This window comes from Elaeis guineensis, chromosome 4 (assembly GCF_000442705.2).
Source record: "Elaeis guineensis isolate ETL-2024a chromosome 4, EG11, whole genome shotgun sequence".
Classification (NCBI taxonomy): domain Eukaryota; kingdom Viridiplantae; phylum Streptophyta; class Magnoliopsida; order Arecales; family Arecaceae; genus Elaeis; species Elaeis guineensis.
The window spans coordinates 40,389,889-40,461,977 of record NC_025996.2 but is presented as its reverse complement, the minus strand read 5'-3'; the positions used below and the strand labels follow the sequence as shown (position 1 = coordinate 40,461,977).

At 38.1% G+C, this 72,089-nt stretch overlaps 2 protein-coding genes and 2 pseudogenes across 4 annotated transcripts in view; 3 read left to right on the top strand and 1 right to left on the bottom strand.

The window, feature by feature from the left end:
* LOC105034463 (uncharacterized) overlaps nt 1-6,263 on the top strand; it is a 10,048-nt gene extending 3,785 nt beyond the window's left edge. The window contains exons 2-5 of one of the 2 annotated variants that reach the window (XM_010909642.4): nt 1-21; nt 2,353-2,481; nt 4,062-4,197; nt 5,900-6,263. The exon at nt 1-21 is cut by the window's left edge and continues 38 nt beyond it. In XM_010909642.4, the coding sequence (XP_010907944.1) occupies nt 1-21; nt 2,353-2,481; nt 4,062-4,197; nt 5,900-6,199 (586 nt within the window). In that variant the 3' untranslated portion in view covers nt 6,200-6,263. Of the gene's footprint in view, nt 22-2,352; nt 2,482-3,268; nt 3,343-3,415; nt 3,955-4,061; nt 4,198-5,899 lie in introns of those variants that run through there. The other variant, XM_073256404.1, reaches the window with a different exon arrangement.
* Nucleotides 6,264-6,744: 481 nt separating this feature from the next.
* LOC105034462 (beta-amylase 2, chloroplastic-like) lies at nt 6,745-17,842 on the bottom strand (annotated as a pseudogene).
* Nucleotides 17,843-20,815: 2,973 nt separating this feature from the next.
* LOC105034460 (uncharacterized) lies at nt 20,816-31,877 on the top strand. Of its 2 annotated transcripts, none has more exons than XM_073256402.1 (6): nt 20,816-21,209; nt 22,647-22,725; nt 26,470-26,518; nt 26,925-26,969; nt 31,206-31,305; nt 31,531-31,877. In XM_073256402.1, exons 1-5 carry the CDS (start codon nt 20,955-20,957, stop codon nt 31,270-31,272), a joined length of 495 nt encoding a protein of 164 aa, XP_073112503.1. In that variant the 5' UTR covers nt 20,816-20,954; the 3' UTR covers nt 31,273-31,305; nt 31,531-31,877. The 2 variants fall into 2 exon arrangements, with proteins under 2 accessions (XP_073112503.1, XP_073112504.1); XM_073256403.1 differs by having other exon boundaries at nt 20,826-21,209; nt 22,659-22,725.
* Nucleotides 31,878-41,447: 9,570 nt separating this feature from the next.
* Nucleotides 41,448-45,697, top strand: LOC105037441 (GDSL esterase/lipase At5g03980-like; annotated as a pseudogene).
* Nucleotides 45,698-72,089: the final 26,392 nt, after the last annotated feature.

Here is a 72,089-nt window from a genome sequence, read left to right as displayed (position 1 = left end):
TATTTTCAAATCGCTTTTCTGGTGAAGTGGACTAATCTCCTTTTCAATAAGACCACTCTTTGTGAATGTTGATTCCACTGCGAAGCACAGTTGGTGTTGAAGTAGAAATGAGCAAAGTTTGTAGAGTCAAACTCTTGCTGACTTGCATAATAGGTTTTATCCCTGAGAAAATTCTCAATGGTCTTCTCATTTTCAGAATTAAGATATACTTATTTAGGCAGCCTCATGTGACATTTCAAAAATGGTGATACTTCAATACCGAAGGTTTTCAGTAAAAATTCCCACTATTCTCAGTTGATAATAACTTCTATACAGTTTCTATTGTTTACATGCTTGATTGTTGAAGAAGCTTTTTATTCATAAATCTTTAATCAGCTCAAATTCCAGTTTGATCCTAAATGATTCCATATCTGATACATTTTTTAAGAATCAGCATCCAAGTCAAAACCACATACGGATTGCCGTATCTGGACCCAGGTTCATATCCGGTTGGGACTATAAATTGGTTATCAATATGAATGTGTTATCTGCATCATGACTGTCCCTAGAGTATGATCTGAGGCAAAACTAATTTCAAGTTCAAGCTTCTTAATACAAGTTTTTATCAGTCTATTATTAACTGTTGACCTGTGTAATATGGGCTTGGAATTGGCGTTGGTGGTGTAGAAACCAACTGGGATGGTACAGTAGTATGTGCATCAAATAATTGAGAAAGCCTAGTAAAATATGTGTTGAAGGGTCTAGAAGAGGGTGGAGAGACCCAAGCTAACAAAGGATGGAATCTGAGAAAAATGATGTGAGAAGCTTCAAGTAATACTGTGGTGACCCTTGATGGTCATGACTTGTGATCTCACAAATCTGACTTGATATGGTTGAGACAAGGGTTAATTGTTAACACTATGATTCATTCCTAAAATGATTTGTTTAATTTTATACCTCACATACAGTTTTATATTGTACAAATGAGATTCTTAAGTTTGGATTAGAAAGACCTTAAGGTAAACATGTGAATTTGGATTCTAACAAAGGGAGAGAGATGGGATATGATCATCAGGAATTCAAGATTCATGACAAGTTGACAACCGCTACACTTCTCTAGATACATGACACTCTGTCATATGCTACATGATTATTGCTTTGCTCAGTGACGGATCCAGAAATTTTGCTTTGTGGGGTCAATATAATAAAAGAAGCAGGAGAGCCGCAATAAGAGAAAGAGAAAAAAATAAAATATATAAAAAATAATAATGTATAATATATTAAATATCCTTTATAATAAAATATTATAAAGGAGTACCATAGCAAAATTTTAAATATTATTAAATATTAAAATTATAATGATTAACCAAAAATTATTCTAATCACATATATTTGATATGAGTGAAAAAAGGAGAAGATAGAAAAAAACTAAAAAAAGTATTACAAAAAAAAAAAGCTAAAAGAGATTTATCTAATTCAGGTTAAGAAAAGAGATAAGAAGAACATATGATTTTCTATTGCATTTGGATTGATTTAGGATATAAAAAATAAATTGATGTGGGGTTTAAAATGTAAGGGGTGGATAAATGGAGACTGTAGGATTGGGGTGGGGCATTAAAAGACAAATAGAGAAGTAATGAATAAAGAAATAGAAAAAATGAGAGAGAGAGAGGTCAAAGTGGCATGAGAGAAGGAGAGAGGTAGGATATGTGTCATTAAAGAGAGTGAATGTATGTTATAATTACTCTTTTCATCTTTTGATGTGATCCTTCTATGATATAAAAAATAAATTAATATGGGATTTAAATATAAGAGGTGGACGGATAGTGTTGGGGTGGGCTATTAAAATTCAAATAAAGAAGTAATTAATAAAGAAAAAGAAAGAAAGAGAGGGGGAGAGAGGTCAAAATGGTGTAAGAGAGGAAAAGAGGGAAAGAGAGGTAGGACATGTGAGTCATTAAAGAAAGAGAATGTATGTCAATTATTTTTAATATATAATCTTTTTTATCCTTTACTTCTTCAAAATTTTACATAAGATATGGGGTCTATTCATAAACTTAATGGGGTCGATTTTTGGCTTTTTCTATTGACGTGTATGTATATATATATATATACACACACCTTTTTTTTTTTTTTTTGTAGGGTCAATTGACCCAACATTTTGTTACATGCATCCACCACTGGCTTTGCCTGTTTGTTCTTCAGAGTTTGTTTGTATCTTATATTCTGCACAATGATGTTGTAGCAAAATACAGGTGCTTTATGTAGAAGCCAACTAATAGATCTTTATATTTATTTTCATTTGAGTATGTCTTACAGATTGACAATTCTTAACATGCTTTCAGAGTGGCTGATGTAATCTTCTGTTAACAGTTTGCCATGCCTGCTATGTCTAAGATGCATGAAAGACACCTGCATACCTGAGTATGTCAAGTTAAGAGATCCCAGGCGGCTCTACGCACCAGGTCGACTCTATCACATTGTTGAGAGGAAGCCGTTCAGGTATGAGCTGTTCGTTCATTCACTTCTAGTCTACCTGCATATGATGTACAGCATCTTTGACAAGATGAAAATGAGGGAAAAGGTGTGAAGCATTCAGGGAAAAAAAGGAATAAAAAGATGGCATCTAAGGTGCAAAAGCTAGAAGTTAAAGAAAAATAATTATAATACACAAACAACACATGACCATTATTAGAGGAATGTGCATTACTTGTATGCATTCTCCTAATTTTCACTCATCATGTATATTCTTTTAAGACATTTCTTGTAATCGGTAGCTAAATCCACAAGTAATTTAAGCAGACCAAGCCACTTCAATAATTCTTGGCTCATTTGTTTTGACCTTACTAGCTACATAAATCAGAATCCCTCATCTTACATGGGCCTTCTTTAGTCTTCATTACATACTATCATTTTGACCTCTATTGTCACACCTGATGATGTACTTATCCCTCCTTTAGTTTCTGCCAGTCTTCCTATCCACGTAACATGCATCTAACATGCACATCCTTCTTGATTTTGCAACATTTTGACCCTTATCACATTAGCAGCCTTTATGTTACATAAGTTCCATTGATTCTCATTTTGTTTGGTTACCACAGTGCACTGCAGGAGCACTCCATTCCATCAACTCAATCCAAACATGTTGGAATGCTAATATTGAAACTTGGGAAAATAAACTACCCATGAACCCTGGTCCACTCCATGATGAGATGTGTCGAGTTGATTTTGGATATTTCTTATCAGTGATAGTGGCTTAGCTTTGACTGTTTGTCTTTTACCTCTTTAGAAATTACCGGTCATCAAAATCATCTTGGAGACTGTGTCATGAAGCTGATAAAAATGGAAAATTTTCGTGGACTGGTGAGAATTTGGGTGATCTTTGAGGACAACCGAATGTTGTTGGATAGCTTAATAAAAGGCCTATTCTTTGCAGGAAGTTGTCAAAATGATGCCTGGAATTCCCAGGGAGAGATCAACCTTCTTCTTGGAAAAAGAAAAAGCGAAAGGAAAAATATTCAAAGGGGATGGGCGTGTGGAAGGAGGGGATTCCACATATTAGCTTCTAATATAGTCAGTCATCCTTGCATACCTCATGATTAACTCCTGACATCTTAAACATGAGTAGGTAATTCTAGCCAAGTTTGGATGGGTTTTCAGCGAAGTTTCTTTATATTTGTCATTCTCTTTCTCATCTTTTTCCCTGCCTTCTCTTTAGGCATTCTTCTCCTCTCTTTCCAGGTCCAAGTCTCATAAATAAACAGAACATTTTCATCAGATAAGCTAGATCACTGGCCTTCTCCTGAATACCGGTAGCCAGCTCACCAAGTGAAAAGCTTAGGCCTTAGGGTCAATGCTGGTTGTTGTTCCTTTTTAGTTGAAAACTCACCTGTACAATACTCTGGTGGCTGGTCCTATGCATGTCTATGTTTCTCAAGATATTCTTCTCAGAAGTAGGGAAAAAATGTAAAATTTAAAATAATTAGTCTGCAACAGATTAGGCATTTTCAGTTTGGTTCTGCTTAGAGATTCAGGACTTTGTTTCGTTAAAAGAATAATCTTTTGTTGGTGGCTGATCACAGGTGTGGAAGATTTCCACCAGTCGTTAGAACTGCGGTTCCAGTGGATGGGAGGTTTGAGCACATTGTTCTTTCCTGCAATGCCACTACTGACCATGCCATCATTTGGATAGAGAGAGAATCCCAAAGGGCCTTAGATGTAAGTTCTGAAATGCTTCTCTCCTCCTGAAGTTTTCTTTTCCTTCCAATAAGTCAGAAAGTACAAATCCCTTTGCTATAGAATACTATAAATAAAAAGAAAAAAAAAAATCTTTAAGCAAAAATAAAGAGTTCCACAATTCTGTTAGGACAGCAGGGACTTTGCAATTCAGCTAGTTATGTGTTCCTAGCATATCTTAGTATTACATTGTGACACATCATGTGCAGGATACATGATATTCTACATAGAATATCTATATGACATGTCATATGAACTGCTTAAGGTCTCTGCCTTTCAAGTGAAGCTGGTTTTTGTTATGTCAATTTGTTGTTTAAGAAAAAGAATGGCTCCCACAAGGTGACGAGCTACAGTTGTTTAAGTGTAATCATAATGTAATCTGAGCCATCCATAGAGCACACAAATCCCAAAATTTCTCTCTCAATGAGATGAAGCAATCTGCTGATCATCTCCTTTCTGATATACCAATTTAGCCACCAAAGTTCTTCCTCGTCATGTCTGATCATAGTCTCCCACCTGCTTTTAGAAGCAATGTTGTACACTGAACTAATTTCTTCTCTCTTCCAACATGATCCAAAGTATCAAAGCAATCCTCTCTATTTCTACCTTGTTTTATCTATGATTATACATTGACTGTGCATTCAGAGTACTGCACATAATGTCAGGATCTAACTCTTTGAGATGTCATCGTGTCTATACCTAGCTAATTTTTAAATATGCCAGTCTTCATTACGACAATATTTTGATGGTCCTTGAGTCTTAGCCATGACTCTCAATCTGCTCCAAACCTGTAGATCATAGGTGCTATTTAGAGTGCTGTAAGTGGAGTGGCATGCAGCTCAAAGTTTCAGATGCAGGTCAGCCCAATAGTTTCAGTGCCTGCAACTCAAATTGTACAGTAAGTTAAGTTGCTTGTTGAGTTGCTACTCAAGACTATCTCGTAGCATGTTGACTCATAATCAAAATGGCCACAGGATGAGCTGCAGCCACTTGATGAATATTTTATTTTTCTAGAAAAAGAAAAGATTTTCTGTCTTCCCTTCCCCTCACCTCCTCTCTACTTTCTCCTCCTCTACCACTGGCCACCTCCAACTCTATGCTGCCATGTGTATTTTTAGCCCTTGGGGCATCCTAATTTACCTTCTCCACTTTCCTGAATGCTTGCACCATCGTTGCTCCCTTCCCATGGGTACCAAGGTCCATACCCAACCCAGGCCCTCGCCACTGATGGCTGCGACACCGACCTCTTCGTCTGGAGCGCTCTTCTCTCCTTGTAGGTTGAGTTCTTTGACTAGGTGTTTGCTTGAATTGTGCTGGACGAAATGTCCATCAAAGGTCCCCTTTTTCCTCCAAACTCTCCTCCAAACAGAAGAAGTGAGCTTCCTTATAAGGGAACTACTGCAGTTTCAGTTGCAATGCAACTTTAACTATAGGGCTCCAAACAGCCCCATAGCATCAGAAACCTATATCCGCACCTCTTAAGTTTTAAACCGTCAGTTTCCACTGTATTCCAATATCAGGTTGTTTGGACTTGCTATTTGTTTAATCCAACTTGGATTTGGAGGTGATGAACTTCATTCAACAAACCTTTTGTAGTTCTTCACAGCACATTATCTGTTTGAACTAAAAATTGGTTCCGTGCGCATCTTTTAATAAAACCCAGCTTTTTTTTTTGTTATTGCAGTTGATGCTGGAGAGAGAACTGAGCATGGAGATCCCCACACAGCAGAAAATGGAGCGGCAAAAGACGCTTGCAAAGGAGCACGACAAGGAGCATGAGGCTGCACTCAGACGAGCTGTTACATTAGAGGTTCCAGATGCTTACACACCATCACCATATGGTACCTTTGACAAGAACCCTACCAGCATAGCTGAGGAGCCTCCAGTCTCATCTAGCAGCGACCCACGCAGGCTAAGCTGGGATCGGTTGATCGAAAGGGTCTTCGAGAGGGATGAATCTGGAGAAATGGTGCCTCGCAGATGAGTTACACCAGTCTCATTGTAAAATTATTCTGTTGTTGTTTATTGAATGTCATTATTCTTGGTTATGGCTTTTGCTTGCTGCTTGAGTGAATAGAAAAAGAAGGGTAACATCACGGCCATCAAACAATAAGCTATTCATGCATACTCCAAATAGAAATAAAAAATAAGTTATAGATTAAAAAAATCAAGTTTCATATTATAAGTATTAAAGATTGATATAATTCACTCAAAAAGAAGATATTTTAAGTTTCGATTATAATGGTTAAACATAATCAATGGAAAATAGGTTGACGGACTTCCACTCAAAAAATATTGAGGTTGCACATGATCAACTTAAAACGATTCCTCCACGCCAATCAGTTAGCTTTCCACTAAAAAATTCGGGAGAAATGCGTGCATCCCTATATTGACAGAGCTGTTCTTGCTCACTTTGTAATGATATTAATAATAATAAAAAACATCTGTTCTACAAAAACCTTAATAACAACCTGTGAAAGTGTATTTGTGACATACCATTCAGTCAGCCATTAGATCGCAGCATAGAACTGTGCAAGGGCGGAGAAAGGATGTGGATATGAACTCTGTAAAAGGGTTGCTGCAGGAACTTTACAGTATTTTATCAAGAATTGGACTAGACTATTGTACTGCAATCAGAATACATCTTGATCTATTTGATCAAAGAAGGGGCAGGATTAAAAAAGGTCAGATTTGCTATTTTTTCGTGGCGTTTGTATACAGAAGTGTTAGCCTTTGGGGTTTTAGTAGAGAACGTTGCTCCTACACCTGCAAAGAGGCAAATATCTTTTAGGCAAAGAGGGATTCAGTACTTGAGACAATGCTAGAGTCGTAGACGAGTCTCTTCTCCTTTCCTTCTATGACTGGAGATCAAGAACAGCTTCACCTGCAAGGCAGCAGTGTCATGCAACTTTATACCGTTGCAGTACTGATCATGCAAGGACAAAAGAAATTTTGAAAAAGAAAAAAAAAAAGAGAGGGGGTTGAAATGCTCAGTGACTAATTTATGACAGCTTGCATAATGTCAACTAGGGTAACAGCTGAATGCTTCCCTGTGGTGATAGTCTTAGCATCAGCAGTGTGTCTTTGCAGGTGCTCACCAGACCAGATGGAACTTTTGATTATCCTTGTTCAATAAGCAGCATGAAAGCAATTCTTCTCTTTATATTAATCACGGGTGAATGTAGATGGAACTCTTAAGCCATTTAAATCAATCCATAACCATTCATCCTTGTCCCATCTATTTGAATCAGCTTTATTTAACCTCATCTGCCTAGCAATCCTGTTAAGGATGCATAAAATACATACAATGTTATTTCTAGCTTTTCCATATCCATTTTTGCAACCTCTATCCATGTCATCTTAGATCTTCCCCCCCTACATCCTTCAACACAAATTAACTTGCCCCACCTTAATTACTAAGCCCCTAGATCTTTGTTATGCATGCTCATAGTTATCAATCGATTCTCTATCACTAGTCCTTAATTTGTACAACTCCCACAGATCATCTAACTCCTTAGTTTGCGATACTTTTACCATATAACCATCTCAGTGTTCTCATTTCTTATACCATTTAAACATGCTCAGCTATTTTGGATTTAGGCATTTTTCCCAAAATTAGCACTGACAACATGGAGTGACGAAAGAGAACTAGATGGTGGTTGCCTCTTGTTTTTTTTCCTTTTTTAACAGGAGTTCTTTTTATTTTATTTGCATTAACCTGTAAACGGTACATAGTTCTCAGAATTGCAGTGCTGAATATGTGCTACTACAAGCACTATTGTTAAATGTGTCCAACATCCTATTCACATGCATATTATTATTGCATTTTTATCATTACAGTCCAAATGGCATCACTTAAACAAACATTCATAACTGAGAATCACATACCTAAGTACCTTGTTTCATGAATGGATATTGCTAAGATAATCCTACAAAATCAGTTCCAAGAGCTGCATCAAAATCTATTGAGAGTCAATAATGTCACGAAGGAGTAAGATTTTTCTCTAGTATGAATTGTCCAGCATTTGACCAGTACATAAGACCCATCATCTCTCAACAGGAATTATCACAGAACCTTGAAGCTAACATGTAGGAAGATCATTCAGCTTTCTAAAGTCATTCATGTTCTCTTGTGACTAAAGAATATTCAGATGGACCAAGTAAGCAATGAACTTCCTAAATACTAGGATAACTTTCTGAAATTAAAGCAATGGATTCAGTTATTATTTCTTCTTAAAGGTATCCACCTACAGATACACATACAATTGCATAAAATACGGTTCTGTAGCTACTATTATATAGCTCCTAGTTATTAATAGCATTCATAATGAAGGTAACTAATGCATGCACAATTCTGCAACGAGTAAAAAATGAAAATTATTGATGCAAACATATGATGCTGCAACAAGTAATAAAAGTATGTAAGGGCTCAATATTTACCATGCATTCTTTTGACAAAGCGCTCAAATTCTAGGAAGTTGTGTCTCTCCATGAGATCTGGACTTAGCCTGAGGTAAGTAAATGCTGATAAATGTCTTCCATCTGGATCATGCATTGGCTTGGAATTCTCCAGAATTTTGTTGTATCCATCTCTATCATGGCAGGGAAGAGCATTCTCACTAGCCACTGGTATACAAACATCCCAAGCAGCATTCAACACCTGATGATGGAACAGCTTATAATTTCAATCACTGGTTTGCAGCCATTTATTTTTCTACAGTATGTACCACATCTTAATGCAGATGACTACCACGTGAAACTATTATTTTTGTTCTAGCGAGAAACTAAGAACTCTTTAGGCCTTATGCGACTAAAAAACCATCGTAGCCCCCTCCTTCCCAACTTTCCCACCACAAACACACTCAAACAAATAAGAGCGACACCTTTAAAACCACAAGGATCCTCCAGTATTGGGAACCAATTGTTATTTACAAACCAGTAAGATGATATCACACAAAGAGTTTTAATTATTTATTTATTTTTATTTTTTATTTTTTAAAGCATCAAACTATTCTAGCTATCTGCCATGAAAATCACATACACAGAAATAGCCCAACAGCATGAATGATTATTCCCTGATCATATAGATTTGTGTTTAATAAGTGAATGAGACAAATATGGAGGGATGTTCATAGAATCATATTGAACCAGCTACATATAAAAAAACTCGTAAAATATTATGGTTACTCCAAAAGCAACCAAGAATTTAAATATTTAAACTAAACAATCAGAATCATAAATCTACTACCCCAACTTTGCTTTTTTCTTCTTCTTTTTTTTTTCAAAGTTTTTTGCCCGTAACCAAAGAATACATAACCGATTAATATGATAAGAATATTCCTCCAAGTTAGTTTTTACCATACCTGCCAAACCAAACCCTCTGGATCTGCTAATGCCTCTGGGAATTCCTCATGTTGATCCAAAGTTCTCAACTCAACACATGTAAAGTTTAATGCAGCACCATGCTTCTTCAACATCGATGCAATGGAAGCATAGCCATCACGATTACAAGGGTTGTAAAACCCAGCAGTCAGTTCAGCTGCATGGCTAGCTGTTTTGTACCACCAATGGATACCTGATATCTGTTCCAACAAGCATAAAGCAGATGCCAAGGGATTGGTGTTATACAACATCTTCCTGTTTTCATCTTAAAATCTGCAAAGATACTGCTGAAAAACAATTGCAATATTGCAATAACTTGATACATGTGACTGAGTAGAAAAGCTAAAAATTCAGGCACAAATCAACTAAAGCATTTAAAATTTTTATAAGAGAATTAGTAACTCCAAAACTACTGCAGTATCGCAATAAATTGAACCATGTGATGAGTACAAGAGCTCAAATCGCAGGCAGAAATCAATTGATGCATTTAAAATTTTTATCAGAGAATTAGTAACTCCAAAGCATGGTGAGGAATGAGAGGTTGGCAAAATTCTGCAGAAGTCCTATACAATTCGAATATATTCTAAGTATTTGTTTGTTAGGAGGATAGAAAAATGAGTGACTATCTAAAAGAAGAATGCACCCAAACAATGGTTTGAGTTAGCATAAGAACTTACTATTGGAAAAACACCAAATAACATGGCTTCGAAGCAAAACTAAAAATTATATGATAGAAAGCAGGAAACTCTGCTCCTCAGCAAGTAAAATTCTAAATTACTTATGTCAACAGCAAATGTGGATGATATGTTGAATTCCATTCAGGAGAAAGGCAATGAGAATTCTTGAATAGAACCATTGATCTTAAAGAAACATAGGGAAAAATATAATCAATATATGGAAGAAAGTCAACAGGATTCGCCCTTACCTTTGCAGCAACGCATGTGCCCTCAAAAGCTAATTTGGCCAGGGATAGTACCCGATCAGCATGATCAACTAAGACTTGAGAATACCAATTAAGGAAGAATCTACCATAATAGCTATCATAGTCTCCTCCATCACAAAAAAATCCAGTTTCATGCGGCCGTGAATTATAAGAGCCTGCATTCTCCGGTCCTCTTGCCCAAAAAGAGTGCCCTCTTGCTTCTGCTGCCTTTCTCAGACTCTTCATTAGATATTGATCATAACACTACAAGGTTTGTAGTTATACTTCCCTTAGTGGTCAAGTTGAAGTTATATAACAAAAGATGAACTAAGTGACTAGTAAATACACGAAAAGGTGCTATGTACTGCAGTAAACTATGTCAATTTAGATTTTGCAAACAAAATGGCTCTTGAAAAGCACCAGTCTGACAAAAGAATTGAAACTTGAAATGTGGATACAAAAACTATCCTGGCATGCTATGACACATACAATTCCATGCAGAATATCAAACAAGTGGCCTGTAATTTCTGTGTCAAAGCAAGGAAAGTATATATTTTGCCTATATAGGCACAGCCATAGCAAGCACTATAGTCCCTCCAATCAACTGCGCATGATGTTTACCAAGGGATCTATTCATATGCACCTCTATACCATCATTTCTACATGCAAGGGTAGTACGATGGCTATTGGTCGACTGTTGACTGCATCATCCCAGCTATATACCAATGCATCAAGGTAAAGTGACTATAAGAAGATAATTCAAGTAGAACAAAGGAGTATCATGCCTTCTACATTAAGAATACTAGTGTTTTGTATCCATGCTTTGCGGAATATTCAACATTCTAAAATTGTAATCATTTGTGAAATGCGAAAGTGACACGTGAAAACTTGATTACCTGGAATTCCCCAATGCCAGGATATCTCCAGCCATGCTTTACTGGGTAAGATGGATAACGTAGTTCCCCACAGGGACCTAATCCAACTTCAATATCAGAGATAATACCATTTTCAAAAAACTCATCGAACTCTACTCGAAAGCTTCTCATGTAGTCAAAGTAAACCTATAACAAATTCATGGAAACATCAGGCAAGGGAAACAAATTTTGCATAAAACAACTTGAACAATACTTTTCATATTTTAAAATGAGAAATAACATTTGCACATCAATTATTTAAATGATATCTGTACTATGTTTCAAAAGCAGGAATTTTAAATATATTTCATGAACAATGCCTTCCCAGCTTTTCTTTTCCAAAATACCCTCCCTTCAATCATAAGATAACCATACAAAGAAGTATGCTCTCTGAATATATTTTCCAATATAGCTGGGATGATGAACAATGAAAGGAATACATTTTACCAGAAAATGTAAGCATAAAGGATTCCATAACAAGGCCTAACAAAACAGAACCAGCATATCAAGAGGGAATGGAATGAGGCCTCTCATAATTTCTAATATAGCATGCACTTTAAGGGCATATTTGGTTGGGAGGAGTTGGACTCATGAATGGGAATGGGAATGGGAATGAGTGACTCTCATTCCAGCCATTTGGTTGGCGGGAAACCCATTCATTCCAATTCTAAGGGGAATGGGAAATGCCCCAATCCCCCAAAACTGGATCCCTACACTCAGCTAGTATTCAAATTCCATTGCAATTCTGATTTTGGTGATAAACCAAACAAGTCAGGGGTTATGGTCATTCTGATTCCCATTCCAATCCATTCTGATTCTAATTCCGATCGTGAACCAAATGCACTCTAAATTATATTTTTATTATTTTAATATGGATGTCCATTTTATTTCTCAACATGAATTTCATGTCCCCAGTTTGCTAGTAGAAGACAAGCTCCAATGTACATGCAATCAGAAAGTTCATCAGATGTGGTACTTTATAAACTAGTTTCACAAAAAGTAAAATCGGATCTTAAAATATTGGTAGGTAGCATATGTGAATGCAAAATAAGTTTTATCAGCATTTACTGGATAGATCACTGCCTTTAAGGCCTTTGACTCCATTAAGATAAAACTTTTTCCTTGAAACATCTTCAATACCTCTGTTATAACCTACAAGAAAACCTTTTATTCCTCACAATTTTCTGTCTTGCATATGCCTTTGTTACTGTTGATTTTCAATTTATAGTAGTCAGTGGGGTTTTGACTGGCATCTACAGTAAACCACACCAAAAAACTGCTTCTCAACAAAGTTTTCAGAGAAGAGATATAACATAAACAAGTATGTCTAAATAATAGACTATATAAATTGTCATGACGCTAAGAAAATCTCAATCACTAGAATGAGATTAACAGACACTTGTTCTTTCATGAATTGAGAACTAACAAGCAGCCATACCTCAAGTGCTGTGCGGCCTCTTAATACTCTTTCCTTGTCAATTCCCCATGAAAGGCATTCAGGATTTCGTCTTCCTTCTCCATCTGTGAAAAAAATGTCTGGATTGCTTCTACCAATTTCTGCTACCCAATGTGGCAAAGGAATACAGACATCATCACCAATATTGCCTCCACATTCATGAAATGACATGACCACCTTACAATTGCAAGCATGGATATATCAGCAATCTCTCAAAACTTCCAGATGTACAGTTGTGATAGAAATGAGTCGAAGCAAAAAGTAATAAGCAACTTTTACTGCTGCTAAGGGAAAAATATAAAAAGAAAAACTAATATTTATTAGGGACTACTTTGTTCAACATGTAACTCCAAAAGAATGCTTCTCTTTCCTTCAAGAAAAGGGGGAAATCATAAGAATCAAAGGCTTCAAAAACTTTGTCCATGTTGATCCGTGCTTGTACTAATTCCCCATTGATTCCATCAATCAGATTCAGGATGCAACTTGCCCACTGCCCAGTAGAATATACATAGCATGTGCTACAATTACTTAGTTATTAGATACATCAATTAAGTCTTGCATGCATTGAAACAGCCACCCTATTCTTCTATTAGTATCAATACTCAAGTTTTAACATCATTACTTTTGGGGATAGAAGTTTATTTAATTGTCAAAGGTGAGTTGCAACTAAGTAATCTGCAGGCAAAGGTGATAAGTGGCCTTAAATAATGCATTCAGCATCTCTATAAAATATTTAGAATAAGTATTCAGCAAAGGATTTCACATGATGCAGGATGAGCATTCATTAGACCCTGTTTTGCATTACATGTGTAGGAATCACCTGCAGTTTAAGCTTCAGTTCTCGTACAATCTGAAAAAGCTTCTTATAACCATGCCAATTGTATTCTTGTGGTGCATGTGCTTCTACCATTCCCCACCAGCAATCAACCATGACACCATCAACATTGACAGATTTTAATATTCTCAACTGCTTTATTAGACTATCTGGGTCAACCAACTCGCACTTCATGTTGATGACACCAAGCTGTCATCCATCAAGGCCAAAATAAAAATCAGAGTAAAAATATTGTAAATAAAAAATTTATGTTCTAATATTCAAATCTAACTCTGGCAATAAAAACCTAATAAGTATAAACCCATTCCTAAATTCAGAAGGCAGCAGAAGACAGTGATGGAGAGTTCAGTGTAACAGCATAACAGTCACCCTATCAAGTTTTATTTAAACAACTCACAGGGAGCATCACATAAACCGGAACACAAGGGGTGCCTGCAAAATCACGCTCTGGCATTCTCTGAGTTGGAGGTATATCAGTCACCTGAAATACAAGTACCACCTATGTAACCAACAAACGATGTCTGCTATAGCAAAACTAAGACCAAAAAAAAAAAAAATGATGTCAGAAGCAACAGACTATAGAGGAAGTGTTCAGGTAACTCAAGCAGTTATCATAAGAAAAATAACAAAATCAGTTCTCAGAAATGAAAAGGTGTTATGCTCAGCATTATAATCCACACGCAGGAGGAAGACCACAACATATGACATTGAAAAGCCTGATATTTTATCCAGCATTGTTGTCACAGCGTGATAGTTTATACAGCATTGTTGCCCCAGTCCTAGTCAAAGTGTAGGTTAGGTGCCAAAGAAACCAGGCAGCACATAGTTTCTTGAAGGCCCAGGCACAACCATAGGCTTTAGAGTCTATATGCACAGTCCAAGCTTCATCTTTTTTACAATGAACTGCTATGTTTACCCAAGAACCTTGCCAGAACATGTGTAAACTCAGATTTTATTTTGATCCAGGGTTTGGTTATTAATTAGATGAAAATGCCAACCCATCCATTGACGGTTCATAAAAAACTATGAGCTGAAGCAGTTTTAGGGGAAAGAAAGCACTTCATTTCTGTTTCACAGTATAGGACAATATCAGTATCTTTTTTTCTTTCACTTTCTATGCTAGATGTAGGATTTCTATATGATGTAGCATTTGTACTTGTTGTCAAAATTACTACTGTCATCAATGGGAGAGTTAAATAATATTTTGCAGCAGGCTTCTACAATAGACATTGTTATTCAAGACATATTGTTTAGTAATTCTAATTGCCATACTGTTAATGACATGTAATAAAAGGCCAGACCATCAGAGTATCAAAATTCAAATCAGCACTATGCTAGACAAAAGTGTCCCAACCGCACAAGTTATGACCCATATTCCTTTCAGACCTACATCTTAATGGCTCTTAAAAAATCAACATCGAACATTGCAATCATGGAATTCGGCCCAGACGTTATTAAAAAAAATCTGAAACATATTACATATTAGGTATCAACAGTTATCAGAAATAATGAGAGAAAGAAACAACTCAAACTCTAGAGGGTCAAAGAGTGCAGTACCGTACTATTTAGCATCAGACTTTAAGTTTGACATTGTTACGGTATCTATCACTATCAAATAAATATGACCATCGGAAGCATTATTAAGAAATTAGCATTTTCCATCAACATCGTCAGTGAATTTCTAGAAAGCAGTATCATTCACATTCGAGCAATTATATAAATGTTAAAAAATACAGAATAGAAAAAGAACGTTCAAATTTCTAGCATCAGATTACGTAGAATAGTGTATCATTTTATCATCACAATAAGCGAACCTCGGTTCAACATGATATTGAACGTTTGAAGCAACAAAAACACCAATATCGTTCGATCAAGATAGACAAGCATGACCAGAACATCAAGACAACTACCTGCTTGCCGTCGACTCCGTCGGTGCAGCTGGCGGCGAGGGGCGAGCTGTCGACCATCCTCTCTCTGTGGCCTCCCATCATGACGGCCGTCCGGGACCGGCCGTCGTAGGAGGCGGCGGTGGGCGTGAAGACGCCCTTCAGCGGGCGGTACTCCACGGAGCGGAGCCCACCACCGGGGGAGACCCCCCGGATCGGCTGGATCTGAGCTGGAGCCGCGGACGACGTCGCTGGTGGGGCCTGAAGAATATGGGCGGACACGAAGAAGCCCATTTGGACCCCTCGTTAGCTCAAAACCCCGAGTCACAAAAGGCTACAGAAAATTAACTTGGTACGAACTCGCAAATGGTTGTCCGAAATGGATCGGGATTTATTTTCTGAGTTCTTTTAATGGCAGCGTCGTTCTCAGGTGTAATCAAAGAGAGTTTTGTGAGGAGAGATCGCAGCCGTCCAATCAGGAGACTTAAGGAACTACAGAGATTGCAGTAAATTGGACCCCTTGACAGACAATCTAAGCTTCGGCTCCCAATAATTGGACGTTCAGGATCAGCTCATAAATAGATCAACAAGAAAGCCTCACGTAATTTTAAGTAACGAGGTGTATCAAGCCAACACATGGCACTTTGAGCAAAGGTAACAGTAACAGCTTCAATGACGCAACGGCCGTTGTAACTACCATACGCAATAATAATAAAACGACTGTGGCATTTCAATATAGTAGGTCCAAAAACAAACATAACGCAACATAATCCAAAGAACACGTGGCCACAAGGAGGACGGAAACCAAAGGCCGGACCAACCCACGGGCTTCTGGAGCCAATCGAAGAAAAATATCGACGGGACGGGACGGGAATGGAGTCCGTAATTTCCTAAACGTTTCCCAGCGAGATCCAACGGCAAAAAGTCCTCGATACTTGTTATCTTTCATCCATCAATTTTTCCCATTCGCCGAGGAAAATTAATAAAAAGAAAAATAAAATCCCGAGAGTAAACCGAGAGGACCAATGAGAGAAGGGCAAGGGAAAAGAGGAGAGAGAGAGAGAGATGGAAACCTGGGGAGAAGAGGAGGCGGAGGAGCGGGACGGGAAGGTGGTGCCGTCGGGGAGCACCACCCAACCCGCCTCCCTCGCGAGAGCGGCGATGACCTCGTTGATGTCCGCCCGCGCCCGGAGGTTGTAGTTCCCGTGCCGTCGGAGCCCGGACAGGATCCTCGCAGTGATCGCCCGCCGGTGCCGCTCCCTAAGCTTCGTCCTTTCCTTCTCCTCCTTCGGCCGCGGCCGCCTCATCGCCCCGCCTTGCATCATCCCCTCCCCCCACCGCTGCCGCCACCGATCCCTCCCGGTTGCTCGAAGTACCTGCCTCCCATCTCCTCCCCCACCGGCGTCGCCGCCATCCCCATCACCGCTGCGCTGCCGCTGCCGCTCCCCCCTTCCTCCTCCTCGTCCTCCTCCTTCACCTCCATCTCCATCTCCATCTCCTCCTCGTCCTCCTCCTCGCTGGTCCCTCCCAGCTTCTCCATCTCCTGAGCCATCCCCTTCGCGTGACCCGTTTTCTCCAGTACTACAGCCCTAGCCCTTGCTTCCACGCCTTTTACATTTCTAGGTACGTCCGGCCTTTCCAGATATAATTCAGATCGAAAAAGCTTCGATTCCTTTTCCTCCGATCGAAACCCGAAAGCGAAAGAAGGATGGAAGTTTGAATAGAGAAAAAAGGATACGAGTTCAGATCTCTCTCCTCCCCTCGAAAGGCCCCTCCTTTCCGGACCTCCGGCGAGGTTCCGAGACGGTGCTCCGGCCTCCTCCGGCGATCCAGGCGGGCGGCAAGAGGGGAGGCGGATCTGACTGCTGGCCTAAAGGCGACCCTCCCGCGAGGTCCCGGGCGGAGATTGGGAGGGATGGGCGTCGCCGGGGAGTTCCTCCGGCGGCGGTCCGGCGGGGTCGCGTGTGGGGCTAGGCGGCTCTAGGGTTTCGCTCGTGTGCGGCCGCGTGTTGGGGTTTATGTTTAGCACGCCTGGGGCGAGGGAGGAAGGGTGGGGATCGAACGGCCCAAAACGGGACACGTGCAGCACGTGGGAACGGCACGGATCGGTCGCGTGGGGCGTCACGTGGGGTTTGGTGACCTCGCTTCCTGGGCGGCCGGGGCACGCTTCCGTGATTCCAGTTCATGCTCTTCTTTTCGCCCCGCTCTACTTACCACGGCAGGGGTGAATGGCGTGACTCCCTGGGGTTCATAAATTTATTTATTTAATATAAATTTTAAAGAAAAAAACTTTTATAAAAATCTAATTATTATTATTTTATAGTATTGTGGTCCTCCTCCTCATGTAAAAGATGGTGTGCGGTCACTAGAAAATTCGCCTCAACGCTCATGGGACGGCAGGAGTCCCAAAGCTAAGATTCTTCGTTAAAAGCCAAGGATTTGAACATTAAGGGACTAGGAAAAAGAAGCAATAGGTTGATAGCTAGATAGGAGTGCAGAGAATGTTTCAAAAGAGGTCAGAAAACTGAAAGAAGTCAATACTGTTGTAGGAAAGTGTATGTAGCTTATTTCCTATCCGAATCCAAGGATTTCCAAGCATAATAAGATGTCTGTAAAAAAAAAAAAAAAAAAAAAAAGGATATTTACCTGTTGTAAATAGGATCCTTTACCCCATTAGAGCCTTGATTTGATCTTAAACATCTAGCTAAAAGTGTGAAGCTCTTGTGGTCAGGGAAAAGTATGGTACCGTGATAAGCAATGAAATGTAGCTTTCTCTCTACGTGCGAAGAACGTGAACACGTGAATTACAAACTTCTTCTCAGCATGCATTGAGCTTTAATATGAAAATGTAAATCTACACATAACATCATGCAGAGAACTTGTTAGTGTATTAGATCTATTTTGACTTAAATTTGGAGGGTTGTTAGATAATTTATGATGTTCTTGAAAGAAAATAGGTTTTATACTAATTTATTTAGGGAGTGGAGGCAGACTTTGATAAGTTTCTAGATGGTGCATTTCAAATAGTTTGATAAATAATTAGAATAATGATGCATCCCTTGATGGGGATAGTCTAATGTCCACTTCTGCCTATGTTATGTTCTTTCATCCAAAGCTTCTTCAAATAAATCATGTGAAGAATATGAGGTGGATAAAAGCAGTGTCTGCCGTGAGAGGATTTTGTCTGTAAAAAGTGTTGATGGGCCATCGCATGATGTCTAGGGTTTTTTTCTTTTTAGAAAAGGTTATTCAAGCTCGTCAGTCAAAAATTTCATTCACCCTTCCCTTTGTTTTGCTTAGATAATCCTCCGATTTGTCCCAGCCATGGCCGCTTATACGTTGAAGGACTCGTTGAAGCAAACAACAGTAGACATGTATCATTTTGGCATTATGAAAATCATGTTTAGGCACGAAAAAATGTAAATAAGGCAGCATTTATTTGGGCTTGATTTTGAATTGCTTTGGATTAGTTTGCTGGCCGACCCTATTGATGACTTTTGATTTTACCTAAATTTTGCCTAATATATTATCATTAAAATATATTATATTTACTATAATTACTAAAATTAAAATTAAAAATATTTATTTTTGGACAGAAAGGAAGGCAGATCCATCATTTTTTTTTTTTCATACCCAAAGGTCAAAAAGGATTAATTATGCAAAAGATTTTAAACTATTTAAAAATTTTTAATTTCATCATAAACTTTAATTTAGTGCAATCAATACATCTAATTTTTAAATTGATTCAATTCAAATTTTAGCCATGAATTTTATCTAGCTATAATGATATCATGTGGTAATCTTGTGCATCATCCTCTTCAATCATGTAACCAGATCACATTATATTACATGATAATTCCATCACAGTAGTCAAGCAAAATTTATAGTTAAGATCAGAATTAAACAAATCTAAAAATTAAATGATCTGATTGTATTAAATTAAAATTTAATAAAAAATTGAAGATCCTCAAAAATTCAAATTTTTTTGTATAATTAATTTTTTTAGAAATGCAATATCCAAAGAAGCCTTTGATTGCTGAGGGGAATAACCATTAGTCAAGCCCAAATCCCTATCTACTCTTTAGAAAAAAACCATTTTTATTTTAATATTTATAAAATAAGTTATATTTAAGGTTGTTTTGTTTGTTGTTATTTCTGTTACCGCAAAGAATTGGTTTATTTTAGATTTCCATTTCTTCATAATAATAAATGGGTGAGACCATCATTGCCTCTGTTATCTGTTATCTGAATCTACAAATTTAGGCTAGTTGATTTATGTATATTGATAATGGATGCATGCATACTACATGCCAATAAATACATAAAAATATTTCTCTTAATACAAGGGGCATAGCACATATATTACAATCTAATACATATATAAAATTACTTTTCTTAATGCAAGAGCATGGCTATAATGGTCCAATAAAGTTTTCAAAGTTTTCTTTTTTTTTTTTTTTGCTATTGAAAAAAAAAAAAAAAAGGAAAGAATCCCCCTTTCCTCCCAAAAATATCAGTATCTAGTTAAATACTTATTTAAATGGATTACTTCACAAAAGAATATATTTGATTTGAACTTCAAATACGGCAACTCTACTAAAGTTCAACACTGTATATAATATTATTTTTAAATTATCTTTTTATATTTACTTTCTCTTTATTATATATGGAACAAAATATCCGAGCATTACATAACATCTACTACTAAATAATAGAAAAAATATTTCCTTTTAAAATTTTATTAGAATAGAAATTTTTTAATTTTTTCTCTATTTAGAATTCTTACTTATCCAAAGTAACACCAATGCTCTGTAACTAAAAGATTCATGAAAAAAAATAACATTATAAATTAATATTATTATTTTAAAATAAAAAATTAAATATATATCTAAAATATTTGATATTTGTTCTTCATTATATTTGCGTCTATAAAAATTATAAACATCCTTATTTGTGGATGTGCAAAACTCTAATGTAGACAATTTTAATATTGCAGGTGTATGTGGATTTAATTTATATAAATGGACACGTAAAAATGCTATTCGTAAGTATACAACAGAATCATAATGGTCAGTAAAATTCAAAATAAATTTATTTTACAAAAAAAAAAAAAAAAAAAAATAATTTATCTGGCAAAAATAAAAAAAATAAAGCAAATTCTTCCTTCAGCATCTCTTTCACCAGCCACGGTGCCATCAGTATTAGGGCACCTGGCATGACAATTAAATCATCAACTAAAAACCAGGCAGCGAGAACCATGGCTTAAATCAAAGGTCTCAGGTGTCTCTCTTTATATCACCGTGGCCATCTTCTAAGTACGCCTCTCTCTGGAGTCCTCTGCTAGATGGAAGGAGAGGGAGCGGTCAGAGTAGCCGACTTTGTTCCCGCGGCGAATGGAGAGGAGCCGACTCGACCCTTCGCCGAATCCGTCCAGGAGAATCCCCTCCCCGGGACGCCTCAAAACCCCGGGGATCCTTCGGATCCCAAACTCGACCGCAACGAGATCTTTAGAGCCCTGGAAGTCGTGGAGAGGGACTCCACAGCCATCGCCCAGAGCTTCGCTTCTCTCTTCTCCTCCCTCCGCTTGGCTCTATCCGAGGTTCGTTCGCGTAGAATCTTTCAATTATAGTGTCTTACGTTCATTGGATCGAGTTTTATCATTACTTATTTGGTGCCGGAGATCAAATGGAAACCGAGAATTGGTATTTCTTTCTATGTGGAGTCGTGGTCTTGATTTTGGTCGAAAGTTTCTCAGATTGAAAACAAATTTCTGAAATCGAGGATTCTTTTGACACTGGGGTTGTATGGATGCTGAAGCTGAGGCGTCTGATGCGGAAAAGAAGGATTTAAAGAAGCTCAGTGTCATGAAGAATAAGGCTAATTTGAAAGCCAAACCGGGACAGGAGAAATGAGCCTTTAAGAGTGGTTTTAGTTTTATTAACCTTCTTTTTTTTTTTTTTTAAATATGGTTTTCTTGCAAATCCAGATTTTATAATTGGATTGTGGTACTAAATAGAAGGCTGCTGAAATGCCAAGGGGGATTGTGAAGGCAACACCACCCAAATTCACGAGGAAAGTCACATGAAGAAATCATCATAGTACTTCTCTAATGGTTTCTGGCTCAAAGTTCTTAACTTACTATGTTGAAAGAACTATCTAACAGACATGTAGATTTTATATCCTTGCTCTAGTTGGAAATTGAAATCAGCAAGCAGAGTATATGTTGCATGCTTCAAATTAGCGTTTCATCAACTCAGATTTGTTTAAAAATGGTGCTGTGATCATGTTCTTCTTATTATATTACTTTATTGGATATGGTGATTCACTCTCTTTTTCTATGTTTTCTAGTCAGTATGAATAACAATAGAGTATCTGTATGCGTGGACCAATTGGGTTTGTTTTTTTCCCCCTCAACTGATAGATGCTTGCCACCAGAACTGAATCTGACTTGATAGAGCTTACCACACGATCTGGACCCTCATCTGAAGTCTGGCTAAGTTAACCATAACATATTGAACATATACCGATACCGTAATAAAATGGTACTTGTATGGGATCCAGTACCGAAATGGCGAACCTTGTTAATAAGGACCAGAATTTATGGTTTAGCGATGCATATATGCATGAAACCAAGAGAAAGTTGCAGTGTTTTTGAATCTGTTTGTACATGACAACATGCAAATGTGGAGGTGGTAGAGGAGAGTCTCCAAATGAACTAATCAAGATAAGTTCAAATTCTAGCCGTATTGAAGAGTGATGACGAATCAATGGATTGAATGTTGACTCACTTTCACAAATGAGTTGCTTCTGGGACCACGAAAAGATAGCACTATTACTGATGCACTGCGTAAAGAGGATGAAGTTATGCAGATTTTTGGGAATATGAAGAGAACCCTAGAAGCTTTGTTGCAATCAGCATAGGTTAGAAAGTTGTTTTAATAGATGCCATGAATCTGAATAAGAAACTTCTCAGTTTTTTCTTTCATTATTTCTTATCACGGTACTCATTACTGAAAATTGTTTTGTGACTGAATAGCATACTTTGCAGGTCACTAGTACTTCGGTTGAGAACATGCAGTGCTTCAGTGAAGTTGTTGGCCGCTTGCAAGAGTCTGGTAAACTATGATATGCAAAGACATCAGATTATGCTAATATTTAATAATTTTAGCAAATGATATGATGAATACATTATAGCTTATAAGATAATGACTGATTCTACATATCCATTGCATGGGTGTAGTTCTTTGCACTTTCTTCAATATCAACTTAAAAATCTTTTATTTCTACTTTGTGCGTTGTATTTATGTAAATGCAATCTCTTTCTAGCAGTTCTGTATGTGAGAAATATTTGGATGTTCCCCTCTGGTAGAAGTTAAAAAATATGAGAAATGATGAGTAAAAGGGCAGCCGCACAGCAATTACTTTGATTGTGAACATGCTACCAAAACAACTGTAATCAAATATTGATGTGACTTTCATTAAATGCTGGTGTCAAAAATTACTGCAGCTAACCCACCCTGTGAGGGAGAAGTTTGACTTCCATTTCTTATTATTTTCTAGACAAAACTTGGTAGGAAATCTTAAGGCCAATATTGATTTACTAAAAAGCTAATACCCATGTTAAAATCAATATTCTTTTTGTTTGACCTTTAACTGGCTATCCACCTTACACTTACTGCACACTTGTTGTACTTGGAATTGGAATGGAGACTGGTGGTTGTGGTCAAGTATTGTAAATTATGATAGAAATTGTGTTACTTTGGTTAGGTAGAATGTTTCATATTTTCTTTTGATTTGATAATGAGAAACTACCCAGTGATTGGAAAAGAAGGGTTGTGGTACTAAGTCATCATGCTAAAGATCTCATAAGTGCAGTTGCCATCATAGTTTGAAGTTCATAAACCTCATGATGAAGTCATCGAAGATAACCATGGAGCAGCTATTGAGAAAATGGACAAGGGTTGTCTAGAACTAATCTTGCCTTTCCTTCAGAAAATTCAAACATTATTTTTCTTAACTTGGAGAGAACATGTTAAGGTATTATTAGAAATTGATGATTTTTGTGAATTCACTAAGGCCATGCCTAAGAAGGAAATAATTGCAAAAGTAGCCTCATCAATAATAATGGGTTTACCTTTTCAGAAGAAGAATGATTAGTTCATAACTCAGGTGATCTTTTCGAAGAGGTTGAATTGGAACTTTTATCTCATTGTTGTTCATATATTTAAATGTTTGCAATGTTTAGGAACAGCTCCATGTTGCATATCATTTGCAAATGAAACTGTTTATATTGTGAGATGAATGGTGGCCGATGCTTATATTAGAGATATGGAGGAAAGTTTGAGAGGATGAGGATAGAGTATACCTTGATCTAGATACATGCATATAAAGTTTTTGTTTGTGAATATTAATGATACTAATTCCCTGGTTAAAGTTGGTGGCCATACTAAATCCAATAACAAGTTGTTCTGAATAAAAGAAAGTCAAGTAGATGAAAACATATTGAGCTATTCAAAATTGATGAGGATGAAGTGGAGATTACCTTGGAATACTGAACATGTAATGTACATAATGAAAAACTGAAATGAAATATTAAAGCCATAATTTGGCTTGTATCATTACTTGATGCAAAATCACTTTATGCCAAATATTAGCATGCAAAGTGGGGAGCTATGGTTCTGAATATGTTTGGATGATAGCATGTTAGGAAAATTTTGTTGAATTGCTATTCTATGAATTAAAAGAAAAATTAATTTCTTTTGAGAAGACTCTTGACAATTTGTCTTTGGAAGGCTAAAAGGGATGATATTTAAACTATTTGGGCATATAGCTCTTAATAGTTAGTGTTATGAGTAAGAGCAAAGCTGGAAAGTGTTTGAAAATGATAATTGGAGTGAGTGACTGAAGTATATGTAGCATGGATGCATGAAGGATTTTGTTATCTCACTCTCCACAATATCCTTCGTAGTCTTCACTGACATTGAAATGCTCACTCAGTATACTAAGGAACAAAATGCATGATGTGTCTATATGTTGTCAGGCAAATCAAGTGGAAAATGAATCATAGACCGGAAGAAGGTTTGGAGAGTGATAATGGTTGCTTACGTACTGGTATTATACCTGGATCACAACCATTGATTTCTAAAAGGTTAGTCAGATTGGTATAAATGCATAACAATAGCATATTATAATAATGTTAGAGGCTTCTTTATTGGTAACACCTAAGAATAAAATACTTAAACAATTAAAGCATCTACTCTAAGTTAAATAATTGTGTGGAATAGAAACATAAATTCACCTTTAGATTTCCTTCTCTTAAGAAAAAGAAAAAAGATGTTCATTTCATTGCAATAATTAACTTGAAATAGGTTATTGTTTACTATCACTTGAATAGATACTAAATAGATGAATCAACATAAAGATGTCTTAACTTTCAAATCCATTAAACTCCATTTTGCAACCACATAGTGCTCGTGATGACTATGGTTAAAATGAACCACCAGCCACCCTTAGCTCGGGCTGAGCCTTGTGAATTTTTGAAGCATGAACTTTGCCTGATTTTGTCCATTCCGTTTTTATATATATATATTTTTTAGTGGGGATGAAGTGGTGTGCAAGCTACAAATGGAAGGGGGACAAGTGTGGCAACTAGATTCTTCACAGCACCCTGCTCAAGTTGTGTGAGGCAGTTGAGATTTGTCTGGATTTGTGGTTGAGGTGTGCCATGCAGAAGGGCAGCCTTTGTTCATGGTGGAGGCCCATGCAACTTTTAGGAATGGCATGAGTCAGTGGGGGCATATAGAGTAGTAGGGGTTGCATTGGCTTATGGTGCAGACACTAGGAGAACAGGGAGAGGAATGAGAATAAGTGGGTAAAAATAGGTTAAGGTTTTATTTTGTTAGCATTATATGTATCTGTTTAAAATATTTTTAGAAGTTGGGCTTGGGGTCAAGTTGAGGGTAACGTTTGCAATTGGCCTCAACATAAAAGCTAAGCCCAGCCCAGTCAGAATTGTAAGTTTGTTATATAGAAGCCTAATGTCATTGAATATTAAGCCGAATATACATTGTTGATTCATCTCACAAAAAGAAGAAGAAGAAGAAGAAGAAGAAGAAGCTACATTGCTGACTCGTTCCCAAATAGTCATGCTTTTGTGGTAAAGTGGTTAATTAACATGACATCGAAGCTAAGGTTTTTTGAGGTCATGAATTCAAATCCCCTCCAAGCTAGTTATTAATTTAATTAACCCATCTACCATCCTACTCTCATTTTAGTCTCAATGTGCATGCTCTGGGCCACTCATGAGGGGGCCGGGGTTGTTAAGCCTGATGTACAATGTTGACTTATTTCTGAATGGCTTAAGCTTTTGGGATAGGGTGGTTGGTTAACTCTAAGGTCCAACCTAATGAGTTTCAAGCTGGCTTGGCCCATTGCTAGGCATAGCTGCACATTGTGTCAACCTTTTTTTTTTGGCATCTGTATCTGTGGCCGTATGTTCGAATAACTTTGTTCTTTGGTAAGAATGGTCATTAAACAAACACCTGAACAACATGTCTTATTCCTTCAAATTCAGTTCACCTTCATGGATCCTACCTTGCTGCTCCTGTTAAAGGCAAAGTTCAAAACGAAACGTTTAGACATCCCTTTTTTTTCCTTCAATGAAGAAAATAATGTTGAATCATGTAATCCTTAAATAAATTATTGCATCTGACCAAAGACCGCTTTTAACAGTATGTTTGCTTTATTATCTAGCTTTTGGTCATGAAAAATTGAATGCAATATGAATAATTTCTTTTAGAGAATGTTTTCCTGAAAACCTCATCTGAGCGCTGCTTACACCTTTTGCTTTAATTTTGCAGCTCTTGATGCAGCAAGCAAGGGAAACAGATACATAAATTCATGCCTGAGGTTCATGCTTGTTTATGACCAATTGATTTCCTTGTTAATTTATGCATGATTTCTTTTTGATTAAAGCAACTGCACTACTCCTGCGTTTTTTTAGATTCATAACATGTCCCATATTATTGATTGTGAAGGGTAACAGTGTGAAGAACTCAAGGTTATGTCAACTCCTTATTTTATGATTTATTTAACGATTGTTAGTTGATGGAAATCAGCTCTCAATGACATTCAAACATTTTGAAAATACCGTTTACTCTCTCTCTCTCTCTCTCTCTCCGAAAAGTATAACCTGTATTCTTTGGTGTGTTGTCAAGATGATCAGGTTACTTTTCTGTAGTAAATAATTCTCATCAATCTGCTGCAGTTATAATTATAAAACTTTGCTGAAAATTCTTTATATTGTTTACCACAGATTGAATGAAGAAATGAAGAGCCTGGAAACTCTTTCTATGCAACTGTATCCTTTTATTTCTCTCTGAGTTAATATCCAGGAAATAAATACTTTGTTATGCAGAGAGCTAATCACAAATGCTCATTATGTTAATGCAGACTAATATGAAAATGTGGAAGAAGCTATGCAGACTAATATGAAAATGTGGAAGAAGCTGTGTAAATCTGTTGATCACTGATAATGTGTCATACTACCTGCAGTTTCACATCCTATTCACTGTTAACATTTGAATAACATAGTTTTGTTAATAAGGGTATTCATTCACTTTTGTACTATACAGTCAGTCTGATTTTGTGACTTATAATATGTTGAATGGAAGTATAACTGCAGATATAGCTAATTATGACTGCAAATAGCAACCAGAATGCCATTCAAGTGACAATTGGATGACCTTAAGTAACCACTCCTGATTGTAAAGCTTGAGAACTTATAACTGCAATTTTAGTGAATGATCTCACTTTAAACTTTCTATGCCTTGGACAATTTCTATCTGATAATGTGCTTATTTGTCAAGCTCCTTCAAAGATTTGAGTCTGTTCTGAAATGTAAGACCACATAAGGAACACTGCATAGTCACTTCTACTTTAGTGGGAAGGAGTAATGCCAATTTTCATGTTTAGAAAATAATTTTCTAAATAATAATAAAATGAAAGTAATGCTTTCAGTTTCTGGTTGATATGTCCATATATTGAAGTGATTTATATGTTATGTTTACATTATTTGTGTGTACTTTTGATGCATGCATACATACAGATAAACCTTGATTAAATGTATAATGCATATTATGGTGTTAATGGTTTCATGTGTTGACCCTAAATATGAGTTGACTCATGGTCTGATTATGTATACAAATATCATATCAAGCACCTTATGGTCTCCCAGATAACTTCTGATGTATCCATTGAATTGGTCTTCACTGGTCACTTGAAATGGTAAATAGTTGCCTTTTGAGCAAATAAATGGTGCACGATCCAATTGAACCTCAAAAGTTGCAAGTGGTATGTGAATTAATTGAATATTTTTAGCAATTAGCTTTTAGGCTTAAGCAGGATTCAGTTTCAAATTAGTAAATCCCTCACTGTTTCATTAATCTTTATCATACTCTTGCTTTGGTCATATCACTTCAGCTATCCATCATTTTAATTTGATAATTTTTCATATTTTTTGTAAGTTTTATTTTTCACGGGATTTACATTTTGGCTAGTGCGAGTAGTGTTAATAATATATTCATTATTACTCAGTCTTGCTTAATTTGGATCCTCTTGAAGTTCTGCTTCGCTGAGGTCTTTGTCCATGATCGAGATGACCATTCCCAATTGATAGTTTCTGGAACCTCTCAGTCTTCTTAATTAAATGCTTTTTAATGATCATTATTTGTGGTCTTGAACAATGTTTTTTCTTAACTTCGGAATCTTGTTTCATCATCTAAGTCTCCATTTATGTCTTTTTTTTTTAAAGCATAAATGGGTATATATCTTACATCTTTCTTCACTGTTTTGACACCATTGGCAACTATTTTAGTTCTGTCAGATCTTTCCAAGTGCTGAATCCCTTTTCCCTTGTTGTTCAAGCCCATTTTGTATGTGCTATGATATTATTATTTTGTAGATTGTTATGATGCTTTCAGTTAAGTGGTTCTTAAACTGTCACATGTCACCTAGTAATATGACAGGGTTTAGTTTTAAGTTTATAAGCTTTTAACTTTGCACTGTGCCAAGGCCTGCAAATGGATCAGGTTGGGGCTGATCAGGCATGACCTGAACATGAGCTGATTTAATCGTGTCGTGGATGTTATACCCATTTATTGACCTGGACATGTTGAGTCCATGAGAAATTTATAAGACATGATGACCTAACTCAATTGAGGAAATTGTAGTACCCTAATCATGTTGCTCTCTCTCTCTCTCTCTATATTTATCTGTCTGTCAAGCTGTTTGTTTAATCTATCTACCCGCCCGCCTATCTATCTCTCTATCTCTCTGTCTCTTGCCTCAATACTTCTATGAATGACACTGAAGATTTCCTTGTAATCTCACTGCCACAATCATCCATTAGTGATGCAAACTTGCGAGTGAACTAAAGTATGGTAGGCATCAAGGGATATTCCTTAACCACAACCAATTGCTTCCAACATGCTTCCCTCCTCAATCCTAACGTACTTTAAGTGGGGATGGTATAGATGGCTAGGCTTGGTGTATTATGCAATCAAAATGTAGTAAGAGGTCGATTGAGAATGAGAGTTCAATTGAGAAGAAGGCAAGGTTGGCGTATAGGCACAATGGGCTGGTTGAAAGATAGTCTTCTGAATGTTGAGACAACTAGATTAGGTTGCATTAGGAGATGGATTGGGGGGAACGGTGGAGGTGTGTATAAGTTCAGGAAAGATGAATGAAGAAATATTTGAGATGGTTGAGTTGGCTGGCATGAGTGATCTAACAGAGAGGTTGGTAAGACTAGCAAAAGTGAGAGAGAAGAAGAAGCCTAATAAGAATTTGATCATTATTAAGCAACTGTTTTTATGACAATCTTGTATTTCATGATAGGGAAGAAAAGAAATAAAGAATAACTGCACACCACTTAGCTGGACTGTTCTAGTGGTCTACTAGGAAATAGTTTAAGTAAAAGCCATAAGGTGGATGGGCTTGTAAAGTTTTCAGTAAAATCAGGAAAATCTCTCTATCAACATCCATACTTAGTGAATTGATTTATATTTCTTACTTAATATATCAGATGGACTATGCTCCTTTTGAAAAGGATAAGGTATCTATTCCTCTTGAGTCCAAAGTTAATAATCAGGCATTGAAACTGAAAATCCACCCATTGATCATGATTTATACCACTAAAAATACTTCAAAATCAAAAATCACGTTTTTGGTGGTCTCCAACCAATGCATCAAGTAGACAAAGAAATGAACAATTTTCATTATGCTAGTGTGCTAAAGTATATGATAAAGTTTGTAAATTAAGAGTCCATATTATTGACCATGATCATGTATGGATCAAAAATCAGTTTATTTCTTATCAAAAAAAAAAATCAGTTTATTTTAATACTTGGATCATAGCAACACATGGAACGTTTTTTTTAGGCATCTTTTATGGTATAGATCATGGTAGACAGTGTGGATCTTGGATCTTTGATTTAGGTATCTGATATTGATTTTAGATTTGATAGGAATCGGTACCCTCTCCTCTTGGGAAGAGCAAAGTCTCTCTCTCTCTCTCTCTCTCTCTCTCTCTCTCTCTCTTTATGTATATGTAAAAGGAGAGAGATGGGCTAGAATTTGGTTGGCCAGATTTCTGGTCAAACTTTGTCTATCCTGAGCAGATGATGGGGCTCGACAGCGATGACTTGAGCCATTGGATATCACCTACTACCTTACAATTGTTTGCACAAAAAATCATAAGATTTGGAGATTCCTAACTTATGCATCAAGTTCTCAAAAGATGGATAATTTAAATAACACAAAATAATGCATATTTTTTTGACCATTGATGCGTGGGCTAAGGGGAATTATGTGATTTTTGGTGTAGTAGGTCATATTCAATGTTTGGGTCATCGGCTTTTTACCCCCATCATCTGGTCAATCTGACCAGACTTGAAATCTAGTTGACTGGATTCTTGTCCACCATCTGTGTGTGTGTGTGTGTGTGTGTTTCGGGGTGACTTAAAATGCTTTGGAGTACATTTGACCCCAAATGCTTCTCATTGAAAATAAATGTGGACGGTTCAAAATGAAAATCCACCTCATTGATTATGATCTACAACATATAATTTGGCTAAAAATAATGCACTTTTTAAGTCTATTATCCGTGCATCGAATGGGTAAAGTTGGATAACTTTAATGGTATGATACCATGTTTTAGATTGATCTACAGTCTAGAAGTATCCAAATCAACTGAAATTTGATCTCCGTTTTGATTGTGTTCAATGGTTTAGATTTGCGAATTATATAGTCTTTGGTACATTTTTGCTCACAAGCTACATTCCTCTCATACATGTTGTGATTGCTTGATTCATAGACAAGAGATCTAAAACAATTATTTTTTTTGGTCTGTTAAGCATTTTATATGCTGTAGATTATTATCCATGGTGCAGTTTTTCATTTTAAGAGGTCCATCGTTGGTCTTAGTGGAATGTTTTTGGGGCTAAATGCATCAAAAACCATTTTACCTGTACGTTACTCTAGCAGTATCCTGTCAACTGTTCAAACAATCTGGTTGATTTCTTAATCAATGTGAAAGAAAGATATTGAGGAAGAATGTGGATTCTCTGGACCTGGCTGTGAACCGGTTGCTCCGTCTTCCATGACAATCGGACATCCCCAGTTGACACTTTCAAGTTACTCCTAAAGGCCTGTAGTTCTTTTATATTGGATAAATTATAAATTATATACGTTGGTATGTTGTTAATATTTCATTTATGGAATGGTCAAGCACGCTTGGTTTTTATCTTAAAATTGCATAAAAGGCCTGTTTGGTGGAAATCTTTTTGTTGCCTGAATTCAGATCATCAAATATTTTCTATTTCGTTACTCTCGTCATGTTTCATTTTCCTTTCAATGCAGTTGCATGTGTTCAACACGATAGCTGAGCAAGAGGTTCTGATTGAATATTGGCAAGGATTCAGGCAATGGAAACGCATAGCAGCAGCTGGTTAGACATAGGAGCAATGGCAATACAAAGTTCAGAGAAAACAGCGTTCATGGAGAGTTGGAAATCTGTTACCATACTATCTTTAGTGTTCCAAAATCATAAAATGGGTCGAGCAGTTCTGTAGGAGATTAGTCATTCAATTGTTTATTTAGTCTTCTTTGGTAAATTTGTGCAAACATAAGAAGCGTTTTATGACTTGTTTTGGATAATTTAAACAAGAAGTTATCAGTAAGAGATGAAAATTAACAAAGTGGAGTTAAATCTGTTGTCTTCCTACTATGAATTTAAAATCTTTATTTGAAAGATTGTAACTATGTAAATTGCCAATGAGCTTCTGCCATCAATCTCGGATTGCTCCAGCAGGATATTCACTTGCTCGGATAGTGACATTGATCAAGCTGTAGTTATGCAGAAATGGCTTTGTATCCAGAGGCCGGAGCAGTGTCTTGGAATGAGTTGGTACTATATATAATGATTTTTTTTCTATATATAATGATTTTTTTTCAAAGCTATATACAATATGAAAGGAAGACATGCACGTTGAGGTTCTATTACCGTGTCATCTACTAGGAAGCAAGTTGGGGAAAGTAACGGGAGTACACTGTTTTGGGATGGCGGAATTTCAACTTTTTAAGCATCTCATGGATTTCAAATTTTGAGAATAGCTCCTATATGACATATTATATCTGCAGATGATTAGATGCTATTTGGGGAAATCCGGTTAATGGAAGCCTACAATCTTAAGGAGGCGGTGGAACTCTACTGCATGGTTTCGGCTCTCAGCTTGATGTAACAATTCAACGAGTGCTGAAACCTATTTTTATGTGAAGGAATCTTCACTCGAGGATAAGTATTTGGGGAATTTGGTGCTTCTTCCGAGTTCTGAATCCCTTGTTCATGAAGTTGTGGTGAAAAAAATTCAGAAAAAAACTCTTGGGATTGAAGGCTCGAACTTCACATGCTGGGAGGTCGGTGCTCATAAAGATGTGACTTGCTAGATATTTTTACCGGGTGTGTCTCAAAATCACCGATTCTAACAACGGTGAAATCGGATAAGGATCAAAGTTAAATTCCTTCCGATACATTCCTTGAGAAGACAAAAGCCAATGGCAAATTCAACTCAAAGAAATCTAGAGAAAAGCACTACTCTTATGGTTACTATAGAACCATAAAAGGAAGAAGAGGAATTCCAAAAGGAATATGACAAGCGGAAGAATAATCAAAATCTCTAAAGAACAAGATGGCTCTCTCACTGTCAGAAATGACTTTTTCTTAATCGGGCTTCTTTTTCCTCTTCTTCTTCTTCTTTTTCTCTAAACGATGCTCTTCCTTCTGATTTTTTTTCCTTCTTCTTCTTCTTCTTTTCTTTTTTTTTTTGGATTGCATAGGTCTGATATGAGCTAGACCAAAGTTAGTTGACTCGGAACCAGACATGTCGGCTGATCAGCAGTACGGGTCAGTATATCCTTAGACTATATCGGGCTCGAATTGATGCATCGAAGGGCCTCAGGGGCTTCTCCCTCCTCCATGAGAAAAGAAAAGAATAGAAAGAGAGAGAAACGGACAGAGAAAAGATGGCGAGGAGGGCAGCTAGGACTCTTGGACGATGAAAATAGAAACGGCCTGTCTATGTTTCATGCATATTTTTTATTTTACATGAAGCCGGCAATCCGATTGCTAACAAATATTTTAAGATGGTAAGAATATTTTTATTTTTATGCGTTCATGGCGTCCAAGCTTCCAAATTTTCTTCTCCTAGAATTTCCCAAGCATCTGTGACTTTTTGTGCGGGTATCATGATGGTAAGAAGTGTATATTCTTTAAATCATGGAATCACCTTTACAAAATCTACGGGTTTGCGTGGTTTGGGCATCAGGAATCGAGAGCTTATGAATGATGCCTTGTTGATTAAATTGGGGTGGCGCCTTCTCTTGAACCCAAAGGCGCCATGGAGAAGAAGCCAAATTCATTCCAAGCTCATCTTTCTTGGGAGGCTAAGTGCAAATCTAGAATCTCTTGGACTTGGAATTCTATTCTAGAAGTTGTGTTCCTTCACTCTCTAGATTGAGATGGATTATTGGCAATGGTGGATAAGGATAAATTTCTGGGACTTTCAGGTCCAAATCAAGCATCGTTGGTCTCCTCTTCCGTGCATGGTGATCTACTACTATGTATTCATCCATGGCTGGAGGAAGAGGATAGAGTTTCGATAATATAGCAAAAGCAAAGCGAAGAATTTCAAACGGATGTGATCTCGTATACGATTTGGACTGGAAAAAGGTGGAAATAGCTTCTGGAATCAATGGTAGCTCCTTGTCCAGGAGAAATTATTGCATGCACCAGGTCGGAGCATATGCATGGTGGATAGCACGCAATCGGGAATTGGTGAAATAAAAGGGTAGCGTGGTGTGTTATCCACCTTGACGCGGTGCAATTGCACCTGGTGCATAATACGGAGTCCTTATCCAGGCTTGACTTCTTGAAAGGGCTGATCTAGCGGGAGCCGAGCTTTATAAAAGCCTGCCAAGAGATCATCTTTGGCTCGGTCACTGCTAACAGTTACGAGAATATATGACGTATTGAACTCCTGATTTTTTTAATGCTTCACGGTAAGCTTTCTAGAGAGCAAACAGCTTCCAGAATCAACTGTTCCTTTTCTATTAGGATCCGAACTGCGGGTTCTTTTCCGACCCTTTCTAAAACCCTTCCTCTTTAAAATCCACTACAGTCAGGACTCACCCGTCTCTCACAAACTTCTCCCATCTCTCGTTCCTCTAAGCCAGCAAAGGGTGATTCCACTCACGGCTCTCAAGTCTCTGTTCAAGACCGTCTTCCTCCTCGTTTTGGTGCTATTTTTGGGACTTCAGCCTGGCTCAAGGAGAGGGAAGAATAACATATCAAGGCCATATATAGAATCAAATTTGCTCTTTGTGATAAAACCTTTTCTTGTTTTATTTCTCAAGAAAGGTTACAGCATATAAAGCACTTGGCTTCTTCTATACAAAGCAGGCTTCTTCTATACAAGGCAAATTACTATACATTAGGAATCCTGATTGCTATCATGTATACAAGGCAAATTGCTGCAAGGCAAATCGCTATACATCAGGAATCCTGATTGCTATCATCTATACAAGGCAAATTGCTACAAGGCAAACCACTATATATCATGAAAATGAAATCTCGGTGATTAATCTGACCAAAAATAGGAGTACAGCTAATGCAATCGTATCTCAAATTTACAGCTCATCTGAATATCACATAATACTCTCTTCAAGTTGGCACATGAATATCAAGAATGCCCCACTTGCACAATAGAAACCGAAAGCGATCCTATCCGAATGCCTTAGTGAAGATGTCCATCTGACCAAAAATAGGAGTACAACTAATGCAATCATATCTCAAATTTACAGCTCATCTGAATATCACATAATACTCTCTTCAAGTTGGCACATGAATATCAAGAATGCCCCACTTGCACAATAGAAACCGAAAGAGATCCCATCCCAATGCCTTAGTGAAGATGTCCGCAAATTATAGTTTAGTAGAGACATGTGCAATGATGATATCTCTTAAGTTGAGATAGCCTCAGATGAAGTGACAATCGATCTCAATGTGTTTAGTCCTTTTGTGAAAGATGGGATTGGCAGCAATGTGGAGGGCCATTTGATTATCACAATAAAGTTACATCGGTTAAGGATGTTCAATTCTAAATGATCGAAGGAGACTTCGCAATCATAATAGTTCGCTAGTAGTACTAGCTATGGTTTTATATTTTGTTTCGACAGATGAGTGAAATACGGTAGTCTACTTTTTAGTCTTCTATGAAATTAGACGTCCACCAAGTAAAATGAAATAACCAATAACAAATTATCTCATCATTGGGCAACCTGCTCTGCATCATAATATGATGTTAATTGTAGTGAAGATGGTGTATGTAGAAGAATTTCCTGATCTGGACTTTATTTCAAGTATCGCAACACACGAATGGCCGCATCCCAGTATGGTTGGCATGGATCCTACATGAATTGAGAAAGGATGTGCACATTGGAATATATATCCGGTCTCATGATAGTTAAATAGATTAGTCATCCAACAAGATACTGATATTGTCTACGGTGATCAATCGGATAGCTAAAGTCAGAAGATAAGCGATGCTACTACTCCATAAGAAAAGCAGAAGGTCGGGCCCCCAACATGCCATATTCTGTCAAGATGTCTAACATATATTTTTGTTGAGAAAGGAATATCCCAATCGGACTGCTAGCAACTTCTATGCTAAGAAAATATTTTAGAGGGCTTAAATCTTTGATGTGAAAGCACTTGGCCAAGTACGTCTTGAAATATGTACACTCATGAGAATCACTACCAGCCAAAATTAAACCATCAACATATATCAACACTGCTATAAATTTATCTCCAAAATTATATGTGAAGAGAGAATGATCAGTGCCTGATTGGATCAAACCATAATCATGTAATGTTGAAGTGAATTTTGCAAACTAGTTGCATGAGGCTTGGCGTAAACCATAGAGAGATTTTCTCAAATACATATTTTATTTGGGTTTGCGGTATGTTAACCAAGTGGAATACACATATATAGACTTTCTCATCAAGGTCTCAATAAAGAAATACATTATGCACATCTAATTGATGCAGTTCCCATTCTTTAGATAAGAAAATAACCAAAAGCATCGGATACTTATCAGTATAGCTACTAGTGCGAAGGTCTCATGGAAGTCTAGCCCTTCTATTTGAGTGAAGCCTTTAGCGACAAGACGAGCCTTATAACGATCAATGCTCCCATCAGCTTGATATTTGATTTTATACACCCATTTGCATCCAATAGATTTCTTCCCAGGTGGTAATGATTTCATGATCCATGTGCCATTTTCTTCAAGAGCCTATAGTTTATTGGTCATGGCATTCCTCCAACGCATATCCTTTGTACCTTGTGAATAAGTGGTAGGCTCAAAGTGCTCCTAGAGCGATGCTACAAATACTCTGTGAGTCGAGATAATTTATCATATGAAATAAATCTTTCTATGAGGTGGACCATGCCTAAAGTCGCCGCAGAATGGGTTATCGTGGGTGAGGGGTCGCTAGAGTTTGTTGCATTGTATATATAATCCTCAAGATAAGTAGGTGGCTTGCTATTTCTGTCCAATCGTGATTCTCCTACATGTGAATTTGCCATGCTCCCCCTAACTAAATTACCGTTGGCTTCTTCTCTGCGTGTGATATTCTTGGAAGTCTGGATTGGGGCCATTTCTCTATGTGTGGGCTGATTCCGTGAAAGAGACGTCGTTTGTGGGCCACGGTGCAAACATTTATTGACCTCCCCATCATCCAGCCCATAAGTTGGACCTTCATCCGTAATGTTCTGCCAAGGGCTCTCATTGTGTGGGCCGTGATCCGTTGGTGAGTCTGGCATGGTAGAGTGCTTGGCCTCATTAGGTATAAAAGCCAAAATCAGGCTCAAAATTCGTTAGAGGTATAGTTGGCTCATTGTCCTTCAAATCCTCAAAAGTCATGAATTTTTCTTCATTAAAGATAACATCTCGAGAGACAAATACTTCGTGGGTATTGAGATCATACAACTCCCAACCTTTTTGGGCATGGGGATAGCCAATGAAGATGCATTTTCGAGTTCTTGGATGAAATTTACCACAGATTCTAGATCTCCAGTGAGCATAACAGATAGACCCAAAAATTGAATGTGACCATAACTTGGTTTGCCCCCGTATATCATCTTGTAGAGTGTTTTACCGTATAACACTGGTGTTGGTATATGATTTATTAAGTGTATTGTGGTTAACACACATTCCCCCCAAAACTTGATGAGCAACCCTATTTGAAATTTTAAGGCTCTTGTTACATTTAGGATGTGTCGGTGTTTTCTCTCTACCCTCCCATTTTGTTGAGGAATATCAACATAAGTCGTTTGATGTACTATTCCATTATCAGAGTAAAAATGCTGAGACATTCTAAAAAGAAACTCTTGACCGTTATCTAATCTAACATTTTTATACTACATCCGAATTATGTTTTTACTAAGTTATGAAATTTCATCAACAATCCGAATGTTTCAGACTTCTCTTTCATCAAGTATACCCACATTCCTCTGTGATCATCGACAATGGTAAAAAAATAATGTGCACCAGATAGAAAAGCAGTATCATAAGAACCCCAAATATCACAGTGAATCAACTCAAAACATGCAGTAGCCTTATTTTCACTAGGAGGGTGTTTGGTTCGCGATCGAAATCAGAATGGAAATGAGAATCGGAATGGCTTGGAATCAAAATCAGAATGGCCAAATCCCCCGAAACATTTGGTTCATGATCGGAATCTGAATCGAAATCAAAATTGAAATGAAAAATTGAATCCATAGAGGAGAGTAAGGATTGAGTTCTATATAGATTGAGCCATTCCCATTCCACCTCGGAATCGAAATCAGAATGGGACTTTTTCTAACCAAACGGTTGGAATGGGAGTCACCCATTTCGATTCTGATTTCAGACCCTCACTCCTCCCAACCAAATACCTCTTAGCATTAAAAGGTGCTCTACAATGTTTCGCACGTAAGCAAATGTCACATGGCTCATTATCAAATTTATAGACTGAAATTTATGGACTCAAGCCTATCTCTACGGGGTGTGCAAGCTTCACTATAAGAGAATAAAATAAAATCAATACAAGAAGAACTCACCACTCAACCCTTGTACAAGAGTCTCTCAAGAAAAAGTTCCAAAATCCTTACAAAAGCTCTTTAAAACCTCTGTTGAAGCCTTTCTGTACCTCCAGGATGTCACCAGCTCTCCAACACAACAAATGGTTCGTCAATCGAAGTATATAGACTCCAGAATCATAAAAATACTGTTTTAATAGGAAATAAAGTCCCAATCAAACCCGAAATAATCCGTGGCCGTCCAACAGTGACCGGCTCGCACTAGAGCCATCCGATCACACAAAACAGCCCCATTGATCACTTGATCATGCTCGGATTCGCTCACAACCATTCGATTGTGACCGACTGTAGTTTGGGCCATCCGATCGCGCAAAAACGCACCTGAATCGTGCGTGGACCGCGACTTCGGTCCACGCACCTCCTGTAGACCGCCAATGCCCCGTAGTCCACGGTGGATCATGCGAGCAGCCCAATCAGTCCACGCACCTCCTGTAAACCACCAACACCCCGCAGTCCATGGTGGATCGCGCGAGCGCTGGGCTGGGCACCCGCACGCACTGGACCGGCCCACGTGCTCGCCCGCACTAGGCCCGCCTGCGCCTGGGCTCACTCGCGCCTGGGCCGCGCATGCCCGCACTGGGCCCATCCGTGCGCGGTTGCACGCTGGGCGCATCTTCGTCAGGCCAGGTGGCGCTCTGTCGGTCCCCACCGGTCGCTGCCGCCTTGTGCACCGTGCCATCTTCTCTCACGCATAACTTCTTCGTTCGAACTCTGTTTGGGGTGATCTTGGACTCCGTTTTTCATCTTGGACCTCGCTGGAGGCTCAATGTGAACCGAATCTTGAGGTATATTTTCTAACAATCTCTATCTCAACTCGATATTCGGCCTCCATCTATCTCTAAGAGCCTGTGATCCATCTCACTCCCACATCCTGGGGCATACCTGCTGTCTCATGGATGGACAAATGTGGGAGTCAAGCTAGGCTGCTCGATCCCACCTTCATTATGGACTGTGTTCACTCTGACCAAAGATCTGCTCGGAGAAGTCTCCTGCGGCAATAAAAATCTTACCTTACGACGTCTCTCTCGTCCTCCCAAGTCTCCTGCGGCAATAAAAATCTTACCTTACGACGTCTCTCTCGTCCTCCCAAGTCTCCCGTCTAGTGCTTGATCCACCTCCACCTGGAGCTCTATCTCACTCTGGGCTCCTCCTGGCTCCTGAAGCTCCATCTTACACTGAGCTCTCCATCAGGTAGTAATATCCTCTCGTCCTCTTCTTTCTCTCCAAAATAATTCTATTGCCACGCAACACCTTTAGGATTCCTCCACCAGCTACCATCCTGTAGCCTCTTGAATCCAGTCCGCTCAGTGAGATAAGATTCTGTCTAAAATCGGATATGTATCGGACCTCCTCCAATCTCTTCACTGCACCATCACGTGTCCTCCAACTGACTGTCTTAATACCTCTTATCTCACAGCTCGATCCATCCGACAGATAAACAATGCCCTCACTGTTCTCCAGAGAGTCAAACTACTATTTTCTGCAACATACATGATAGATGCATGCAGAATCTGAAATCTACTGCTGGAAAGAAGTAGATACCTCGTCAGATATCTCCAAGGTATCACCTTCTGAATCGCTTCTGACCGTCGCTGCAGTAGCCCTCGTCCGATCTCTGGATTAAGAGCAATCTCTGGTTAGATGCCCCAACTCGTCATACCGGTAACATCTGATCTTGCTCAGATCTCTCATCCTGAACTTGGATCATCCTCGTCGCGATCTCTTGTCACTCTGTTTACCGCCTCCTGTTCCTCCAGAAACCACCAAAGCTGAGCTGCCGCCACTTGAGCTCGAAGCTGGGTTCTCCCTCCTGAGAATCTCGTTCTGGAGAATCGCTATGGTGACCTTATCCATCTTGATGGTGCTCTTCCTCACTAAAGAGCAGTCACCAAAGACTCATACGAAGGGAGAAGCGATGCTAGCAAGACCAGCACTCTAGTCTTCTCCTCAATTTTCTCGCCAACGCTGGGGAGGTCGTTGAGGATCTTCTGAAAGTGACTGAGATGCTCCTGCATGCTCTGTCTCTCAGTCATTCATAGTTGGTAGAACTGCCTCCAGAGAAAAAGAGTGTTGGTAAGAGACTTCGCCATGTACAACTCCTCGAGCTTCGACCACAGCCTCGTCGGGGAAGTCTCGCCAAACACATAGATCACCACCTCATCTGTTAGGTACAAGTGGATGGTACTCAACGTCTGCATCTAGAGCCACCTCCAATTCTACACCTCCATGGTGGTCAGCTTCTCGTCGCATAAGACAGTATCGATCAACCCTTGTTGGATGAGCACGTCTTTCACTCTTGCCTGCCATAAGGAGAAATTACTCTTTCCATCAAACTTGTTGATCTCCACCTTGATTGTGCTTGTCTTTTTCATCTTTTTTCTCGTTCACCACCGCTGCAACCTATGCTTTGGCATCACCTTGCTCTGATACTAATTGTAGTGCCACCAGGATCTGGTACCACATGGTGCAGCAGAAGAAAGAATAAATAAAATAAAAAAACACAATATAAATATATAGATCGGCCTCAAGCCTACCTTCACGGGGCGTGCAAGCTTCACTACGAGAGAATAAAATAAAATCAATGCAAGAGAAACTCACCACTTAATCTTTGTACAAGAATTTCTCAAGAAAAAATCCCAAAATCTTCACAAAAGCTCTCTGAAACCTCTATTGAAGCCTTTTTTATACCTCCAAAATGTCACCAATTCTCCGACACAACAAACGGTTCACCAATCGGAGTTATATAAACTCTAGAATCACAAAAATACTGTTTCAGTAGGAAACAGAGTCTCAATCAAGCCTGAAATCATCCGTGGCCATCCAATCATGCAAAATAGCCCCACTGATCACCTGATCATACTCGGATTTGCTCACAGCCGTCCGATCGCGACCGGCTATATTTTGAGCCATCCGATCATGCAAAAATGCATTTGAACCGTGCGTGGACCGCGACTTTGGTCCACACGCCTCCTGTAGACCGCTAGCGCCCCGCGGTCCATAGTGGACCACGCGAGCGTTGGGTGCTGGGCCGGCCCATGTGCTCGCCCGCACTGGGCCCACCCGTGCTTGGGTTGTGTGCGCCCATGCTGGGCCCGTTTGCATGCTGGGCCACGCACGGCTGCGTGCTGGGTGCGTCTGTGCCGGGCCAGGCGGTGCTCCACCGGTCTCTGCCGGCCCGCCACCAGCTGCCGCTGCCTCGTGCATGATGCCATCTTCTCTCGGCGTAACTTCTCCTTCCGGACTCTGTTTGAGATGATCTTGGACTCGTTGGACTCTGTTTTTCATTTGGTTCTCGTTGTGGGCTCAATGTAGACTGAATCTTGAGGTAAATTTCCTAACGTATCATAGAGTTGCAAGCATTCTAGGCTCCAAAATTCACAGACTAGGGGTTGGGTTTTCTGATCGATCCATCCGCAAATCCGAGTTTGTTCTTCATCTTCAACGCATTTCTCATTGATCTCGCCCACCTCGGCTAGTTGTCTCCCGTCAGACAAGATATCAATGGCATTCCTGGGTCGTCCGAGAACTCAGGTGAAAGGGCGACGGTATTTCTGTGATTTTTCCTTCAGCCATATTGTAGCTTTGGAAAGGTGGGTGCTTTCTGAGTTAGTGTTTGTCGATTCTGGACCACTCCTCTCCTTTTGGCTCTGCTACTAAATTAAATTTGCTCTTTGTGATAAAACTTTTTCTTGTTTTATTTCTCAGGAAAGGTTACAACATATAGAACACTCGGCTTCATTTGTACAAGGCATGTTTCATCTATATTAGATAAATTGCTATACATCAAGAATCCTGATCGCTATTATTTATACAAGGCAAATAGCTATACATCAGGAATTCTGATTACTATCATCTACACAAGGCCAATCGCTATGCATCATGAAAATGAAATCTCAGTGATTAATCTGCCCAAAAATAAAAGTACAGCTAATGCAATTGTATCTCAAATTTACAGCTCATCTAAATATCATATAATATATAGCTTCGGAGACTCCACTGCCGATATTGGAAACCCGCTTCACGAGGGTGTGGCTGGGGCTTTTGCACCCATCGCACACCTTCCACATGGCCAGACCACCTTTAAGAGGCCCATCGGGCGCTGCTCCATCGATCTTCTCATGATAGGCTACCTCGGTAATAGTCCCTCGCTGTAGTTATTTGCTATGGCTTTTTTATATTTCGATTGTTGTCGACATGCATTGTACTCTTCTTTAGATGCGGCATAGTTTTTAGTATGGCCATTGCTTAATTTGGAGATGAGGTCATGAACCTCTCTATTTTTTCAAGAAACATTAGATAGGATTTTTGTAAAAGAATTTCTAGATAGGTACAGTACTTAACTAGAACACTTTTCTTGAGGAAAAAGAAAATGTTAATCAGAATGTTGTTGATTTACCCATTAGATGAATTGCTGATGTATCTGTTAGATGAAATCTTATAAATCTTGCAAAACAATAAAAAATAGTGATCATATTATAGATCCTCGATTAATGATGTAAACATGGAAAGCAATTATTGATCCTATCTTAATCATACAACCTGAACTCTTAAATATATATATGAAAGAAAATTTTCCAACACAGAATCTGCATATTCTTATAAAACATGCTTAGATAGAGAATTCGGATTGCAAAAAATTCGGAATATTTTGTCAGATTTTGGTCATTGTTCATGTCAGGAGTGCGGAAATAAAAGTAAAGAACAAAAATTAAGTACTTTTGACAAATTGTGTTCCAAGACGGCATGACCTTCCCCTATAAATATCAGAAGCATAATGGTTAGCAAATATTTTTAGAAATTTATTTTTTTTTTCAAATTCAAGAACAGACAAGTTGAATAGCTCCAATATCAATATATGGGAACAGATGAGAACATTCATCCTTTGAGAAATGTCAACTATATATACACACATGCAGATAATATCACTTAGTAATTGATCATAAAAAGCTCATATATGACTTAAAACTTCATATCACTGCAAATCTAAACTTGCTTTGTTTGATTATGTATTAGTACGTAGTAGTTGCATAAGCATGGAGCCTTAATTCTTATGCTTTCTGTTTTCAGCTTTGTCCCTTAGTCTTTCTTTTGTTAATCCTTATTTGGACAAGGAGGCTAATTTCAACCATGGAGCCAATTTTGCTGTAGCTGAAGCCACTGCACTAGACAATTCCTTTTTCGAGGAAAGGGGCATCTGAATTGATGCCTTATACTAATAGCTCTCTAAATGTTCAACTTGAATGGTTCAAGGTCCAGCTTGATTCTATTTGCTCATCACAAACAGGTATCCCTTATAATTTGTTAACCTTTAGGTCTCGTGTTCTCTATTCTTTTAATATGCAATTCATTTTATAAATAAGGTTTTAGTACAACCATCTCGTACTCATTATTAATTTTATTTATTTATTCACGAAATTGTAGATGGTGTTGAAAGGCTTAAACATGCTTCTTTTTTTGGTGGGAGAGATTGGGGGCAATGACTGTAAGCATGCCTTCTTTGAAGCAAAATCCATCGCGTAGGTGATAAGCTATCTTCCACATGTGGTGCAAAGTGTTAGAAACTAGGGCTCGGCCCTACATACAATGAGATGTAAAGAATAGTGAGAGAAAGAAGGAAGGAACAACAAATCGCACACACATAAGAATACATTGGGATTTACATGATTCGAAGTCTCTTGCTCCTTTGTTTACGGTCTTACAGAAAATTTTTACTATATAATCAGGAAGTTTACAAGAATACAAGAGATGGAAAAAAAATTCTCACATGCTCTCTCTTCTGTACAGCACAGCCACTAGCTCTCTCTTCTCTTCTGGATGCGATGTTCTCAGGTATTTGGATGTCCAATGATTATTTATTTATATCAGAGATTAGGATTAACAATTAGTAAAGGTGTTTTCGAATTTGTCTTCCATTGCAATGAGACAGAGAAGCAGAATCACAGTCATCCACAGCATGTATCATTTACCGTTTGTTCAGTAGGGTTCTACCCCCTTAGACCCCTCGGCAAGGAGGCATTGCCCCTTGACCCTCTGCCCACTGACCGTGCAGTGGGATACGTTACTACTAATCGTAGTGTATAAATAAGATTCAAATCAAGAAATGGAACAAACTCCACTATCCCAACACAAAGCATAGTACTGCTGCTAAGGTAAAGTTTCTTTACTCCAATACTTTTCTCATGCTCTTTTCCTAACAAAGAACAAGAAATAATGCTAGGATATATCATCTTCTTTTGCACAACTTTCTCTTAAGTCTTCTGAATACGAGTTAAGATACTTTCAGATATAAAGAACGAAAGACAAGGATCAAATTTGGATATATGAAGATGATAAGACTAACATCCAAGAATGCATAATCAGTAATAAGATTTTACTTGGTTACAACCATTACAGTTGGAGCATGATATGATGATGCCTTATTCTCACATACGTTCTTGCTTAGATCATAGTTTTAAATAATTATAAAAATTGGTAAGATAATGACAAAAATAAATTTTTTATACCACTAAAATTTCTCCAGCATGCATTACTTTTATTTCCTAATTAAGTAATGATGCACGATCTAAAACAGTGGCCGGAAATTTACTCAAAAAAAAAAAATGATGTCAAAATTTAGTGGTACTTGCATGAGAAATATCAGTTATTTCTGTTTGATGCAAATAATTAATTGAACGATCATGCAATCATGTCTTCGTTATAGTATGTGCTAACATTGTATTCGTGGTCAATATATTTTAGGAAGTGATTGATATGGGCGCTGTTCAACTAGTTATTCCTGGGAATTGTCCAATTGGATGTTTGCCAGGCTACTTAACAGCATGCATTCATCATCAATCCAGATGCACAACAAAATGTGCCTTAAAGGACTAAATGCCTTTGCAATGCACCATAATTTAAAACTCGAAGAAGCAATACAAGAGTTGAGGAAGTCATATCCTCATGTTCTCATCATGTGTGCAGATTACTATCATGCCTTATTGCATCTACTTGACAATTGCTTGGATTTAGGTATGTCAAGTTTCAGAAAGTGACATAATACACCATTCTTGATTTCTGTGATACTTCTATAATATACGAATTGAACTTATGTCAACTTTTTAATTGCAGGATTTGACAAGAATTTCTTGATGAAAGCTTGTTGCGGAAGGGGCAGCAAATATAATTTTGATGCCTGCAAAATGTGTGGTTCTCCTGGAGCTTCAACATGTGACAACCCTGCTCCCAGGAATTCATTTAACTCAGGAGGCATACGTACAAGATCATGGCGCAAGAACTAATCAATGATGGATTTACCTATCCATGCTACAGAGTCCGGGAGAAATGGAAATGCTAATCAGCTGCAATAATATCTCATCCTGTTGCTGCTGCTCTCCAACTGGGGGCGTGACACAAGCGGCGCAACGAGGTAACTGCCAAGTTGGAGTGAGGGACGTTCGACGTGGCCTTCAGATTTCTGCTAGAAAAGTCCGCACACTAGAGAAGACTGGTGAGAGTTTTTTGGTGAAGGATCTTCCGATGCTTAAGTTAGTATCGCAGTCAGAGAGAAAAAATAGTAGGAGATGATGTGAGAGCCAGAGAAGGAGAGAGAGGAACTAGTGTTGGCTTTGATCTTCTTTTATGAGGGGAGGCTTGTCAGGTAGCAGGTCATCGGAGAAGTGGCCGTCAGAAGACTAGAGGTAGTGGGTTTCAGATTGATCCTGATGAAACCAATTTTTCACTAGTAGGAAAAAGCTACCAATGCCGTCGGTTGTCAGATCAGGATGCCCCATGCACCGGAGACCCTCTGGAGCTTCGATGAATCTTGCAAAGGACTCGGATGGAGATCAAGCAGGTTCGACGGTTGCTCGATAATGTAGATATCGCCAAGCAGCTGATCTTATCCGGATGGTTAGATCGTAGTCGAAGTCTTTGGAGCTGTCGAAGGGGTTCCATGATATCGCTCGGGCCATATGGTCTTTGTGGCTAGATCATGTCGCTATGTGCTCACCACATCATCGAGGTGTCACCACATCATCGGATGGATAAAATGCGGTCCAACACATGCCCCCCACTTCTCAGTTTGAAGGATTCATTTTGGGAAGTAGTTTATTGATCGGACCTTGAGGTGGCGCGCTGAGGCATGTCTATCATCTGAAGCTTCATCGATTTGCTAGGGTAGTTAGACCCATCTGGCATCCCAGAGAGTCATTGTCAGCTTTGGGCAATCATTGGGATGGCTTTTCAATCAATCCTACGGTCGTTGGGTGCTCCTGGGTTCGATAACTATTTGGTCACTCGTAGTGGTGCCCTCGAGGTGGAATCAGGGTTGGACCATCTCTTCAGCCACAATCCTAATGGCGGCCATGGAACTCATCACGACTAGGTCTTCGTCGGCGCCAAGCTAGCTTCTTCTACCTCGGATCTCATCGATTATTTTCGAATAACATCGAAGTCATCCGATGATGCCCCAAACCCCAAGGTGTTGGTGTCTGAAGATGTTCTGATGTAGGTCACTGTCATCAGTTGGGGTTCACCTGGCCCAAAGATTTTTGGTGGGCAAACTAGAAGTTTCTTTAGGATAAGTTCAGGGAGTCCCGATTGTTGGCGTTATCTCAGTTAAGGTTAATGCATGAGTTCGCTAGCTAGGAACCTAAGCACAAGTTCGTAGGGTGTCTTGAAACTTCATCCGCCATAATGGAAAGGGGGATTTTCTAAGGGAATGGGCTGGGGATTTTTCTCCAGTCAATCCTAGGTTGCCACGTGGTGGATCGAAGCAGATCTTGGAGCATTCCACTGATTGCTTCTTGGTAACGAAAGGGCACAATTAATGGCTGTGGCTGTTGATGTTTCAGAGCTGCATGCGTGGCTCGATCCGATTGCTGGTTGGTTGGGCACACGTTGCTTGAAACCTATATAAATAGCTGGTCCTCCTTACAGTAGATGCATCCGTCGAAGAGTTTTCATTGGTCTTCCTTGGGCAACTTGCAGTGATAGAGCCATTGCCATGACTGGTGAAGGAAGTGGCAAAGAAGAAAGCCGAGTACTTGAGAGGGAGGTTTTTGCTTAAGAGGGTGAAGGCCACCTCACCGAAGACTCCAAACACGGGTTAAGCATTGCTTCCTCCGAGGGCCCTAGGCGAGGGGTCCTGCACTCTTGGGGGAGCAGCCCGCCAGGGCACTACTATCAATGCCTTTGTTGAGGCACAACTTCACTGCATCGCAGAGTACAAAGCCTGAAAAGCCTCCAAGGGAGAGCTCCTTGATGCTTCGGCTACCGGGTTCATGTAGGGCTTTGAGATTTGCAAAGCCTGTATAAATCACATGATGCTGCAGCTAGACTTGCACCACCTCCACCCGAGGAATAGTGATGAGGAGGCCAGGATGTTTTCCTCAGATGAGGATTAGGCCCTCCTCATTTCCTTCATCTCTGTCTTTTCTTTTTATTTTCTTTCCTTTTTTTCCTCTTCTTTTTTTTTTGTTTTGGACGACGCCCTTCTGGTGCCATTTTTGTAAAAATTGAATGAATGAAAATAGAAAAACTTTTGTATGTACCTCTCTCATGGATGAGTTCTCCTTTATAGTGATAGTCTTTTCCAAAATTTCTATTGGAAAACTGTTAGGTTGCTGTCTTTGGGATATGCTTAATCTACATCGTCGGATAGATCTGTGGATTAATTAGGTCTCCCTAGGAAATAGTTATTTGTCATTAAGCTGCCATTGAGACTTTCGCTCATGAGAAGCCCCATCTAGGGGATCGGATCGCTTCACATCTTCGATGGCTGGCCGATCCATATCCGAACTCATGAGGGCTCGGTTGGGATGCCTTTAGTAGATTGATTGGCCGATCCATTTGATGATGTTCGGGTGTGTACCCAAATGATCCTTGCGGCATTCGGAACAATGCCTAGCACCTTCTCCCAATTCTTCCTAGGATTCGCTTTGGGATCAGGTCTTCTCCCAAGGATCGAATATTGATGAGTTGTACTTTCTTGGCTTTTGATGCCAACTGGTGTCTCTCTGGTGATGGTGACGTGTTGAAAGAAGACAACTAGTGCTCCAACTCCTGATGGCACAGCTCTCGAGACCTTTCTCTTGATGGCACATGTCTCATGTTAAAGGGGATAATTGGAGGAGCTAGGAGGAGATCTCTCAATAAATGGATCCCTTTGTCACCTAGGGCCGAAACCATCTGATTGTTTCTTCAAGTTGTTGCCTTTGCAGTGGTTGGAGCACCACCGTCGCTTGTTCTTTCTAAGCATAGCACTTTCATACCTCTGCGTGATCGGAGTTTGGCTCGAAGGAGTGTGCTGGAGAGGAGCTTGCCTGGCAGTATCTTGTTTTAGCTTGGGGGTGTTGGAAATTTTCATGGAACCATGGCAATAGTTGCTGGAGCTGCTCTTAGTGTTGTTTCCTGGGAGGGCTCCGGCCTTTCTTAGGAGGACACCTAAGTGCTCTCATAGTTTTTCTCTTTGCTACTGCATCTACCAGTCTGTGGTGGCGACTACTGGGGCTGGTTTAGGATGTTACTCCATTGGAAGTTCCTGGTCATCTCTGAAAGCCGTCCAACCTTTTCGGATGGCCGCACAGCCTTCCATCCCTCCGAGGAAGTGTGTCGTGAGGGTGAGCACATGGGGACGGGCCATGAGGTCGACATCGTTGAGTCCCACAATCCCTACGGTGCCGCTCCAATGAAGGGCCTCTTCGATGGTGGGGCTCGAATTTGTCTTTATCCTATTGTAACAGGCTTACTTCGATCGGGGTCACCTTGTAACAAGACCTTTTTTTTTAATGAAATGTTCATTTGCTGTTTGCATCTCTTGCATCTGATTTGGTGTTGTTGCAAACCTTTGCTCTAGGAGATCATCCAAACTCATTTGAGGTCGTCCCGATTCGCTTATAGCGGGTGGTCATATGGAACTTCTCGTGATCTTCAGCTTTATCTAGATGATCCACTTTTGGCTTGAATTTGGATGTTCATGCACATTTGAGGGTGGGTTCTTCTAGTCAGGAGGCATCGGCTTTGGCACCAGCATGACAATATTTCATTCACTCGCTGCCTGCACTAAGCCATGCGGCCCTGAACTTGTGCTCCAATGACTTGCAATGGGTGTTCGGCCCCGACCCGTTTGTTAGTGTGGTCGGTCGTTGTGATCGATAGCATCGTTTATCATGGTATTGTTGAAGATGCTCACTCTCACGAAATGGGATCCTTCACATTTTCGCTTTCTGCCCTCCTATGGCCTAGGATTTTTGGGTCCTCCCAGCTCACGAGCATCATCTTTGATACGTGAAACTTTACCTTCGAATTTTTTGAGGATTTAGATGCGTGAAGCTTGAAAAAGCTTAGTCATCGAAACTACGTGGAGGATTCTTCCCCCTCTTTTGCTTGGGGGCGATTTTCTTCTCGTTCTTTCAGAGCTCCATAATTATGATCGCAGGGCTATTTTTATCATCGTTCTTCCTCCCTTCCTCTTCCCAATGATTTGTTTTGCCTCCCTCGGCCCGAGCGTGCTTTTGAGCTTGGGTTAAGATATTGGCTTGATCTTTCAAGAAGTTTTTATTGGAGGAGAAAATTAGGTGCTCATCTTCAAATCTGCATCACTCTGTCATCATGGTGACAGACTTGTCAAGATGTGGGACCTCGATCATGGCAGCATTAAAAAGCATTACATGTTTGCTTGATGGCTCACCTTCTCTCTATCATGTGAAGAGGGGGCTGTCGGCAATCCTTGGTTGTGATCTCCGACTGTCAAAGTGCGTGATGGCTATGGCATCGTCAGGGGCTTCGGTGACTCCCATCATGCTAAATAGATCGATCGTATCACGATAGATGACTTAAACCATTCGGGCTTCCGAGTGAGTCCCAAGAGTCTTGAAAAGTTATTTCTGAAAAGTTCTTTTTATAGAATCCCAAGGACATCAGGATTTTATTGTCGCGCACCTTAGAAATGATGGTTTCACAAGGACATATGATTCAGATTCCCAATCAACGATCGAGACAATCTCCATAGGCACTCCCTTGCTAACATCTATCACTAGTCAATAAGAGTCATTGGGGAGCACTTGATCCCAGCCCCTTTTATAGAGAGGTCACTTCACTGTCTTGGGATGGAGATCCACCTCTAGTTTTTCATAGCACAGTGGAGTGATTCCTCCCACTATTGGCAAGTAGCGGATGTCTCCTTCTCGATCGGGGGAGCCAATTCCTTTGGTCGGGCTGCCACCAGTCATTCAGGAGAAGGATGCCATTATGCGGGCCTCAGCTTGGCTTAGGAGGTATTGAAAATTCTTCGTCGCACTAGAGGACTCAAACCTATGGTCATCGGAGGCAGCCCTTATGTAGTGCCCAAAGGAAAGGTCTTCGGCCTTTCTATGGGGCTGCTCCTCCCTCCTCGCAGATATGGCTTCTTTGGACAGTCTTTGGTGGGGCATCCAACAGGTGAACATGTCTCCCTGAGCTTCTCCCAGAGGATGACTGGGAGACACATGCTCCCAGGAAGGATGGCCACCCGACCGATGAAGTGCCCTCTAAGGAGGTTGCAACCTTGAACGGTGGGAGGATCCTCATGCGGGGACCCTCAATGGCCTATTGGCGTGGCTCAGATCGATCGGTGTGGTTTTTTGGTGAAGTTATCAGTGTTGTTCCTCTTTGTGGTTTCCCTTTTATTGTCACTTTTGTAATAGAAATCTAGCTTGCAAGGAATAATTTTTTTTTCCTCTTGTGTCTTCCTTTTGACTCCCGCATGGTTGCCATCTTTGTGCCTCGTCTAGTATCTAAAAGGTCCTTAAGTCCCTTATCCATGGGTGACTTACTCATGTGTAGGTTGACTCGGATTGGAGACTTCATTATCCAAGATGCTCTCTCAAGTCACCGACGATCGAGTGGAGGTATCGAACTAAAGTTTGGGATGATCCTTGTGGTCAATGATGCTCTCACTTCACTCTCCTATGGATGAGTAAAGGTATCGATCAAAGTCAGAGGCAATCCTCATGATCGATGATGCTCTCACTTCACTCATCTATGGATAAGTAGGGGCATCGAACTAAAGTCGAAGGCGATCCTTGTGGTTGATGATCCTCTTATTTCACTCATCTATAGGTGAGTAGGAGAATCAGATCGAAATCAGAGATGATCCTCACAGTCGACAATGCTCTCGCTTCACTCACCTATGGATGAGTAGGGGCATCAGACCGAAGTCAAAGATGATCCTCACGGTCGACGATGCTCGCTTCACTTGTCTGTGGATGAGTAGGGGCGTCAGACTGGAGTTGAAGGTGATCCTTGCAATCGATGATTGTCTCGCTTCACTCACCTGTGGCCAAGAAGGTCATCAGATTGGAGTTGGAGGCAATCCTTGTAGTAAACAATGCTCTCTCTTCACTTGTCTACAGATGAGAAGGGGCATCAGAACAAAGTTAGAGGCAATCCTCATGATCGACGATGCTCTCACTTCACTTACCTACGGATGAGTAGGGGCATTGGATTTGAGATGTCGTTGGCATGACCCAGCCATCGGAGTGTTGATGCTAGCCTCGAATCTTGAGTGCCTATGAAGGTTGGGAGGACTCCACCTCGATAGGAGTAGTGCGTGCATGCTTTCACGTGCATCTTTGCTTGCTTGAGAGTCCTACCCCTTTCCCACCAACATGCTACTCTGCCCATTCCGATCCTCCTAGTAGCCCAAGAGATTGATGGATGTATTGGGCGGCTTGCCCAACAACATTTTGAACCGATTTGAGTTTGGCTCAATCGAGGTTTCTCAAGAGAGTGAAGCCATGTTTCCACTGACGACTAGTTTCTTGGAATCATCGATTCAACATTCCAGTTCCTAGGTCTTCATCTCAGGTCTGCTCTTGTGTTAGGAACAGCATCATTGTAGGGAGAGAATTGGAGAGGATTCCCTCTTAAAAAGACTCCAATGATCAATCTCACCGATAGCCTCCCTAAGAGCTTTGAGGACATCAGAGCGAAGGGCTTGGAGCCGGTTCGATTAACAGTGATCTTCGGTGTGAGGCCCAGGCTACGTTCGTGTGCTTCTACCATTGTACTACAAGAAATTAAGGTATTAGCGATAATCATTAGCGATGGTATTTTTATCATCGCTAATATGTTTATTAACGATGGCATTATTGATGATAATGATTCTGTCGCTAATAATTATTTTACCGATGACTATTAGAAATAACATTTTCACTATCGCTAATATTAGTTTTATCAATGACGTAAATAGTCATAGCCACGGCAATACCGTCACTAATAATTATTAGCGATGGCACTATTAGAGACAGCATTCGCCATCATAAAAAAATATATATTTTTTACTTATTAAAATTATTAGAGATGATGAAAAGAGTATTAGTGATGGTAATTATTATCTCTAATAATCATTCACGATGGCACTATTAGTGATGACTTTTGTAGTCATAAAAAAATAAAATATTTTTTTTATTTATTAAAATTATGAATGATGATAAAAAGAGTATTAGCGACGGCAACTGCTGTCTTTAATAATCAATAGCTACAGTACTATTAGCGATGGTATTCATCATCATAAAAAATAAAAAAAAATTATTATTAAAATTATTAACGATGATAGAAAGAGTATTAGCAACGACAGTTGCCATCGCTAATGCTCAATACAGAATATAATTTTTTTTATTTTTTTTAAATATAATATAATTTTAAAATTTAAAATTTATCTTCACCGTTCATTATCTAAATAATTATCGTTAGAATATCATCATAAAAAATTACCTTGATCTGGTAGCCCTAGCAATGTCGATCAATAAAATTTAATTTCGATGGTCATGAACGACTGCGTAATGATCTGATAGATAGAGACAATTGATGGATTCAAAAATTTACAACGATGATCTTGATGATATTTATAGTATACTATCAAAATTTTACTTTAATCGGATATAATTATCATTACTAATTTAGCACAGGATGATTTAAGATATTAAATAAAAAATGAGTAATCAAAAAGATAAATGATGTCCGATTATAAGATAATATTTTAGATAAATGATCTTTGCTATTATTTTGATCATTTGTATGGTGGTGATCATAAAATTTAAAATATGTATATATGAACAATCCAAAATTATATATCTCTTAATACTCATTCTTAAAATTATTAAGTAATTATACTTGTGCTTTTATAAGATTTGCTTAACATAGATAGTTCATATACGTGCGATTTAGATTTTATGATCATAACTATACAAATGATTAAAATAGTAGCAAAGATCATTTATGTAAAAAATTATCTTAATAGAACGTCATTTGGCCTTTTGATCACTTATTTTTTATTTAATAGTTAAAATTATTTCATACTAAATTGATCATGATAATGATATCTGACTGAAGTAAAATTTTGATGATATGCTACAAATATCATTAAAATTATTATTATAAATTTTTGAATCCATCGATCGTCTCTATCTATCAGATCATCATGCGGTCGTTCGTGACCGTTGAAATCGAATTTTATTAATCGATATAGAAAGGACTGTTGGATCGAGATAATTTTTTGTGATAATATTTTAATGATAATTATTTAGATAATAAATGATGAAGATATACTTTAAATTCTAAAATTATACTAATCCAGACATTTGTGAAGGTGTGGAGAGGTTATTAGCGACGGTAATGTTGCCATCAATAATAGAGCTAATAGTGATCAAAAATCTTTTTAGCGATGGCTGATCCCGTCGCTAATAGGGTTAGTGATAGTATTAGTGACGGCTAATTTATTAGCGACAGTATTAACGACGGAAGTCATACCGTCGCTAATAATTTTGAAAAAATTATTTTAAAAATCTGATAAAAGTACTAGAGATGGATTTGTATTTTTAGTGATAAAAATTTTTGTCGCTAATACCATCATCGACGGTATTAGGGATGGCAAGTTTGCCATCACTAATAGTCTGTCTTTTATAAAATCAAAAAAAAAAATTCTTTCTGCTCATTCTCTCCCATTCCCATCCCCCAACCCCCCTTTTCGGTGTCCTCACCCTCCCAACCCCCCCTCCGATGTCCTGTGACTGTTGTGACCCCGCCGGCCCCATCCCCACATCAGCCCGACCTTAAGCTGACCTCATCGGCTCCACGACCCCTACCCCGTTGCCCCCGCGGTCTGCGGCCCCACCCCCCACCCTTAGCCCGCGGCCCACGGCCTTGCCCCTACCCCACCGCCCCTCACGGCCCTGCGGCCCCACAGCCTCGCCCCTACCCCATCACCCCTCGTGGCCCTGCGACCTTGTGGCCCCTTGTGGCCTAGCCTCCCCCAGCCCACAGCTCGACTCCGCTAGCCGTCGAGCCCTCGGCTCGACCCCGCAGCCCCCACCCCAAGCCCACCACCCGCAGCCCGCACTCCTAAGTCAGCCACCCCGACCCTACCCCATCGCCCCTGTCCCATGATCCATTCCCGCATCAGTGCATCTGTGACTATTTTTATGAGTATTAGCGACGGCATTAGCGATGGCTAATATTGTCTACTATTGGTGACGGCTACTGCGATCACTAAAAGTTAATTAAATATTAATTTAATTAATTAGTTAGATAATTAATTAGATGCATAGGACTTGGATCTGGGCATGCAGAGTGCTCGGATCGAGGGAAGGTGTCGGAAAGGATTGCAAATATGGGGCCTGAGCGTGTCCTGCATGTCCGAGCCTCAGGTCACAGCTGGCATCCAAGGCATGTTTAGCCCTCGCATATCTAGTGCGCTAAGACCGATGGAAGATGCCGGACAGTATTAATTATATGTTAATTTTAATAAAATTTATATTGCATGGAGAGGTAGACCTGTCAGTTGATTGATGTACATATTCTAATGTATCTATATATTTATTTATTTTTGTATGGATGAAAGAATTATGTATATTGGTCAATTGATTGTTCATTATGAATAGTTTGAAAAATATAAGTAATTCTATAGATCATTATAGTAATCAAATGGTATGTTGAGGATTTGAAAAAAATTTCAGACAGTATTTTTCTTTGTTCTCTCTACACAAAAAAACTAAAGAAAAAAGCTGTCAAAATTTTTTTCATTCCCTGTTGCATATCATTTGATTATTGTAATGGATCTATAGAATTAATACATTTTCTAAATGGGATAGGATCTATCTTTATCTATTAATTGATGATATGATGCATTTACTATATAAGCTATTTTGAATGATAAAATAATATTTAGCAATTACCTTGCATTTATGTATATGCAGAATTCTTAGATAGTCTGCTATGGATCGTAGTTGGATGGACCATTGAGTAGTCGATGAAAAAAATTTTGCTGAATACAAAGAGAGTATAGAGTACTTCTGTGATTTTATTTTTAAGAATGTGACACTCTTACATCAATGACAGGCTCATTATCCTTGTAATAGATATCGTAATAGAGAAATATTTGATAAGAGTATAATTATTATCCATTTGTATAATAGTAGATTTATGCTCAACTATATGCATTGGTACCTGCATAGAGAGATGTGGAAGAAAGTTGCAAGGAGAAGAATTGAGCAGGACATGGACACAGATAGAATGGTGGATATGGTTATCGATGTGGTTGATCCTGAATTTAACTAGGATGTGGAGGATGATTTAGAAGCTGATAGCGATAATTTCTATCGCATGTTGAAAGATACTGATGAACCACTATGATCGGGATATGAAACACATACTGTACTATTTGCTATATCAGAGTTGTTAAACTTGAAGGTCAAGTTTAATATGATGATTAATTGTTATGATAGGATGGTAGCGATAATATAGAAAAAATGCTACCAAAGGATGAGAAGCTTATTGAGAGCTTCTATGCTTCGAAGAAAATGATGAAAGAGTTGGGCATGGGATATAAGAAAATAGATGCATGTCGTAATGATAGCATACTTTTCTATAAGGATGACCAACAGAAGAGCTCATATGGCATATGCGGTACAAGCTGATTTAAGCTAAGACAAGAGGATAGGAATCAGAAAGATATACCATATAAGATTCTTCAATACCTTCTCCTCACTTGTAGACTTCAGAGGCTCTATTTGTCCCAGAGTATTGTCGGGCAGATAAAATGGTGCAAAGAATGACCATGCAAGCACCCCGATATGATGTGTCATCCATCTGACAGTGAGGTATGAAAGTAATTTGATGCTTGCCATCCTTTATTTACTTAAGAATCATGCAATGTCCGATTGGATCTATCTACGGATAGTTTTACACCGTTTGATCATGCAGCAGTCCCTTATTCATGTTGGCCAATCTTTATCACTCAATACAATCTGTTACCTGGGATGTGCATGAAAGAATATAACATCTTTCTTCCATTAGTCATTTCTGGATCACGACATCTTGATAGAAGCATTGATATATATCTAGGGCCTCTTGTTGATGAGCTGAAATTGTTATGGTCCAATGGCATTCGTACTTTTGATGCATCGAAGAAGTAAAATTTTGTAATGAAGGCTGCATTGATATGGACCATTAGCGATTTTTCTACTGATGAGATATTGTCAGGATGGAGCACTCAAGAAAAGTTAGCATGTCTTTGTTGCTTGGAGAATACAAAATCATTTCAGCTTGAGCATGATCGTAAGTTCTGCTGGTTCGATTGTCATCGTCAATTCCTCATCGAGCATCATCCTTTTCAAAAATAGAGGGATAGTTTCAGGAGGAATAACATAGAGAAGAATCATGCACCCCAGTGCCTCAGTGGTATGAAAGTATTTCAGAGGGTATCTTAATTGGATGAAGTCTTGTTTGGCATTGAATTTGATAAGTAGAAGCCTCAGGGGTTCGATACAACTCATAATTGGGTGAAGCGAAGTATCTTTTGGGAATTACTCTACTGGTCCACCAATTTGATCCGTCGTAACTTTGATATCATGTATATCGAGAAGAATATAATCGATAATATTTTTTACACTGTTACAGATATTAAGAGCAAGATGAAGGATAATCCCAAGGCTTGAACAAATATGAAGTATATATGCAAGCATCCTCTATTAGAACTGGTTGAGGTGACACCTGAGAAATTTTTGAAAATGAAAGCATCTTATACCTTAATAAGAGAGCAGCTGGAGGATGTTTGCGAATGGTGTAAAAGCTTTAAATTCTCAAATGGTTATGCAAGTAATCTAGCTTGGTGCATCAATATCATGTATTCATGCAATAATTACTCCCATTGACTTGGTGTGATCTCTTTCCTAACTCCATGTAGATTCTTTGATTGAGCTTAGCCTTCTACTCAGAGACATTTATGCTACCGAACTATCCATCGATCATTTCTCCAGTCTTGAGGCTAGCAATGTAGAGACCATATGCAAATTGGAGAAGATATTCCCTTACAGCTTCTTTAACTCTATGGAGCATCTCGTGATTCATCTGGCATATGAAGCTAGGGTAGGGGGTCCAGTGTAGTATAGGTTGATGTATCTATTTGAAATATACATGCACAGTCTCAAGAAAAAAGTGAAAAAAATAAGGTCCGAGTCAAAGGTTCTATTATGGAGACTTATATAATAGAAAAGATTTTAAATTTTAGTGGACACTACTTTAATCTCAGTGTGCAGATCAAGCTGATTCAAGTGGGTCAAAATGATGATGATGATGCTGAGGGATCGAGTGGGAGATCTCAATATTTACCTATCTCACTTGAGAATTTGGGCACAAGGTTCATCGGATTTTCTCTGATACTAAACTTTGACAGATAGAGACATATGTTTTGCTAAACTATATGGAGGTCGACCTATATATCCTGTAAGTATCCATCACAATCCCAACTCTTTTATGCATGTTTAGGCAATATGACGATATGCTGAAAGGAGAAAACCCAAGCATACATGATGAAGCGAGGAGTACTCTGTGACTAGTGGAGCAACGAGGAGTACTTCGGTAGGTGATAGAAGGTCCGACAAAACCAGATCACCTAATAAGATTCGATCAGACACACAGGAGGCTTGGTTGGCACATATGTTATGGCTGACAGACCGATAAAAATTCTGTACCAAAACTCTTTACTAAAACTATGAAAACTCTTATATGCATATTTTAATTAATTTAATTTTATTATTTACTTATTGTAGATACTGTAACACCCCGGCCCAATTAGGCCCAGAATCAGCCACAGCCCAAACACAAAAAAAAAAAAAAGAAAAAGAAACAGAACGGGAAGAAGACTCCCGATAGGAGTCTTCTTCTCCGATAAATCTCGGATGGAAAGGAAGTCCTAGGACCATCAGAGCTCTAAGGACCTCTATAAATAAGCCTCTCCCTCTCTCAAGACCCTCCACCGGTGATCATCGAGTCCGATTCCTCTCCTTTTGTCCGTAGAAGCCACGGCAACCTCTTTCCATGCTCGTCGGAAAATGGAGCCGACGATGCTGCTGAAGCTTGAGGTAAACCCTTCTTCTCCTTCCTCTCTTTTTCATGGCTTCGTGCACCCTCTCTGGCCTTCGGGATCGTCGAAAAATCTATGAACAAGATGACCCCTGTTTTGGTCTGTTCGGTCGGGCCATCTTCCTCTCTTTTTCGGCCACCGACACCGTCGGTTGCGGCGTCCCATCCTCGAGATCGGACTCTCATCTCTCTAACCCTCTTCCCTGAAGGTCTTGGCCGCCGGTGACCGGCCAATGATCAAAAAATAAAAAGAATAGGGGCAGGTCCCCTATTTTTTTTCGAAAACTTTTCTCCCGCTGGTCAAGTCGTACCGCCGGCGATTCCTTGCTCTCTGTTGTCGGCCATCGCTGTTGGATCTCCGACCATGCTGCCGCCTTCGTCAGAGCCAAGCCACTCTCTGGTCTTCCCCTGTTTTGGCCCAAGGGAGGCTACGGGAAGAAAAGGAAAAAGAAAGAAGAAGAAAGAAGAAAAAGAAAAGAAGAAGGAAAAGAAAAAGAAAAAGAAAAGAAAAGAAAAAGAGAAAGAGAAAAAGAAAAATAAAAAAAAAGAAAGAGAGAATTTTCTCTCTCTCCTCTCTCTCCTTTTTCTCTCTTTCCTCTCTCCTCTCTCTATCTTCTCTCTCCAGTTTCTCTCTCTAAATTCTCTCTCTAGACTTTTTTCTCTCTCTTTATGGATTTTATCTCTCTAGTATCTTTCTCTCTTTGATTTCATCACGGATCTTAGGATAAACTTGAGATGAAAATAAGATGATCTGAGATTGCTCCGAAATTCATGCGGTAGATCTGATCCCAGTCCGATCCTATTCAAAATTTATAACACTTGATTCATATTGAGTCATCCTAATAGGACCTCTGATGATCTCGACCATGATTGCCTCATCGGAAGGATACGAAGATTCTCTCTCCACTTTCTCTCTCTACATTTTTTCTTTAGAATTTTCTCTCTCTTCATAGATTTTCTCTCTCTAAAAGTCTTATGGATCAGTGGAGGATCCAGATACTTAGATAAATCCTAATTTTGGCTAATCCTAAGAGAGGTCCTAGATTTGTATTATTAGGATTGATTATCGGATAATTTTTTTTTATATATAATTTTTATATTTATTAGGGTTTTAAAGAAATGATTGTCTGCATATGATATCGAGTGGAATATTTTGTTAAAGAAATTCATAAATCAAAGAAAAATATTAATTTCTGTACTTGGATCAGTCACCGATAAAGGTAAAAATTCCTGTACATGATCGTCATTATATATGTTATTTTACCGTTGATTCTATCTCACTGATTTTGCATCGTTGGATTTGAGATCGATGAATTTGTTATATCAGAGACACTGTTATTTATTTATGTAATTTTGAGCATGAGTATGTTACATCAATGCATATGTATCAGCGATTGATAGCATGATTATATGGGTATGACATATTTATTACACTACAAAATTTGAATTGATTAATGAAGTCAAATATTATAATTTTATGAAAATAAAAAGAAAAAAAAATTTGGTTTGGACTGACCTTGTCATGTGGAATAGCCTACCAGGAGCTTATGCTTGGGATAGCCCCCACAGGCTTATGTGTGGAAGAATTTGATCCGAGAAAGATCATGAAGAATCTGATCCGAGAAAGATCATGAATGATTTGATCCGAGAAAGATCATGGCCACTTTGATCCGAGAAAGATCATGAATATTTCGATTCGAGGAAGATCACAGAAATCGATCCGAATAAAAGATCGTCGCATGATCCTGGTAGTTCAAAGCCAAAGCCAAAGCCAAAAAGAAAAAGATTAAAGACGATGTGATAGAAAGATAAGACATGAAATAATCGTTGAATAAAATTATTTCACTTATTAACATATGATAATGCATTTCTTTTGATAAAATAGATAATCTGTAAATGTTTGCAGTATTCTGGACAGTGAACATCGGCTTTTATGTGTCATTGCTTATTCTTTATTTTCAGATTATATTATTATATTGATGTGATATGAAAATTCTTACTAGGCTGTAAAGCTCACACCCTTCATCTTTCTTTTCTTCTCAGAGTTACAAGATGTCCATGGTTGGCTATGGTATGGATTTGTGAGTGAGCGGATGCATAGATAGGTACCGTTGATACCTGATCAAAGGATTGAAGGAATATTAATTGTAATTATGCAAATTTTATGAATTATTATTGAAATTAAATATTATGGTTGATGAGATTGTAATGATTTAATTTGATCTTGCATAATCTTTAGGGCTTGCTCTAAGGAGTGTGCGGCCATCACGTATCCGATCTGGATGTTGGGTTCGGGGTGTGATAAAATGGTATCAGAGCTTAGGTTATGATCATTGGAGATTATGATATACGTGATAGGATATGACAGAATAATATCAGAGCTTAGGTTATGATCATGTGAGATTTATGATTAGGATATGACAAAGTGGTATCAGAGCTTAGGTTTAAGATCATAAGAGATTATGAAAAAATATTAAAACTTTATGTAAGATCAATAGGATATGACAAAATAGTATCAGAGCCTAGGTTTAAGATCACCAGAGATTATGAAGAGATATTAAAACTTTATGTAAGATCAATAGGATGTGACAAAGTAATAACAGAGCTCAGGTTATGATCATTAAGGATTATAATATAAGTGATTTAAATATTACAGAGTAATAACAGAGCTTAGGTTATGATTATTGGGAATTATGATATAAGTGATTAGGATTTGATAAAATGATATTAGAGCTTAAGTTTAAGTCACTAGAGATGATGAAGTGATATTAAAACTTTATGCATGATCAATAGGATGTGACAGAGTGATATTAGAGAATACGATAAACAGTACTAGAGCTCAAGTTTAAGGTCACTAGGGATTGTCATATAAGTGATATCAAAACTTTGGGATTATAATCACTAGAGTATGATTGATAATATCAGAGTTTAAGATTATGATCATTAAAGGTATGATAGAATGATATTAGAGTTTAGGTTATGATCACTAGAAAATATGATTTAAGTAGTATTTGAGTTTAAGATTATAATTATTCAGAATTGTAATGTTAGTGATAACTGAACTTAGGTTATGATCATGAGGAACATGATAGATATAAAAGAGAAGATTCAATATTTAGATATTAAGATGAAATTTATGCATAAGTGGCGTATGATGTCCATAATAAAATTGACGAGTTATATCTTGGATTTCAATTAGTAGGGTGGCCTGAATATAAGAAGAGTTTACCTTAGAAGGAAGTGGGAGGTATTGATATATTATGTTGAGTATACTCGATGATTTTGGAATGCTAAACTTATATGGAAGAAAATCATGATAACTTTTTTGATTTTGATGTTAATTATCTGAGCATTACAAATTTTAAATTTATCAAGAAAGTTAGGATATGGTCTAAGAAGAAATTTCATCATATGAGAGAAAAATATTTTTGAGCATTGAACTTATAAGAGAATCATATATGAAACTCAATCTTAGATGAAAAAAATAAAAATAAAAATAAAAATATACTTGAATTTTATTATGAGATTATGAGATACACATCTTGGTGAAATTTTTGGTTACTCAAAATATCATATTCTGAATATGATTCCTCGATCTTTCAAGTTGCATTGAATTTCAAGTCAAAAGCTTACTCTTCTAAGTGGATCAAAAGTATTTTGATATTGTTGTTAATTTAATAAAAAAGATTTATTTTGTAAGAGTATGATATACAGGTTATGATGAAATCTTTAATAATTCATATTACCATCTTCGGATTAGATTTTTTTTTTTAATTTTTCTTGTGATTGTTGAAGATGGTGAAGTGTATTAATTATTCAAGTCAAAGTTTGGATTTTTTTTAATTAAACTAAGATATCTTGCTAGTGATAAATTTTGAATGACTTATACAAGGGACAAGATTTTGTATGGATTTATTGATTGATATTAAGGGTTGTGATGAAGGGAGCCCTATAAGAAATAATTAAGTTGATTCTACTTAAGGATATTGGCTTGAGTTCTTCTAGTTTGTCAAGCTTTTATTAATTCTTTTAAAAATAAAGATTGATTTTGAAATTATCTAAATGATTGTAAGGTAAATCTAAGGTTAACTCCAATTAATTCTAGACATGTTGGATTTTTGAAGAGTGATGAAACTTATGCAATGATTTCAAACATAGGAAGTGGATCAAGATTTAATTTTTATATGCTATACCCAAAGGTAGTAAAGAAAAAGAAACTTAAAATTTTATCCTAAGTCTTATATGAAATTTGAAGGTTGGATCTATCCTGGATTGATCTAACATATAAGGATATTTTTATCTTTGATAGACTTATATAATTTGATAAATTAAGGTCAGAGTGGGCAGCAAAGCATGGTGGATTAAATTTATTAGAAATATTAATCTTTTAAATCCAAAGATATTATGATGAAATACATTAGTTGCAAATAAGGAAGGATTTTATTGATAATGAAAGGATGCTACAGATTTTGATCTAATCTAATCATAGCCGGATAATTTTTGTCAGTGGGTTGGTTCATTGTAGATAATACCAAAAAATTTTAGATATTTCAAGTTTATTAACAGCTTGATAGTTCTGATATTAGTTTAAACTTAGAATATCCTGACATAGATCTCATATTTTTTTAAATTTAATATTGTTACTTGGACTGATATAGAAGATTGAGGTTTTCTTAAGATGAGAGTCTACATATAAAATTTGTTGGAAGGTCAAGAGAAGAAAGAAATCGATGATTGTGAAGAGTGTCCGATGTTTGACCTTTATTTATTTTTCTATCAAGGGTAGTCTAAGATAATTATAAATTTCGAGTAAAATGTATTAGACAAATAACGGTGGTATATTAATACAAGTCCAAAATGTTACAGTTTTTCAAAAAGTTGAGAAATCAATAAGAAGGGATGAGTTTGAGATTTCAAATAATTTTGTTATAACAAGATCATGAGAAATAAATAATATATAAGATATTATCGTAAGCTTGAGAATGACATGAAGAATGTATACTTTGAAATATGTATCTCGAACGACATAACTTAATTTCGAGGATGAAATTATTTGAAGGGAGGGAGAATGTAACACCCCGGCCCAATTGGGCCCAGAATCAGCCACAGCTGTTGCCCAGCTATGCAACCCAAGAGGGGGGGTGAATTGGGTTTCTAAAAATTTTAAGCTTAACTTATGACTTATGAAAAATATTTGACAAAGCTAAATAGATAGAGTGAGTAGAATTAATTCAAGGCTAATAGCAAGAGCAAGAATGCAAGAGAATAATGAAGAGATAAAGAAGAGCAATTAGACACACACCAAACACAAGGATTTATAGTGGTTCGGTGCCAACCTTGCACCTACATCTACTCCCCAAGCTCCTACTTAAAAATTTCAATCCACTAATCTTGTATTCAACCCGAATACAAATGTCGGAAACTCCGACTCTAGCTATCCCAAGCTAGACCACTTGTTTTTCGGGTACAAGCCAACCCAATACACTCCGACTCTAGGTTCGGATCAACCTTTTCTTGTTTTGAAATCCTTCCAAAATAAAACCAATCACTCAAACTGAGTATAACAATTTATAGCACAAATAAGCACACAGAAAGCTCCTTCAATGAGCGAATATAACTTTAAATACACTTTACTTAAGAGAAGAAGACCCTTTTTTTGGATTTTCTCAAGGTGGATGGAGACTTGAATATGCACTTGAGGAGTTGGTGAGCTTGGATTAAAGGCTTCTTGAAAGCTTTGAATGAGCTCTTACTTAGGGCTGAAAAGTTGGCTTGAAATCTCTTTTCCAAAATCTTTCTACTTGGATGCTCTTCATGATTCCCACCTTTTTGTTCCTTTTATAGCTTTAAGAAATAGAGAAAATCATTCTAGACTGAAAAAAGAGCCGTTAGACTGCATTAAATGAGCATTAAAAGTATTTAAAACTGGTTAAAAACTAGCCGTTGCAGAAAAATCCCATCACAGGGGTCGACTCATGAGTCGACTCATGCCTGGGGGTCGACTCATGGGTCGACCTCTGTGGAAAATCGTCACAGAAGTGAACGGGATCCATGGTTCTGTAAAATTGGCAAAAAGACCCGCAGAGGTCGACTCATGAGTTGACTCATGCCTTGGGGGTCGACTCATGGGTCGACTCATAGGTTTTACCAAGTCTGTGCCGGCCAGAAAAATCAGCGTGCCAGTCATCTCATATGCTATGAGTTGACTCATGGGTCGACTCATGATTTTCAATCATGCATATCTTTCAAAATACAAGTCCAAAATCAATAAAGTTTTTACCATTGGATCACAAATCTTTTGTTCTATCATTTGATACTATCAAATCAGGGTTTTGGTAAAATTATAATTTTACCCCTGAAGAGCAATAAGGCTTTTTCAAGTGAGAAAATATTGGTACCCCTTCAACTGCTTTGTAATCATCAAAATCAATCTAAGGAGCAACAATCTTCTCCTTTTTGATGATGATAAAATATTTGAACAAAAGTATTTATATGAATCAATGATCATGAATTTCAAAGGAATGAAATGCATTATAGGCAGTTTGAAGATAAACAGGAGATTTACTACCAACTTATAAGTGCATTTGCTTGAAAAGAAGATTGATTCTTTTGGCATGTGATACATGTACCCATTTGCATAAATAATTTGCCTATTGCTTAATGATTTGAAAATTTGCTCATTTGATTATGTGATTTTGGTATCAGAGTAGAAAATTTATTTTTGTTTTCAGAGCAAAGCAGAATTTACCTTATGATTTGAGAATTACGTGTTTGAAAATATCTCATTTGTTCATTTACTTGTTTTTCAAATTTCTTAGCATCTTAAAAATTTGCTCATTCTCATTTGATTATTTAGTTTTAGTATCAGAGCAAGTTGCATCTTAAAAATTTGCTCATTCTCATTTGATTATTTAGTTTTAGTATCAGAGCAAGTTTAACAATTAAGTGTATTATTGCATGTCTAAGAATTAATTGTAAAGTATATCAGAGCATGTCAAATTTTAAAATGTATCAGAGCATGTCTAATTTTAAAGTATATCAGAGCATGTCTAAGAAGTAATTTTAAAGGTTGCTCATTTGCTTTGCTTAGCAATTGGTATCAGAGCAATTCATTCATTTTGTTAGCAATCTTGTTAATTTCTCCCAATTCACTCATTTTATTATTAAGTTTTGTATTTATCTCTCTTATTTATCTCTCTTTTGATACTTTTACTTAGCAATTCACTCATTATATTTTTAAGTCATTTAATAATCTTGCTTTTGATACTTTTCTTTAATTTCTCTCCTTTTTTGACATCATCAAACATTGTTAACTCCCCCTCTTTTTTTGAATACATTCTCTCTTTAGTATTTTTTCAAACTTCTTGTGCTAATCATTAATGTTTACTCCCCCTGAATACAGTAATCATAAAACAAAATATGCCATTGAGTACCATAGATATGAATTAGCAACATTAATGATACCAAAGAGAAGATATATAATCAAGAGATGATTGATACCATTACAAAGAGTAGATATATAATTAAAAGATGATTAAAACCATAGTTGTTTCAATACATATTTCATAATATAAAAGTCAACTAATTAACATCATTATATGGCCCAAAAGACAGATCCTAGAAAGAACAACAAACATGACTAACAATAAGGATCTAGTAGAACACATGACTCTATGGATCAGAATCAGATGTATCAGAGATGGGGTAGGGAGATGATGGATCACGACCAAGAGCTCGTCCTCTACCCCGTCTGCCTCTGCCACGAGTGGAGGTGCTGGCACGAGTAGGTGGGCGAGATGATCCTGAAGGCTGAGAATGTTCAGAGGTCAAAGATTGGACTGCAAGAGAGAGCCTGATGGAATCAAGAACGTTCAGAGCTCTCGAAATAGACTGAAGCAGTGCAGTGAACTGTGTAGAAGCATGCTCACTAGAGCCTCTGATTTCTCTCCTCAAGAACTCATAACCACCCTCCAATGCACCTCTGAGCCTGCCAGCCTCCGCAGTAAGGTCTGTGACCTCAATAGTGGACTCCTGTGGCTGAAGATGGGCCAAAGCTAAGACTTGCCCCTGCAAGTCAAGTACTCTCCCAGTCAGTCTCAAAATGCAATCCTCGAGCTGCTGAATCCGAACTGACTGATCTGTGATCATCTGAAATACAGTGGAGATATAGGGGATCAAGGTCTGATCAGATGTATCCAATGATGTGGATCCCGATGCAAATGTAGAAGTGCTCCACTAACGAGAAAGCAAGGAAGCCACACGTTGAGAAATCTACTCAATCTGATCATCAGCCAATCTGTACTCTGAGGAAGGTGCTCTGCTGTCTGGCTGCTGAACTGGTGTGTGCTGCCTGGTGAACTCTGAAGGGCCAGCCTCTGGGTCTGAAACAAACTGGATATCTGGAGATGCTGCCCTGAAGTCATGGAGAGGAGATGAGGGACCTTCTTCCTCAGCTCTGTCCTTAACTCTATCCTCAGCTCTCTCCTCAGCTCTTTCTTCTGTACCCTTGATCCAACCACCATCAATCCTAGTGAATCCCATGCGGTGCAGAGTGTGTTGGTTGATGGTGTCTGCGTGAGAAAGCTTAGCAGATGCCTCCTCCTCAAAACTGACTCCAAACCTCCTGAAAACCAGTGTGAGGGCCATACCAAAAGGCAGATGTGCCTTGGATCTATTCAGTGTTTCTCTCATGGCCTCAATCATTAAAGCAGGGAGGTTTAAGGGGGTTTGAGTGATCACATGAAACATTATACAAATGTCTCAGCCAGAAAGGAGGTCATGCCTACCACTCCTCGGAAAGAAAAGCTTTGTCACTAATTGATGTAGAATTCTCATTTCAATTGACAAGATTTTGGCTTCTAATTTATTTAGACTTCCCGAGTAGGTTCCTCCTAAAATTGCATTGATCCCCTCTTCCTTCACTGGGAGTTCCATGTATGAATATCCCTCACAGGGCAAATGTAGAATCTCTCCCAAAATAATAGGATCTAGGCAGATATCAATTCTCTTAACAGTAGAAGTTACTGTTCCATTGCCATAGTGCAGATTTAGATAAAACTCTCTAACCAAGTCTACATATGTAACTTGCTTGAGAGAACAGTAAAATCCCCAACCTTGATTTTTGATCTTTGTCCCAAAGGAGAAACCTTCTTTTTCAAAGAATCTAAAATCCACATTCTTGCCGGTTTCTACCTTTCTGTCAGAGAGAGGGATTTTGCTAGGGCTAAGGGGAGACTGAGAGGGACCTGGTGCAGACGCTGAAGCCGGAATGGGAGCAGAGGAGGTCTGAGAAGCTTGCCTTTTTCTGCGGATGCCTTCTTCTAGCGCACGGACTGATTTCCTTCTTTGAGGGAGTTTCATCTTTGGGGCCATTCTCACCACAAGAGCAGGCAGGGAGACTCGAAAGATCAAATGAGTGAGGAGAAGGAAGGTTACTAGAGGATGGAAAGAGATTTTGGTAGAGAGAAATGACGATTTTGAGAAGAACGGTGGAAGCTAGGGCACGCTCCAACCGCTTTAATCAAGGGAGAAAGATGCGAGAAGCTCCTTTCCCAAGGGGGATTTGAGGTGGAGATGTGAAGGGAGAATGATCTTTGGGCTAAATCCTTCGTTTTGGAGAGAACGAAGATGAGGACGAAGAGTCTTGGAGGGAGGAAGATGAAGAAGAAGAATGAGTCGGCTCATGAACGGGCTTTAAGTTAAAAAGAAAAGAACCCGTGGGAAGTTGGCAAAGAATTTCAAGTATGCCATTAGGTCGACCCTAGGGAGTCGACTCATGAATCACAAAAATTCAGAAAAAATATGAATAAATTCTAAAAAAATTTAAAATTTTGGAAGAAAAAATTTTGCTCAATGACAAGTTGTGAGAATGATAATCTTGAGCTTTTAGGTCCAAGAGAGATGATAAAAATTGAGCTCAAAGATATTTTGACATCGATTTCTTGAAATTGGAGAAACATTTAGGCAAAAGGATCAAGAATTCCTAGATTTCTCCTAATTTCATAGAATCTATCCTCACTAAGGCCTTTGTAAAGATATCAGCTAATTGATTTTTAGTGCAAACATATTCAAGAATTATATTTTTATTTTGAACATGTTCTCTTATAAAATGATGTCTTATTTAATATGTTTAGACCTTGAATGTTGAATTAGATTTTATTAGATTTATGGTGCTAGTGTTGCACATCTTATGGGTGTTTCATTAAGTTTGATACCAAAGTCTTCGAGTTGTTGCTTAATCCATAAGATTTGAGCACAACAACTTCCGCTGCAATATATTCGGCCTCAGCCGTAGACAGTGCTACCGAATTTTGTTTCTTGCTAAACCAGGAGATGAGGTTAACTCTAAGAAATTGGCAAGTTCCACTAGTGCTCTTTCTGTCTAATCTACATCCAGCAAAATCAGCATCTGAATATCCTAATAAATCAATTAGTGAGTCCTTAGAGTACCATAATCCTAGAGTTTGAGTACCATTTAAATATCTAAGGATTCTTTTAACAGCATTCAAGTGAGACTCTTTAGGATTAGATTGATATCTAGCACACAAACAAACACTAAACATGATATCAGGCCTACTTGCAGTTAAATATAATAGAGAGCCAATCATACCTCTATAATATTTTAAGTCTACACATTTACCTTTCATCCTTGTCAAGCTTACATGAAGGGCTCATGGGTGTGCCAATTGGTTTGGAGTTCTCCATTCTAAATTTTTGAGTAATTCCTTGGTGTACTTGCTTGGGTGATGAGATTCTTTCCTTTGTTTGTTTGATTTGGAGTCCGAGGAAGAAAGTAAGTTCTCCCATCATGCTCATCTCGAACTCTCCCTGCATGAGCTTAGCAAAGTCTTGACAAAGAGATTCATTAGTAGACCCAAAAATTATTCATCAACATAAATTTGATAATTAACATATCATTTTGATTTCTTTTAATAAAGAGGGTTGTGTCTATATTACCTCTTGAAAAACTATTATTTAGTAAGAATTTGCTTAGCCTATCATACCAAGCCCTAGGTGCTTGTTTTAATCCATATAGAGCTTTATTTAATTTAAAAAATGATTAGGAAAAGCATGATTTTCAAATCCTGGAGGTTGTTCTACATAGACTTCTTCAGCAATATACCATTCAAAAATGCACTTTTGACATCCATTTGAAATAATTTGAATTTCATAAAGCAAGCATATGCAAGTAGAAGTCTAATGGCCTCTAATCTAGCAACAGGTGCAAAGTCTCATCAAAATTAATTCCTTCTTCTTGATTATAACCTTTAGCAACCAATCTTACTTTATTTCTTATTACATTTCATGTTCATCTAATTTGTTCCTAAAGACCCATTTTGTGCCAATTATTGAATAATTTTTAGGTCTTGATACTAAAGTCCAACATTATTTCTTTCAAATTGATTAAGTTCCTCTTGCATTGCATTAATCCATTATATCATTTTCAGCTTCTTCAATAGTTTTTGGTTCAAGATGAGATACAAAAGCACAATGATTAAATACATCTCTAAGTGAAGAACGAGTTTTTACCCCATGCATAGGATACCAATAATTAGCTCCTTAGGGTGATTGTGAACATACCTCCATTCTTTGGGTAGGTCATTTGTACCTTGAGGTTGTTCTTGATGTTCTTCACTTCCCTCATTTGTTTGTCTTCATGTTCCTTATCCTCTTGAATTGTTGAATCTTTCAGAGTGATCTCCTTCATTCCTTCTATAAGAGGATCTGCATCATCAACACTTCATTCTTCCTTGAAGGAAGATCGTTAGATTCATCAAAGACAATATGATGGACTCTCTACTACTAAAGTTCTTTTGTTAAAAACTCTAAAAGCTTTACTAGTGGAGGAGTAACCAAGAAAGATTGCTTCATCTGATTTTGCATCAAATTTTTCAAGTCTTTCTTTACCATTATTTAATACAAAACATCGGCAACCAAAAATATGAAAATATGCAATATTAGATTTTCTTTCTTTCCAAAGCTCATAGGGGGTTTTCTTTAAAATTTATCTAATCAAAGCATGATTTAAAATGTAACATGCTGTGTTAATTGCTTCCGCCAAAAATATCTTGGAAGGTTGCTTTCACAAAGTATGTACGGGCCATTTCTTCTAAGGTTCTGTTTTTCTTTCTACTACCCCATTTTGTTAGGGTGTCCTAGGAGCAGAGAAGTTATGACCAATTTCTTTTCATCACAAAATTTTCAAAGTCTTGATTTTCAAATTCAGTTCCATAATCGCTTCGAATATTTTGAATTGAAAGTCCTTTCTCATTAGTGACTTTTCGATAAAATTTAGTGAAAACATGAAAAGTTTCATCTTTGTGTGCTAAAAAGAAAACCCAAGTAAAACGAGAGTAATCATCTATAATTACAAAACCATATCATTTTCTCCTAGACTAGTGGTTCTAGTAGGTCCAAATAAGTCCATATGCAAAAGCTCTAAAGGTCTAGAGGTTGAAACAATATTTTTGGATTTAAATGAAACTCTTGTTTGTTTACCTAGTTGACATGCATCACAAATTCTATCCTTTTCAAAATTCATTTTGGCAAACCAAGAACTAATTCTTTCTTAATTAATTTTGAAAGAGAATGCATGCTAATGTGTGCAAGTCTGCGATACCAAAGCCAACTAGTCTCATTAACTTTAGCATTCAAGGATACTAGGCATTGCATGTTTATTTTGGCTAAATCATTCAAATCTACCATATAAACATTACCATGTCTATGTCCAATAAATTTAATGCCATCATTAATAGGACTAGTTACGATGCAAACAGATGATTCAAAAACAACCTTATATCCTTTATCACAAAATTGACTAATGCTTAGTAAATTATGCTTTAAACTAACAAAATATTTTCAATGTATTTGGAGGGAGTGATACCAATGTTACCTATACCGATGATCTTCCTTTGCCATTGTCTCCAAAGGTGACCATCCCTCCATCCTTAGCATCAAGAGTGATGAATTGGGATTCATCACCAGTCATGTGTCTCGAGCATCCACTGTCAAGATACCATTTCTGTTTCCTCCTTGGATGCTAGACACACCTGCAAGCAAAAGTCAAGTTTTTTTTAGGTACCCAAGCTTTCTTGGGTCCTTTTTGGTTAGTCATAATGGTTCCTTTTGGAACCCATATTTTCTTTATAGTTGAGTTTGCAAACTTGTTAGAGAAGCAAGTGTATGACTTATGTCCTACTCTACCACATTTGAAGCAAGTAATATTAGAAGACTTGTTACTTAAAGAGTTTACGTAAATATTTTTTAGATATTTTTATTTCTTCAAGGGGTTATAGCCAAGTCCGGCCTTATCATACACGGCTTTTTGATTATCAAGAATCATATTA

Coding starts and splice junctions, on each gene's coding strand:
- LOC105034460 (XM_073256402.1), top strand. CDS start 20,955: ATGGAAGGAGAGGGAGCGGTCAGAGTAGCCGACTTTGTTCCCGCGGCG. Junction 21,210..22,646: donor TCCGCTTGGCTCTATCCGAG/GTTCGTTCGCGT, acceptor GTGACTGAATAG/CATACTTTGCAGGTCACTAG. Junction 26,519..26,924: donor TACATAAATTCATGCCTGAG/GTTCATGCTTGT, acceptor TGTTTACCACAG/ATTGAATGAAGAAATGAAGA.